This window comes from Populus trichocarpa, chromosome 1 (assembly GCF_000002775.5).
Source record: "Populus trichocarpa isolate Nisqually-1 chromosome 1, P.trichocarpa_v4.1, whole genome shotgun sequence".
Classification (NCBI taxonomy): domain Eukaryota; kingdom Viridiplantae; phylum Streptophyta; class Magnoliopsida; order Malpighiales; family Salicaceae; genus Populus; species Populus trichocarpa.
This window is the reverse complement of record NC_037285.2, coordinates 24082279-24154367: the sequence shown is the minus strand read 5'-3', so window position 1 is coordinate 24154367 and position 72089 is coordinate 24082279. Positions and strand designations below refer to the sequence as shown.

General features: G+C 37.0%; 3 protein-coding genes across 5 annotated transcripts in view; 2 read left to right on the top strand and 1 right to left on the bottom strand.

Moving 5' to 3' along the window:
• LOC7472984 (beta-glucosidase 12) overlaps positions 1 to 1305 on the top strand; it is a 3645-nt gene extending 2340 nt beyond the window's left edge. Inside the window, exons 10-15 of the mRNA XM_024602393.2 lie at positions 2 to 33; positions 137 to 239; positions 331 to 433; positions 551 to 748; positions 831 to 919; positions 1005 to 1305. Coding sequence (XP_024458161.2) covers positions 2 to 33; positions 137 to 239; positions 331 to 433; positions 551 to 748; positions 831 to 894 — 500 coding nt within the window. The 3' untranslated portion in view covers positions 895 to 919; positions 1005 to 1305. The remainder of the gene's footprint in view (position 1; positions 34 to 136; positions 240 to 330; positions 434 to 550; positions 749 to 830; positions 920 to 1004) is intronic.
• An 11022-nt stretch (positions 1306 to 12327) lies between these two features.
• LOC112328833 (uncharacterized) lies at positions 12328 to 13697 on the bottom strand. Its single transcript, XM_024609837.2, has 2 exons — positions 13050 to 13697; positions 12328 to 12918 (listed from the first exon to the last, which is right to left on the bottom strand). The coding sequence occupies exons 1-2, from the start codon at positions 13695 to 13697 to the stop codon at positions 12328 to 12330; spliced, it is 1239 nt and encodes a 412-aa protein (XP_024465605.2).
• A 23083-nt stretch (positions 13698 to 36780) lies between these two features.
• Positions 36781 to 42407, top strand: LOC18108692 (beta-glucosidase 12). Of its 3 annotated transcripts, none has more exons than XM_024602385.2 (15): positions 36781 to 37012; positions 37097 to 37166; positions 37446 to 37504; positions 37598 to 37673; positions 37806 to 37883; positions 38087 to 38174; positions 38777 to 39035; positions 39144 to 39259; positions 39370 to 39587; positions 39696 to 39727; positions 39830 to 39932; positions 40024 to 40126; positions 41643 to 41840; positions 41923 to 42011; positions 42097 to 42407. In XM_024602385.2, the coding sequence occupies exons 1-14, from the start codon at positions 36935 to 36937 to the stop codon at positions 41984 to 41986; spliced, it is 1542 nt and encodes a 513-aa protein (XP_024458153.1). In that variant the 5' UTR covers positions 36781 to 36934; the 3' UTR covers positions 41987 to 42011; positions 42097 to 42407. The 3 variants fall into 3 exon arrangements, with proteins under 3 accessions (XP_024458153.1, XP_052306165.1, XP_024458148.1); XM_052450205.1 differs by lacking the exon at positions 41643 to 41840 and adding an exon at positions 40229 to 40426; XM_024602380.2 differs by lacking the exons at positions 41643 to 41840; positions 41923 to 42011; positions 42097 to 42407 and adding exons at positions 40229 to 40426; positions 40509 to 40599; positions 40685 to 41009 and having other exon boundaries at positions 36782 to 37012.
• Positions 42408 to 72089: the final 29682 nt, after the last annotated feature.

The window sequence follows — 72089 nt, the reverse complement described above, 5'->3', positions numbered from 1 at the left end:
GGGGAGAGAAATGGAATCCCAATAGGCCCACAGGTGAATGTGATTCTTCATTCTTCGTTTCAACAAATTAGTAATTGATATGTAGCATATTTCTGTTTTTCCCCTTGGTATTGAGATATATAAATCAAATTCGCAGGCGGGTTCAAGTTGGCTTTATATTTATCCCGAAGGTATTCGTCATCTCTTGAATTACATAAAGGACGCGTATGAAAATCCAACAATATATATCACTGAAAATGGTAAGAACAGAGTTAACAACCCTCGTGTGTTTATGGTTATAGTTGTCAAGAAGCTCTGATTTACTGATTTGTTGGTTTTTTTTTTAATTAGGAGTTGATGACGTGAATTCCTCGTCATTAGAGGAAGCCCTCAATGATGCCATAAGAGAGCAATATTATAAAGACATTTTCCACAATGTTCTGAGATCTATCAAGTGAGTTTCTTCTTTCCAAATTCATGTTCTCGCTTCCTTTTTCAAACAGTCCTAGTTTTTATTTTAAAAGGAATTTCTTTCTCAGTCTGATCTGCTCTAAAAACTTGACTTTTGCAGTGACCATGGTGTCGATGTCAAGGGGTTTTTTGCTTGGTCATTCTTGGATGATTTTGAATGGGGTTCCGGTTATAGTTCAAGGTTTGGTCTCTTCTACATTGACTACGAAAACAACTTGAAACGATATGCCAAAAATTCTGTGAAGTGGTTTAAGCAATTTCTGAAGAAGGACGAAAGTACTCAACTCAACGACAACATGTAAGGCCTCTTTTCATCTCCTCTTATTATTATCAAAAAAACCTCTCAACATTTCTCATAACACAAATGATTGCAATAACAGAAAATCAAAATCTCGAATGGAGGAGGGATCAGCTCGTAGCCGTAAGAAGTCGAGAATTGAATAAACAATGGCATGAAATATATAATAAGGTATTATTGTATGTCATCTTCCATAACTACTAATTTTATTGTATTCATTTTTCATGCTCAACAAACTAATTTATTAACAATGCAGGAGTCCTTTTCGTATGATCAAGACCTACTTGAAACCACATCAGAATAGCACCAAACGCTGAAGCCAAACTTTGTTGCAGCAAGTTAGGTTTCCACGTCTGATAAATTCTATTCCATGTTTGCGTCCTTCTAGTTTATGGACATCAGTGGATCTTTGTCTTCGAATTAATTCTCACATTTTCGTCTAGGATCGATGCTGTTCTTGTTGTAATAATAATATTTATTTGTATTTTTTTATTTTTTATATGTATTGATTGGTTATCAATCAAATTCGATATTAAATAATAACTTGCTCTTCGCAATTTCTTATTCCACTAATATTTTGAAGGATACTTCAATTCATGCATAATCCTTTTCACTAGAATTCTTGGAATGTACGTAAGGTACTCGTATCTATTCCAATTATATCATAACTAGTTGATACACATCAATATATGTAAGGTACTCATATTCATTCCAATATTTATCAAAGCAATAAAACAATAAATTATTAAATTTATCAATAAGTTTACACAAATTGAAAAGACAAGGTACAATGCACCTATCTGTTTCCCCAATCGACAGAGTCCCTTTAACTACTGATGACCCTGCTCCAGACATCTCTTCTGTTTGAGAATCAAGAGATACAATCAGTACCCTCTTATAATTTTATCATAATGTGCATTCTCATACTATTGCAATCTCATTCACATGAATTCATCGCCATGTTTTAATTTCATTTTCCGATTATTTTCCTTCAACTATCACATTACACTTCCTAGATCAATTTTCTTTCGAGAACACTGTTTACCATTTTATTCGTAAGTAAAGTTATAGACTTCGGTTTTAACTATGGCTTGACTCCTTGGAAAGGTAAGACACGGTTATACAATGCTACTGAAGGATAGAAAGCCCAATTTTTCCCTTTAACACCCTTGAAATTATTCGTTATAGTACTCAACACAATCTGTCCAGTAGGAGACAGTTTGGCTCTTCTTCCATTTTCAGTTCATATCTGGAGTTATATAACTACAAATTACGCGAGGTCAATTTTGTTTGAAATATAACATCCATACCTACAATCTTTGTAAAGAACCCAATCTTAAATGTTATCATTTGGGTACCCTAATCTCAGCTGAAAGTCGGGTGACACGAATCAAACCACCACACTTTCTATTTTTTTCATTCTTGCTAACTTAATTTAAACAAAAGTTTCAAAAAGGTTAAAGTTTCTCCTAACTCAATCAGAACTAATCAAATCCAACCGGTGATGGTAACCACCATTATGTCATGCGACACATACTAAAAAAGAAAAGCATGTTAACGGATCGATCGTTCTAGATCGAAACAAAACCAAACTGACTTGAAAATTGATAATAAATTGTTCATCAATGAATAACTTCTCGTTGGAGTCTTTAATCCCGATCTCCTCAATATGACCAACATATCCAAAACTGAGCAGGATCCAACGGTTGATGAAAGAGTAAACCGCCAGTGACCATGACTGGCCTGTAGACAATGTTTTCTTGAACTGTACGAGGGCTATATCTCTCACACAAAACCATAGCCTTTCGATCCCAATGATCATATGTTAGAGGGTGGTGAGGATCATAATCTGTCCAAAATCCAGCCCGATCAAATGATGAAATACATAGATATGGCCATTTGAGTTCTACTCTCAAGGTACTCTCTCTCCCTCTCTTTTCTTTCATTCGGCCATCCTAGGTATTTTCTACATAATTTTGCTATTTATATAGGAAATCTATCCATATTTACTAAAACACACTTATGTTAAGTTTGGGTATCCTTTTCGTTTAACCAGATGCCTTTTCTTAGTCCGCATTTAAAATACCATGCGAAAAATCTTTCTCTCAATTTTCTTTTTTAATAATTCAATACTATTCAATTTTATTTTATTTTAACTAACCCATCTCTTTTCTAATAATTCAATATTATTCCTTTTCTCAGTCTGACCAGACAAGGCTTTCCCTAGTGGAGTCGCCATCCTGTCGCGGGGTGTTCGGCGTGACGTCATCAGCGACGACGAGGCTTTATTGTGCAATTTCTTTTTTCCCTAGATTTCGAGGAATGCATTGTCAAACTGAAATTTATCAAGACCAAGTGAAAAGTAAATAAATAATACCTATGGAACATAATTAATTCATGAGGATGCAAAATGTAGGGTCTCTTTGAAATAATCCTTAAATTCAAGGGGAGGGGGTGTAGGCAATTTTCGGCGGTTATAGTACTAAAGTGGCCGAATTTGCCGGTTCAGAACCTCATTTCTCCGTCTCATTGGATTCCCTGTGGCGGCTTTGTTGTCAAGGTATTGCACGTGTTGGTTGTTTCTTGATAGATTATCCCTGACAATTTTTTTTTTCTCTTTTCTCCACTAAAAGTCGCACTAGCCATTTAAGATTTCAGGGTAGTATCTTAGTTGTTGTTATTTCAGTGACAGTTAATGTTCTTTTTATATATAATTTTCTTTCTTAGTTTTTTTTTTTTGATTTTCGATTTTTTTTCAATTTTATCCTTCAATCTAAATTTTTTTTTTCTTCAATCTTGGTCATGGTTTTTTTTGTTTCTTAAGTTTTTTCTTGCCCTTCTGTATTCTTTTAATTGTTTTTATTTTCATCCTTAGATATATTTTTTTAAAAATTTATTACTCATTATTTCATTGGTTTCTTCTTTTAATTATTTTGTGAATTTTATTTTTCTTCTCAATTTAACCCTTCAATCCAAAATTATCCATCCTTTTTTTTTTCAAATTTGATCCTCATTATTTTAATTGTTATTTTTCTTTTGGATCATTTTGTATAATTGTTTTTCAATTTTATCCTTTTACATTTTATTTTTTGAAAATTGGGCTTCGTGGTTTTTCAGGTTTGGTGCTTCTAGTTAAGTTAATTGAGAGATTGATTTCATATGAATTGTAATGGTTGCTGAACCATGAGAGCAACCATCCTTTTGTATTTATACCTTTAGCGTTGTGCACAATGCAATAATATTTACATATATAAAGAATCTCTTTCCATAATACTTATGATCAAATGGACCGAGTCACGGGTTGACTCGACATTGATATTTTTTATGAAATAGGCTTCGTGGTTTTCTTTGTGTTTCTTCCTATCGGATTATCCTGATCTCATGACCTAGCTCACGGGTTTCGCCGGTTAACCTAGATGGGCCCACACCTTTTTTTGGCTTTTAATTACTCTTTATTGTTTTGGATCCTTTTGTGTGGCTAACTTTTTTTTTTAACTTCACCCTTCAATATTTGATTTGTTGAGAATTGAGTTTCGTGGTTTTTTCATATTTGGTGCTTTTGGTCAAGTGGCCCGTGTCACGAGTTTTATAAGCTAACGATGGTTTTTTTTTAAAAAAATTGGGTTTCATGATTTTCTTCATTATTCTTTTTATCAGGTTACACTATCTCATAAGTTGACTTGTGGATTTGGCGGGTTGACTCGGGTGAGCTCAAGTGTTACATCCCTGATTTTCTACATCCTTTTTCACGATACGTTGAAAATTCTTAGTGTAATTTTTTTTTATATAGGTTCCACTAAAATTTGTACCAAAATTTCAGCGGAGTCTCCCCTATACCGGTAGGTTCCAAGTTATCAAAAAAATCATATTACACTTCCAATTTCATTTCACAATTTGATCCAATCATCCTGGATCTCAATCCAACTCATCATCATCAACACAAAACATCTTATTCAATAACATCATACAATTCAAGTTCATAAAATAACAATGCATAATTAGATTGTTACATAATATCATATAAACTATATTTTGCATAATAACATCATATAATGTAATTCAAGTGAATGATTCGATGTCAACTAAAAACATGCATGGTTAAATAGATACTTAGAATTACAAACATTAGATTAAAGTCATACATCCAAATTTACGGGTTAATATTACATTTCAAGTTTTAGGAGATAAGTCTCTTAATTTTCAAATAATTACATGGCCAAAAACAAAAGGTAACTAAACTAAAATCACTCATGACATGACCCCATGGACTTGAAAACAAAAATTAACATGTACATATAAATATAAAAAGGTAGTAAGAAATAATAACAACGACAAGCAATAATTTCCATGGCATTTCTTTTGATACATAAAATTAAGCATAGACCTCTTTTACAACATACATTTTCCATCTATTATCAATATCCAAATTACTTTCCAACCCATTTGCCGAGAATAATTTTATCTTGGAAATCCCAATACAACTCAATAGTTTCGAATACCATCTCCTTATGAATCCATTCTCATTTGATACCAAAATATTCCTCTGTTGGTATCATTATCTTATCTCATTCTTTGGGAATAACTAATCAATACTTTCTCTTCCATTTTTCAAAAGGTAATTGCCGATACTAATAAATCTTATTGGTATCATTAGTCTCCTAATACTGGGTTAGAGTAATCAATTCCATTCAAGTGTTGATATCAATACTGATCGATATCATTACTATTCCTACCCCGAAATAGTTAATCAATTCTTATCCATATTTGGTTTACCATCTCGTTCTAGTGGCGGTGATGAGGAAAGTAGGTGGTGGTGCCTTTTTTTTTCTTCCTGTTTCTTCCTTCTTCCTCTGTAATCTTCTCCCTTATCCCACTGTTTTTTTATTCTTTTCTCCCCCTGGTTCTCTAAAAAATTTCCCGTCATCTTCCCCCTCTCCAAACTGTCCCCAACTTCTGTCCTTTTTTTTCTTCCCCTGTAATCTTCTCCCTTATCCCTCTATTTTTTTTGTTCTTTTCTCCCCCTGGTTTTCTAAAAACTTTTCCGCCCATCTTCCCCCTCTCCAAACTGTCCCCAACTTCTATTATTTATAAGGGCATGTGAGAGGGAGCCACCCTACCCCAGGGCATGGCTTCACTCTCTTTTCTTCATCATGTTGGCAGGGTATGGTGGGTATTGGTTGTGTCAGGTTTTGTCAGTATTTGGGAAAGTGGGGAGGGAGAGAGAGAGGGAAAATGAGAGGGAAAAATCTTCTTCTTCCTTGCCTCTGCACGTGCAGGGGAAGAAGAAGATGCACAGTGCCGTTCAAAACAGCACCGTTCCGTGCTTTTTCTTTTCTTTTTTTTTGGAAAAAAGATAAATGAATTTGGGAAGTAACCAAAAAATGGGTTATGACAGATATTATTAACTATTATTGACCTAGAATAGTTAATCTATTTATCTTTCTCACTTAACCGGGAGTAACTATGCTGATGTTAGTAATCTTTACTAACTTCATTAGTCACCAAATCACCCGAGATCAACTAATCAATTAAAAAAATGCTGGCACTAATGGAACCCCACGGATACCATTAACTACCCAAACCCAGATAGCTAATCAAGGTCATCTCAACCTTACATTCGTACTGATCCTCTTTCATTTTTCTTATTAACATCATATAAATTATATTATGATTACTTGAAAACCTATGGTTTGCGAGAGTCTGGGTAAGGGACTGGTTGTGCAAGGGAAAGATGCACCACCCCTAGTGTAGGCTGCATTGTTGTTTGATTGTTTTTCTAGGTTAACTTTCTATTTGTTGGTCTTCTCTAAGGTCTAGGGCAGATCCCCCTTCGTAAGAGAGTCTCTACCTTATTGGGCTAAAAATACAAGGATTTTAGATGGTAGGTTGCATTGCTGGTTTTGTCTTAAATTGCTAAGGGTTTGTTGTATTTTATTTTTGATGATATGCTTGTAATATTCATGACCCTAACACCAGTGAATATTCGATTATGGATATTTCAAACTCTGTCGTTGGTAAATATTACAGAACCAAAGAAAGTATGATATTCCTGACTCTGGTGCCAATGAATAAATTAGTAAAATTAATTGACAACAAAGCATACATATTTTTTTTTAGGAAAAAAATGTAAGTATGTATCGTATATCAAATTCGCATTTCACAATAAAAATCCACAAATCAAATATATAATGAAATTATATATACAAAAACAGTGTGAGGGACCACAAATAAATTCAAAATGATCCACAAATTGTTTTAGAATTTCCTGATATTCAAAAAAGTCTATTTGGCTAACTATCAAAACAAAAGAGGGCCTGAGGCCCAGGCCCAACCCAGTCTCAACTGTTTTATGTTTTCTCTTCTTTATGGAGGGTTGGGATCGGCCTGGACCGAGCCTAGTCATTGGCCCAAACCAATAACCCGACTGGCTACTGTTTAGCAGGCGGGCGTGAAATGTTCACGCACGCTTGCTATTGGAATGAGGCAATTATAATTCAAATGCACAGTGTTTATGCACAGTACTGGTGAATTAAAATTGTAAGCAGGTAACCATCTAGGTGGTGGCCTAGTGGTAAGAGCTTGTGACCAAGAGGTTTGCTCCCTCTATGGTCTCAGGTTCGAGCCCTGTAGTTGTTCATATGATGGCCACTAGAGGCTTACATGGTCGTTAACTTCAGGGCCCGTGGGATTAGTCGAGGTGCGTGCAAGCTGGCCCGGATAACCATGTTAAACTAAAAAAAATTGTAAGCAGGGAATATATGAAACTTACCTGGTAACTGTTGGAGACGAAGACGATGGCGATGAAGACGTGAGGTGCTGGTCGAACGGACACTCTCTCTTCTGCTTCTTCTTATTTTCCTCTTCGTCTTCCCTTGTCTTTCTTTTTGTCTTAGTTTTTCTTCGTTTCTGTGTCTGTCTCTCTTTCTCTGTAATGTATGTCTTTCTCTCTCTGTTTTCATTCTTTCTTTCTTCATCTTTTCGTTCTCGGTCTCATGGGTTCTGTCTTGTGCTTCTTCTTCTTTGTCTTTATGTCTTTGTTTTTCTTCGTTTTTGTGTCTGTCTCTCTTTCTCTATAATGTATGTCTTTCTCTCTCTGTTTTCGTTCTTCGTGTTTTTGTTCTCGGTCTCCTGTGCTTCTTCTTCTTTGTCTTTCGTCTTTGTTTCTACTGTGATCTTCTCCTGGAATGCTCTGTTTATGGTGCAGTTGCTGCTGAAGATGGAGCTCTGGAGCTGCTACTGAAGACGAAGTCGAGGGCGTGCTGCAGGAATACAACGGTCTCACCTTTTGTTTCTCTCTGCTGTTTGTTCACCCCCCCTGTGCTTGTGGCCTTTCTCTGGCTTTTATAAAACCAGCGAATGCCATGTGGTCGCGCCTCCAGATAACGAAGCGACCTTGCAGGACTGTTATTGCAGCAGTAATGGTAACGACATTCGAAGATGCATCGTAGTGGCAGGGGGGGCAGCTGGCCGAGAACCGTTTTTTTGCTGCTGAATCCGTGGAATGAAGATAATGAATAGTGTTTTCAAAACGGGGCCGTTTTCTCAATTGAAGTAGCTATTTTCAATTTGCCCCTTGCAGTTTTGAAATTTAGCAATTGGGCCCTTATTCATGGAAAATATCTTTTTTTTTCATTTTTCCCTGGATCAATTGTAATTGGACCCCTAGATTTCAACGTCATTTGCAAAACAGTCATTGGTTTCTTATTTAATCAATTCATTCCTTAATCAACTCTTCAACTTTTAATTCTTTCAAAATTTCCCAGGGAAAAAATCAATTAAACCCCCCTAGAGTATCACCACCTATTCACTTTGGTTCTTGGATTTTAATTCCTTGCAATTTCGATCCAAATCAGTCTCAAACTTTGATATTTCTTCAATTAAGCCCTTGAATGCATTAATTAAATAAATCAAAGTTTAATTAATTGCCCAAACATATCAATTCTTCCAATTTTTAACCAAATTGACTCCCAAATTTATAATTCCATCCTTATTAGTCCTCAAATTTTCAATTTGTATTGTCTTAACCTAATTCTCAATTCATTCATTTATTTATTTTTATTTTTTAAAAAATAAAAAATTAGATTAATTATGACAAACATCGTATACATTGTAACCACGATTGCCAAGTGTCGCGAGCAAGACGTCAGGCTGGTGTACTCTAAAAAATGTATGCCTCCTAAAGAGGTGCTGTTGCTGTGAAAGGAAATGGTATTGAGTTTAATCATAAAATTATGATTAAAGTTCAGGAGTCGCCAGCTAATATTATGGTTACTAGGAAATCAATGGTCTGCGAGAGTCTGGGTAAAGGATTGGTTGTGCAAGGAGAAGACGCATCACTCCTAGTGCACCCTACACAAGGTATGTTGCATTTTTGTTTGATTGTTTTTCCAGGTGAAGTTTCTATTTATTGGTATTTTCTAAGGTCTAAGGCAGATCTCCCTTATTGGGCTAAAATCCTAGACGTTTTAAAGTTCAAATTTTAACATCGTATTTATTTTACACTTTGTATCTTTAATACCTGAGGGTATACTCTACTATATAGTTTTACACCCCTGATCATCGTATTTATTTCACTTTAGTCCTTGGTCTCTGATTTATGCAATTTGACTCTTAATTGATCAATAAACTTTTAATTTCTTCAATTTGGCCCCTGATTCCGTCAATTACAGCCCCTCTATTTACGCGCCTTTTCCAGTTTGGTCCTTGGTTTCAGATTTCTTTAATCAGGTCCCTAATTGGCCATCAAACTTCAATATTTATGCAATTAAGCCCCTGATTTGACCAAATTAACTCTCAAAACTTATAATTTGACCCCAAAACTTTAATTTCTTCCAATTAAAGCCTAAATTGACTTAAAAATCAATTTTTTTTGCAATCAAACCCTTCATAAATCCAATTAAACTTTCAATAAAATTTAATTGACTCCATAAACATCTGATTTTGGACTTTTCTTCCTCAAATCAAATTTTCTTCATCAACAGGGCTCTCATCGGTCAACGATATATCGTCAAATTTCAATCTTTGTATTTTTAAACCTCCTTAACCAATTTTTAGCCATTTTCTGAGCGTTCTGGCATCCTCTTTTCACTGCAATTATTTTTTTTATTTTCTTTCAAATATATGTTTTTGATTTATTTGTATTTTCTTCCTTTTTGTGCGGGGACCCAAAAATAGGTTACAACAGATGCCCCCTCTTTACAATACTTACGAAGAAAAGACTCTGCGTAGTAAGTTTTGTAAAGATAAACAAAACTAATCTTTCGAAACTGGTCTTCTCGAGCTTAGTCGACCAGAAAACCCATTTGGCGATTCCTTTTATCAAAGGTAAAAGGTTATGTGTGGTTTGGTTAAATTGAGATTCCTTCTGCCAATCCCCTTTAATCGGAACCGAAATCCTTTGTGGTTGGGCTAAACTGAGATTCCTTTCGCCAATCCCCTTTAACCGGAACCAAAATCCAAAGTGGTTTGTAATACCACGGTTCAATAAAGACTATTCTTGCAAACAAGATTCCTCCTTTCTTTTTCCCTTCCTTGGTCAAAACTAATCTCTTTGTTACTCCGCCTTCAATGATTCCTTCTTTGTCCACAAACTCGCTGGACTTCAATTCAGATATTTCCTCAAGCAAGTCAAACACAAAACTATGTATGCAATACTCTAAAGTGGAATGATAATGCATGCACCCTTACCTGACTTGAAACATAGGTCCTCGAGCTCTCGTAAAACCCTTCCCCTAGTATGAGCTTATTTCGTGTGTTTGCAGTTAGATGTTGGCTTGTGTTTGTCGCACTGTCCTTCTTGCCCATCATATTTCAAGGAAGAAGTCTCCACATTTTCACTCGGTGCCCCCCTTTTGATTCTTCATTACCCTTGTTTATCATGCTCTTGCCAATACTTGTATTTGTCTTTCTCAAAATGAAGGGCTTTTGGGTTTTTTGTCTCAGTATAAAAAGAAAAGGACAGGTTTTCCAAAAGAAATCTTTAACAAAAACTTGAAATTGTTCATGACTACTAGAACTTTCAACATATGCACTAAAGACTCATTTAAACAACTCCCATCAAAGGTTTTCTCGGGTTTTAGAATGCAGTTATCTTCGGGTTAGACCCTTTGTACAAAGGTGACCTTCTGTTTAATCTTTTCAAAAGATTTCAAGTATATACTTGAAAAGGATATATATATAAAAAAAAAGGTTGTCTCATACTTGCATTTTTCTTGCACGGACAACAGCAGATTACCATTCCTTTATGAGGTCCTGTGGATCATGAGACCAACGTTTATCAAACCAAGTTACATGCGCTTGATTAGAAAGGACTTCTAAAAGGCTTGTAATGTAGGCTATATTTATGGGCTATGAAAGAAAGGAATTTTACAATCTCAAAAGGTGTTTGAGGGTTTCAAAGACCTAGGATCAACTATTCATTGATCATCTCTCTCTTATTGTCTTTGTAGGGAACATACATATAACCTTGTTAACCTTAACGATCAGAATTCTCTTAACATAGGTCATACTAAAATAACCAATTGATCATCTTTCTCTTATTGTCTTTCTCTGGATGATAATGAAAGCCTAAATATTACATGATCAATTCTAGCATCCATCTTCACTACTTTGTCTGGATGATAATGAAAGCCTAAATGTTACATGATCAATTCTAGCATCCATCTTCACTGCTTTGTCTGGATGATAAGGAAAAGACTGGCATCGATATTTTCTACCCCCTAGTCTATGTCTCTGTTTTTTTTAGCCATTTCACCACGTTGGACTTTTTCTTAACCTTCCCCTTTCCTATTGATTCTATCAGTGTCTTCCAAATATCTCTTGTTTACCCCCAGTGTGGGGTGTGATCCTAGTCCGAGTTGTCATAAAAAGAAACGCGATCTAACTCAAATGGGGAGCACAAAGGATGAAATTTTTAGAAAGTGAATGGATGACAAAAATATGTGTGATTACAGAGATGATTACCTAACCATTTATCCATGCAAATTCAAAAAAATTCTATCAGAGACAAGGTTTTATCTTAGAGTTATGCTTTGGGGTTTATTTTGGTTTGGTCACCTCTTTACCGGGAAATGCTTAAATTTCATCTTTGAGCGCTTTATGATGCATTTCTTGTAATCATGCACAAAATCAGTTCTTTCAAGATAAACAAAATAAGTGTCGCGAGATCAATGCAATGAAAGGGTTCTTTACACAAAGAAATCATGGCCAAACTTTACTTTATTGATTTCAGGAGAAAACCGAACACATTTAGACATAATATCTCTTTACAGAGTCGGAATTCACAGGTTTGGCTAGATCTTCTCCATCCATTCTACATATTTCTGAGCTCCTCCTGACAAAGCCTTCTTTACTATATAAGAACCTTCATAATTTAGAGCCCACTTGCTGTGATCTTATCCTGGTAGAGACAATAGTTTCTTCAGCACTAGATCTCCTTCTTGGAACACACGAGGTCTAACCTTCTTGTCATATGTCTTGGCCATTCTTTTTTGGTAAAGTTGATGATGGCAGATTGTGGCTATCCTCTTTTCACCGATCAGGTTTAACTGTTCATATCTCACTTTGGCCCATTCAGCCTCTTATAACTCTGAATCCATCAACACCCTTAACGAAGGGATTTCTACTTCCAACGACATCACCGCCTCCATTCCATATACCAAAGAATATGGCATAGTTCCTGTCGAGGTTCTTATTGTAGTGCGATATGCATGGAGAGCAAATGGCAACATCTCATGCCAATCTTTGTAAGTGACTATCATTTTCTGAATAATGTTTTTGATATTCTTGTTGGCTGCTTCCATGGCACCATTCATCTTTGGCATGTATGGTGAGAAATTTGAATGCTTGATCTTCCATTTGGTATAGAGCTCCACTATCATTTTACCATTGAAATTCTGTGCATTACCGATCACTATCTTTTTCGGCGAACCATAACAACAAATCAAGTCTTTCTTTATAAAACTCTTCACCACTTTCTGAGTCACATGGGCGTATGAACAGGCTTCTGCCCATTTCGTGAAATAATCAATAGCTACAAGGATGAATCTATGCCCATTGTTGGCTTTTAGGTTAACAGGCCCGATCACATCAATTCCCCACATTGCAAATGACCATGGAGATGCCAGATTAAACAAAGGGGTCGGAGGTGCATTGACCTTATCACTATGCACCTGACACTTGTGACATGTTCTGACATAGTCGATGCAGTCTTTCTCTAATGTCATCCAGAAATAACCGGCAATTTGTATTTTCTTGTCATCATATGTCCACTAGCATGGGTTGAGCAAATCCCTTCATGGACCTCTCGCAAAGCCTTTTTAGCATCTATTGCATTCAAACACCTCAATAAGGTTCCATCAAATGATCTTTTGTACATAATCTCTCTGTCTAGATAAAAACCCATGGCCAATCTCCTTAGGGTTTTCTTATCCATCTTCGAAGCTCCCTCTGGATATTCCTGATTTTTCACAAAGTTCTTGATATCGTAATACCAAGGCTTCCTATCTATCTCTCCTTCAATTGAGCAACAATAAACTGGGTTATTTCTGATGTCAATGTGTACTGGCTGTACCTTATGCCCGAGATCAATGGTAGCCATAGCAGCTAATATAGCCAAAGCATCCGCAAAATGGTTCCCTTCTCTTCCCAGGTGGGTGAACTTTATCTCTTCAAAGTCGTCTGATAGTGTGGACAAGTATTCCTGGTAAGGCTTCAACTTTTCTTCCTTGGTTTGCCATTCTCCTTTCACCTGACAGATAATCAACATTGAGTCACAATATACATCCACCTTTCTAATTTTCATCTCTAGTGCAGCTTCTAAGCCGAGTATACAAGCTTCATATTCAACTGTATTGTTGGTGCATTCAAAGTGCAATTTAACTAAAACTGGATATTGCTTCTGATCAGGAGAGACTATCACTACACCGGCCCCGTTACCATATACATTCATTGCTCCGTCAAAAAACATAGTCCACCAATCTGTCTTCTCTTCTTCATCCTCTATTGATAATAAATTTTCATCTGGAAAATCAAAATCCAATAGCTCGTAATCTTCCACAGCGTTATCAGCTAGATGGTCAGCAATCACGCTCCCCTTCACAGCTTTCCTTATCATGTATACTATGTCATACTCTGACAACAAAACCTACCACCTTGCAATTCGACTTGAGAGGTAGGGCTTGTTACATATGTACCTCAATGGATCCACTTTTGAAATCAACCAAGTGGTGTGACACAACATATAATGTCGTAATCTTTTTGCCGCCCATCCCAATGCACAACAGAGTTTCTCTATTACCGTGTATCTAGACTCACACTCAGTGAACTTCTTACTTAGGTAATAGATAGCCCTTTCTTTCCTCCCGGTTTCATCATGCTGTCCCAGTACACATCCCATAGCTTTTCAGTCACTGTTAGATACAATATTAACGGTCTTCCTGATACAGGAGGAACAAGCAAAGGCGGACTTTGCAAATAGCACTTGATTTTATTGAATGCTCCTCACACTCCTCATTCCATGTCCCAGGATCCTTCTTCCTCAGTAGTCGGAAGATAGGTTCAACCTTCCCAAGAATCCCCTCACCTCCTTCTCTGTCTTTGAGGTTGCCATGGATTGGATGGCTTTTTCTTTATCAGGATCCACCTCTATACCTTTGCTATTGACCACAAATCCTAACAGCTTGTCGGACTTAACTCCAAATGAACATTTTGCAGGGTTGAGCTTTAGTTCATACTTTCTCAATCTCTCAAATAACTTCCTCAACACCTTGACATGATCGTCTCCCTCTTTTGACTTGGCAATCATATCATCTACATACACTTCAATTTCTTCGTGCATCATATCATGAAATAGAGTCACCATGGCTCTCTGATAGGTGGCCCCTGCGTTCTTCAAACCAAGCGGCATAACCTTGCAGCAATATGTTCCCCAAGGGGTGACAAAAGTCGTTTTCGCCTTGTCCTTTGGAGCCATTTTTATCTGGTTGTATATTGAGAAACCATTCATAAAGGAATATGTGGAACTACGAGCAGCATTGTCAACTAAAATGTCTATATGGGGTAGCGGAAAATCATCTTTCGGGCTAGCTTTATTCAAATTCTGGAAGTCCACACAAACTCTAATCTTTCCTTCCTTATTTGGTACGACAAAAATATTGGATACCCATTGCGGATATTTAACAACTTCTACGAATCTAGCATTCCATTGTTTCTCGAGTTCTGCTTTCACTTTGATCCATGTATCCGGATGTGTTTTTCTCAATTTCTGCTTGACTAGTTTGCAACCTTCCTCTAATGGGATCTTGTGTACCACGATATTTGTGTTCAACCTAAGCATATCCATGTAAGACCAAACAAAAACATCTGCTTACTCATGTAGTAGAGCAGTGAACTCCGCCATTTGCTTAGGCGTGATCAAGGTCCTTATTTTCAGTTCTTTTTTAGACAGATCACTACCAACATTTATGGTTTTGAGTTCTTTGGCAGCAGGTTCCCAGGTTTTTTCATGTTGCTCTACTAGCTTTGTGAATTCTCTGATATTGCTTTCATCCCATTCTTCTTCTTCCATCATGATTACATGTTCGTTAAAGTTTGCCCATTCATTTTTTATGCTAAATGTGTGTGATATGGAAGATTCGTTTTCAGGATTCCTAAAAGGGGAAAATGTTTGATGTAAAAGCAAGAATAAAAAGGCAAATGAATGTAGAGAAAACATGATCTCATTGCTTAGGATAAAAGTGGGCTCAATGACAAAGACAAAATCTGGCTGACATCATGAGCCTTATCTGTCAACCAGAATGACAAAAGCAAATAAAACAATGACAGAGGCATGTGAAGGCTAAACAAAGTGGGTTTACATTTTAAACACTACTGGAGCTTCTTGGGTCACCCAGTTTTGAAACTTTTCACCCTTGGCCAGCTTTCGCTCAAAAGTCTTGGTGGGGACTTCTTCTAGAATATGAACAGTCAGCTGTTGTAGCACTTCATCTTCCCTTTCAACTACTATTTTCGTGTCACTTCCTTCCACCTTATCTTCCTCCAAGGTGTTGATGCTCACAGTTACCAACCTTTCAACAATGTCTTCTACTCCGTTATTGGGTTGCATCACATATATTGCCTTTGGGAAAGAAACCACAAGGGGAGGGATTTCCAGTTCTTCTCCAGGCTCTCTTCCCTCGATTCGAGCCATTCTTCTTTCTCTTCATCTATTGGCAGCCCAACGATGATCTTCCTTTTTAGGCTTATATCCTAGCCCAAATCTTTGGTCAGCACATCTCATCTTGATCGGATTAATCCTTTTCGGTATTCCAGTGATAGGGTCATACTGGAATGGGATTCTTAGCACTTCCAAGAAGCATTTAGCTGCTATCCTTGCTACTTCTGAAATCCTTGGCTTTCTTAGCACCGTGCTCTCAGGTACCCACTCAGTGTTTACAATCTCAAAAGCATGGAGATGCTCATCCTTGCAATCTTCCACCTCAATGAAAGGTATGGCCACGTTCTTTACCATGGATACTGTTTCCTCTGCTTTGATGGTTACCAACATCCCATTCATGATATATTTCAAACACTGGTGTAATGGTGAAGTTACCGCCCCAGCTGTATGAATCCAAGGTCTTCCTAACAACATACTATAGGAAAGGTGGATATCCATAACTTGGACTGCCACTAAGAACATTTGTGGTTCCACATACAGCTCTACCTCCAAAGTCCCAATGATCTGTCTAGGCGAGCCATCATATGCTCTTGCCATCATAGTACTAGGCTTTATATGAGATTCGTAGACTGACATTTCTTTCAGCATGTATTTCGGCAATACATTAAGAGCCGAGCCGTTATCGACGAGTACCTTTTCGATAAGGCAATCTTTGCATTTAACGGTGATATACAAGGGTTTGTTATATCCAGTCCCTTCAGCATCTAATTCATCAGCCATGAAGTATAGGTAATTAGATGCGTGGATCCTTCCTACCAGGTGCTCTATGGTTTTCTGTTCAATGTCCTGGGTTACATATGCCTCATTCAATACCTTTTACAGGGCATTTCGATGCGACATAGAGCTGAGTATCAAGGACATGAGGGATATCCTACCTGGAGTCTTTTTGAGTTGATCTACTATGCAGTACTCACTGTGCTTTATCAACTTCAGAAATTCATTTGACTCCTCTTTCGTTACTGGCTTGTTAACCTCTATTTCTTTGTCAAGATCCACCACTTCCTTGCCTTTGGCTCTCTTCAACTCCTCTGGCATAAAACAACAGCCACTCCGTGTTAGCCCACTGATCTTAGTATGAAATAAAGGGAGGGGGGCTTGAATGTTTGATGTATAACCATAATTATACAGCATTGCACTGTGATCTCTTTTTGTAAATGAAGGTTTAGTCAGGATCAGCTTTGGTAACCCATTAGCTGTAGTTTGAACTCTACATACTTTTAACAATTTATCTCGGCCTTCCATCATACTCACCTTCTGGTTGCCCCCTGACACGACCAAAGAGTTGATGTCTTCTCCCAAGTGTAGGGGTGTCAAAGTAATAAATAACCCGGCAAGATCGGGGTCGAACCACAAGGAGGTTAACTATATAAATAATAATAATAATAATAATAATAATAATAATAATAAGTTGAAGAGAGCTTTGAGATGTGATATTGATATAAGAATTAAACAATGATAAAAATAAATGTCAAGGTTAGAGGATCCACTAATGGTATTTCAAACAAGTATAGTATAAACTCTTATTACTCAACTGGAAACTACACACAAAGGAGGTTCCAATCGGATTATAAATTGTTAACATGATTACATTAGTTATTTTATTCGAATAATGTTAATACTTGTAAATGTTGTCAGGTATTCATGATTATAACTTATGTTAACAACAAATCAAGTTCCTTTCATAGCACAGGTGTCGGCTATACCATACGGTTTGGGCTATGAAAGTGTCAAGTATTTGTTGTACCAAGGTTATACAATATAAATCTAGATTAACCATTTAACAAGCAAAGTATTAAGAGTGAACAAGATAACAAATACAAAACATGTTTGTATCAAACATTAAAGTCCATGTTGAGTTTATACTATACTTATTCTTACACCATTAGTGTAACCTTTTCACCTTGACATAATAAACTTAGCTAAACATAATGAAGAAGAGAAACATAAATAAACAAGATAAGAACATAAATAAGATATAAGTTAACTAAGTAAAGGAAAGGAAATGAAAAGCATAAACAAGAGATTAATATAAACAAAACTTAAGCTTTACAAAAATATAGAGAGAGCAAGAACATGATCTTGATCTGAAAACTAAGATGCTTAAATGCATGGCAAATGCCTCCTTTATAGGCCAAAATTTGGAACTATTGATTTGATGACTAATTGTTGAGTGGGTGGCCATATCTTGACTTGGTGATAATCCATATCTTCTTGTCTAAACAAACATCATTGCTAATGTCAGAATTTGAATATATTTTTTTCATGAAAGTTCTAGGAAATTGTCTCAGCTTTCCAACAAAAAAAGAATCGGTGCATTTGGACTTCTAGAACTCGAGATATGGGCTAAACATTGAACAGTGTCTGGGCTGCATGATACCCAATGACTGAACAGTGTTCTAGTTTGGACTGAACCAGCATCTCTTTTCTAAGCTTCACCCTCTCTTTATCTTCTCAATTTTAGTAGTTGAACTCATCAATCAATCCTTTGATTTATGTGATAGGCCTACATTTAAGATGAACATTTACCATAAATTTAAGGTATCTTATAGTATCAGACTTGTTATTATAAAACATGCTTTAGTTAAAGAGTTATTGATACTTCAAGTGCAAAATGATGATATAAAACCTTGATAAAAATGCACTTTTAAGTACTAATCACCCCCCATAGTCTCAATCCTCAATTCTCCCATGATTAGCATCTCCGCAACCTTCTAGCAAAACTTGATACAATCCTCGATATGATGTCCCCCTCTCCCGTGCAACTCATAATAGTCATCCCTTCCCCGCTGATATTCAGTGTTAATTTTCAGGAACCTGATTGTAACAACATGTCGTACAACCTTTTCATAGATACCTTCAACACTTGGTTTTGATTGTCAACCCCTATCATGCCCACTCTAGTATTACCAACAACATGATTAGGCAATGGATTTGAATTGAAATTGGGCGCGTTTTCGAAAGACACCCACCCTATTTTGATGAGTTCTAACAACTTCCTTTTGAAAGCGTAGCAAGTTTCAATTCCATGCCCAGGATTGTCGGCATGGTATTTGCAAGCTAGTTCTGGCTTGTACCATTTGAGAAAAGGTGGTTGGATCGGCGGTAGAAGAATTGGAGTTATTTGCCTAATGCTCAGCAATTTAGCGTACAAATCTTTTAAAGGCATTGGTAGTGGAGGTAACTGCTCAGAAGTATACTTCATATATGGCCTTTGGTAGTTATTTTGGCTATTTGGTGGGTGATTTATTCGGCTGGGTGAATTTGGGTGCAAGGGTTTGGTAAAGTTTATGTTGGTGAATTGAGGAGTAAACATTTATGGATTTGGGTAATTTACTCTCTTGCCTTTATACCCTCCTTCTAAGTTGTTAACATCCCCTTCTCTTCTTCTTCTTCTAGTAAAACCCTTTTTTTCCCAAAGGCTCCGATATGCGCGCGGCTTTAATGCCTTGCTCTATCCTCTTTGCTACGCGTACTGTGTCATAAAAATGCTGAGATGAGTTGCCCATTAAATGCTCATAGTAAGGTGCTTTAAAAGTATTGGCAAATAAAGTCACCATCTTTGTTTCGATTAAAGGAGGTTGGACATGTGTTGCCTCGTCCCTCCATCTCTGTGCATACCCCCTGGCTTCTCTTTTCCATTGACATCAAACTTGTTCGGTCCGGAGCTATTTCCAGGTTGAACTTGTACTGCTTGAGGAAAGCCTCTACCAAATCTTTCCATTTCTTGATTTTAACATTTTCCAACCGCATATACCAGCTTAAAGCAGAGCCTGATAGACTATCTTGAAAAAAATAAATCAGCATTTTATCATCATGGATTACTTTGGCCATCTTGTTGTAGTAGGATCGAAGGTGCGTGTTTGGGCACTCCAATCCCGTATAGTTGATGAATTCTAGGACCCTGAAATCTTTTGGTACCACAATGTTTGGTACCAAACATACTTCTGCTGCTCGCAATTGGGTCGAACCAATCATTTCCTTCGATTGCTCTTAATCGTTCTTCTATTGAGGATATCTTATCTTGGCTCATAATACCACTGGACCTACCTTCAGAAGGCCCATCCGCTGTTAAATCCATGGTGGTTGGCGATTTAGCCGACCGGATAGGGATGGTGGCACAGAATGCTGTTCTGCTACTGAATTTGCCCCTAGATTCTGAGATGCTGTGGGAATGTGAGACACGGGTGAACCTGTAGATGGCTGGGCAGACGTTCCCTCCCCACTTTTTGCTTTTAATAGTTGTTCAAGCAGATTAGTCATCCGTGACACTTCATTTTTCACTGATTCTAATTCGCTCTGGTAGCGGGATTCTAGGAGAGCCCTTTCTTCGTGTTCCATTCTTGTTCTGAGCCTGGTGTAGTGGACCTTAGGCGGGGGACCTATGTTTCACGATCTGGCATGGAATGAAAAAAACATGAATGAATGTATGTCACATAAACCTGTATGATGCATATGTAATATGTAATGCGAGTTTTTTTTCCTCTTAAAAAAAAAATGATTGATGGCCAACATTCTTCTTGTGTAATGGGTATGGACCCGTTTGTCACATTTCTTATCAGTGATAGTTTAGTTCAGATTGTTTTGGTGGACTTACCCCTTCCATATAAGACATAGTTTTGTAAAAGATAGGTCAAAGCCCCTTTCATTAATAATATCGGCTAATACATCTTGACGAAAGAGAAAATACACAAGAAAATGACAATACATCAATCCTCCCCCTCATCCATATCGCTAGCTAATGGTAGGAAAGCAAGACCTCGATGCTCAATTTTTCTTAGGAAGGCATCCGTCTCAGCCAAACTATGCCGATAACGAAGGATATCCCTCCCCACATTTTGGGCATTGGCTCTGATAATGTGTGCATGAATGGCAGCTTCGTCCATTTGCTTATCTATTTTGGCCATCTTCTCCATAAGCAACAGGTTGTTCTGGTTCAAGGTATTGTTCCGATCCATTAACTCTTCTTGAACATGCTTGAATTTTTCTTGATGGTGTTCAGTGTTTTCTTGGCAGTCATTGAAGTTTGATTTTAGTGCTTCCAATTCAGAGTTACACTGGCCCCAATTTAAGTTTAATCTCCCTCTCTCCTTCTCAGACTCTTCCATCGCAGCCTTTCCTTTGCTCAGTTGTAATTCAAACATAAATATTTTTGCATCTATAGATTCTAGCTGCTCGTTAAGGAATACTCTGCTTTTGTCTCCTTTCATCATCATCACTTCTAATGCTGCTTTATCTCCTTTGCTTTTTCCCAATTCTATTTGGAGTTTTTCTAATTGCTCCATCAAGTCTTCCAAATTGCTGACCTTTTTTCTTTTCAGCAACTCTGTCGTAATTTGTGAAGGTCCGTCTTCAGAACGTGGCATCCTATGATCCATTGTCGGGGTCACATTCCTCCACCTTTCATAGCCTCTACTTGAGCTAGGATCTCTCAACCTTTTAGACTCCTTTTGAATTAGAGTCAAATGGTTCCAATCTCGTTTGATAGTTTCAAGCACTTCTTGTACGGATTGATCTTTGAAAAGCCTAGAAAATTCAGCCAATCCCATAGTTCTTGGGATGTGTTGTATACCGCCTAATTGTCTTATCACCAGGGCCGGAGCATAGCTGATATAACCCGTGATCCCAACCAAAGGTACCCAACATTTTTGTCCACAACTCACTAGGACATCCACCGTTCTGACCCACAAGGCTTTCCAACTAAAACAGCTACCAGGTAACTCTTGCAGTTTCTTCCTCCAACCTGGGTCACCCAGATTTCCCCATTCCTCTTGTTCTACCATCTTCAAGGGTTTTTGGTTAAACCACCAAAAATTATTAAAGATCGGCTTCTTAGTTTCGATGTGGCTTACCATCCAAATGCATAATAATTGGGTGCAACATCTCATTGCACCTTTCCTAGTCTTCCTGAAATGGTTGAGGGTCAAGAAGGTCTCAACTAAAATAGCGACCACAAGATTGACAAGAGTATTTTCATATTCCACAAACACAGCTGCAACTTCTAGACTTATCACCCCTGTTAGGCTTGGAAACAGCACGAGGCCATATATCCCCAGAGCGATCAACCTGTCTCTTTCTACCGCCGATCCATACTCTGTTTTGTTTTATTTCTAGCTCCGTCTCGAGTAATTTCCATTTCAACCCACTAGCATTCTTCTCTAAATATTTGCCCAAATGTGGAATTCTCAGTAATTTTGCCAACTCGGGAATCACTTTGTCGCTTTTCAACGGGAAGTAAACCTTGTGTAGCTTTTTGGGAAATTCCATCAACATTCCATACTCTTCTATAGTTGGACACAAGTCCACATTTCCAAACGAGAAACATCTGTAATCGGGATCCCAAAAGTTGATTAATGACTTTATTACTGGGTTTAATACTTCTATCTTTGTAATTTCCGACAGTTGTCCATACTTCCCAACAAATGCTGCCTCATCAATGTTTTGACTATGAACCAATATTCTTTTCACATCATTCACCTTGCAGCTCAAGTCTTTGAGGGTTGGGAGTTTCCTTGCATCACATCTAGAGCAATTTCCTTTTGACAGTTGTGATAATGGCCATCTTATCGTTTATACGACCTGAAAACCAGATGTTTTATGATTATGTTTAATGTTTTATGCAAAACAAAGTATTGTGGAGCATACATCCTAAAGGCAAGTTCTAATTCTTTCATGCTTGATAAAGGTAGGTTGGCTATTCAGTCTCTAAAAGGGTCTCTTGTTATCCCAGTGATCACCCTCGTAAAGGCAATATAAGGGCTTAGTAGGTAATGGGATGGTATATGGACCAATCATTCTAGTCTAAGCACTAAGCAAAGAGTTGGGGTTTACACAAACTTAAACCTTGACTTAAGAGTCGTAAGGCAAGCTGCTAGTTCCCCACTTAACTTGAAGTTTTTCAAAGTACCTTGTACCAAAATGCTCAAAACAAACAAAGCTCAGTCCACTAAATGTCCCTAGCGGAGATGCCATTCTGTCGCACGTGTGCGGCGTCCCAGCGATCGTCCACCACCCTCAAGGTTGAAAGTATGGTTCATCTGGAAAATGTGGAGAGACAAGGAATTCTTGTCTCTTATTAGTAAAATATGGAATGGGAGTCGCCACCTAGTATTTTGGTCACTAGGAACCCTAAGGTCTCAAAGATGGGGTACGGAGACTGGTTGTGTAAAGGGAAGGTATTAGCACCCCAAATACGTCCTACCTAAGGTAAGCTGCATTGTTTTATTTGTCTGATCAAAATCTAAGGTTTGGTAGCGTTTTCTAATTGTTGGTCCTGTCTATCTAAGATTTCAGAAAAGCCCTCCTCAATAAGGAGATTCTTATCTTAATGAGATAAAACCTAACCGTTCTAGCGTCCGAAAAAAAAGAATTTAATATCTGGAATATGTATTACGTCTAATGTCGTACCCCGCATACTAAAAGACAAACAAAATAAAATTTTTGTTGTTTTTGAAATTTTGGTCAATGTTCTCTTGACTTTAATAAACTGGTTATTAAATCCAAAATGCATGCTAAAACATTGTTTTTTGGTGTATGAAAAACATAATATGATTTTTTAGCTTTGAGACACTTGGTCGTATGCACAAAAACATTTCTTTTTTGGTTGGCGAAAACTAGGTATTTTAATACCAGATTTATATTTTTACGGTACATTTAATTGGAATGGGCCAGCACGGCCCAACATAAGGAAAATGGGCCAGCATCAGCCCAAAGACTATAATTGGCTAGTTACTGTGCACAGTAACCAAGTAATTATTTTCATTTGCTGCAGAACGTGAATTGCTTATGTTCTGCATACAAAATGAAGGAAAAGAGAAAAACAAAGTAGAGAAGGAGAGAAGATTACTTGGCATGAAGTGGCATGTTCGTTGTCGTCTGCACTAGCTTATAGTGGCGGAGATGGTGACTAGACCCGGTGGCGCTGCTTCTTCTCGCCTCTACTTCTCCCCTGTTTTTTTTCTCTCTGTTTTTGTTTCGTTCTCTTTTTTTTTTCTGCTCTGTTTTTCCTTCTCTCTTTCTCTCTTCTTCCTTCTTTTTTCTGTTCTTTCTCCTCTTTTTTCTTCGTTGTCCGTTGTCTCCTCTCTCCCCTGTATTTATAGGCAAAACAGGGGAGAAAAGGAGAGCTACAACCCTTGCCCAGTCAATGGCGTAGGGGTAGGGTGGCCGCAGCGACCACTGTTCAGCCGCCCCACTACCACCCTAGGGACACCTCTCCACCCTCTTCTCCAACACGTGGAAAGCTTTAGGCAAGTGAGGGTCCTATGGCCGGCGTCTTTTTGAAAGAACAAGCGGTGGAAAATAGAGGAAGAACAATCTTCTTCTTCCCCTGCTTTGCGCGTTCAGGGGAAGAAGAAGACCCAAAATGCCATTCAAAACGGCACCGTTTCGGGCTTCCTTTTTTTTAATGAATAGTGGATGAAACGACGCCGTTTTGGACAAAACGCGCTATTTAAGTTAAAAGGAAATGGCGGCAAAATCGTGTCAAAGTCCAAATCAAGTCTTTAATTTGTGATTTGTTCAATCAAGTCCTAAATTGCAATTTTGATTTTAAAAATCAATTCAATTGCATCCCTGCCAAATTCAATTGTCGGCGCTGAAGTTGGCCGCCTTTTTCACTTTAGTCCTTGGTCTCTAATTTATGCAATTTGACCCTTAATTAATCAATAAACTTCTAATTTCTTCAATTTGGCCCCTGATTCCGTCAATTACAGCCCCTCTATTTACGCGCCTTTTCCAGTTTGGTCCTTGGTTTCATATTTCTTTAATTAGGTCCCTAATTGGCCATCAAACTTCAATATTTATGCAATTAAGCCCCTGATTTGACCAAATTAACTCTCAAAAATTATAATTTGACCCCGGAACTTTAATTTCTTCCAATTAAAGCCTAAATTGATTTAAAAATCAATTTTTCTTGCAATCAAACCCTTCATAAATCCAATTAAACTTTTAATAAAATTTAATTGAGTCCATAAACATCTGATTTTGGACTTTTCTTCCTCAAATCAAATGTTCTTCATCAACAGGGCTCTCATCGGTCAATGATATACCGTCAAATTTCAATTTTTTTTTATTTTCGAACCTCCTCAACCAATTTTTAGCCATTGTCTGAGCGTTCTAGCATCCTCTTTTCACTGGTATTAATTTTTTTTATTTTTTTTCTTCCGAATATATTTTTTTTGCATTTTCTTCTTTTTTGTGCGGGGACCCAAAAATGGGTTACAACATTTTAAACATTCCTTTTATTAAAAAAACAAATATTTATTCCTCTTCCCTGTGATTTACAAGTCGCGAACACTTGAGATACTAAGGGAAAAATGAGCTCCGAGCAGCTTATCTTAGGTAGGGCGTGCTAGGGGTGCTAAAACCTTCCTTTTACGCAACCAGTCCCTTGCCTTAGAATCTCTAAAAGACCAGTTAGGGTTCCCAGTGACCATAATACTAGGTGGCGACTCCCTTATTCACAAAACAAAGACCTCGACATGAACCCCTCACTCCGGGAAGGATCGCCGCGACGCCGCGCTCTCGCGAGGGTGCGACAGTATGCAAGGTGCACATGTTCATTCAAGCATTATCCTAATTAATTGATCCATATCGTTGTACGTAAGGTACACATGTTCATTCAAACATTATCATAATTAATTGGATCCTTACCAATGCATGCAAGGTACTCTTATTCATTCAAGTAATATCATCACAAGTTTGATACATATCAATGTACGCCAGGCACTCGCATCCATTCCAATTATATCATAAGTAGTTGATACACATCAATGTACACAAGGTACTCATATTCATTGCAATATTTATCAAAGCAATAAAACAATAAATTCGGAACTTTATGAATAAGTTTACACATATTGAAAAGACAAGGTGCGATGCACCTACTTGTTTCCCTAACTGACCTAGTCCCTTCAACCACCAATGACCTTACTCTAGGCATCTCTTCTGTTTGAGAATCAAGACTGATTGAAACGTTTATTTAATTGGAAGCCGTTCAGATACAATCAATACCTTTTTATAATTTTATCATAATGTGCAATCTCATTCACATGAATTCATTGGCATCTTTTAATTTCATTTTTTGATTATTTTCCTTCACCTACCTCATTACACTCCTTACATCAATTTTCATTGGAGAGCATTGTTTACCATTTTATTCGTAAGTAAAGTTATAGATATCGGTTTAAAGTGTGGCTAGACTCCTTGGAAAGGTAAGACACAGTTCTAAAACTCTATTACGGGATAGAAAGACCAGTTCTGCCCTTAAGACCCCTGAAATTATCCGTTATAATATTGAATACAATCTGTCCAGTACTAGATAGTTCGACCCTTCTTCCATTTTTAGTCGTTATCTAAAGTTCTATAACTCCAAATTAAGTGAGGTTAGTTTTGTTTGAAAGATAACATCCATACCTGCAACCTTTGTTAAGAAAACAGGAGGGGAAATAGAGGAAGAACCTGGTGATGAGGAGCACAATACAGGACCAGGCCGAGAGGGGGAACCAAAAAGGGCGACGTCCACAATCTGTTCGCTCCTGGTGGGAACGGCAGGGGAGCCGGCAAGTGAAACAACAAGGGTGATGTCCACAATCTGTTCAATCCTGGTGGGAACAGTAGGGGAGATGGTAGGGGAAGCAGCAGGAGAGAATGGCGAGTCTGAAGCTGTACCTGAGGAATGATCATGAAAGTGATATGCAGGTAATGGTAAGGGAGCCTAAAGGGTTGTGTTATGTGTAGGAGGTGTCGGGTGAGTGATTGGATAAGGTGGTGTGATGGGCTGTAAAGTGGCAGCAGAAGGTTGTATGGGTACGTAGAGCTACAATCTGTTTAGACTTGTCAAGAGGAAAAACAATTTCCTGAAACCGAACATGACGAGCAAGATAAACACGATTTGACAACAAATCCAGGCATCAATATCCTAAATGAGAGTTGCTATATCCTAGAGAAACACAAGGAGAAGAGCGAAAATCTAACTTATAAGCATTGTATGGATGAAGAAGTGGAAAGTAGAGACACCCGAAAGTACAGAGAAAAGCATAATCAGAAGTCAATTTTAGAAGACATTCAAAAGGTGTTTTATGATTAAGAACATGAGTTGGCATGCGGTTAATCAAATACATTAAGCTTTCAAATGCATAACTCCAGTATTTTAGGGGAGCTTTACATTGACTAAGAAGAGTAACCCCAGTTTCAATAATATGTCGATGATGACGTTCAACCATGCCATTTTATTCAAGAGTATGCGGACAGATCACACGATGATGAACATACTTAATTTTTAAAGAAAATTGGCGCTCAATGAGCGCCTGAAATTGGTGAAATATAGCAAGAACATCAGATTTTGCAACCAAAGGATAAAACCAAATAAATTTTGTATAGGCATCCACAAAAATAACAAAATAGCAAAAACCCTCATATGACAACATAGGGGAAGGACCCTAAACATCACTAAAAATCAAGTCCAGAGGAGCTTGAGTTTGATGACCCGTAGTTTTTAAAGTCAGACGAGATGATTTTCCCAAAGGGCATGCTGGACAATTAAAATTAAATTGTTTTGGCGTACAAGACACTTGTTTAGTTGACACTAGAAAATGCAGACTGCACAAACTGGGATGCCCAAGTCGACGATAGTAGGGGCTTTTTAATGTCAGGAACATGTAAAATATTGGATAAGGTAAACGCGTGTTTGTGTGAACGGATTTTAGAGTGAGCAATATTAGAAATAATAAGGCCCTTACCATCGCTAACATGCAAATGATCATTACCAAGATAAAGTTATGAGTTCGTCATACTTACAAGGTCCGGTGTTACATGATGATTTACACCTTTATCAAAAAACCAAGTAACAAGAGCAGTTATAGAAGCATTATTAAACATTAAATTGGCATTAGCTTGTAGATTATGAGTAGCCAATTGAGAACACTACTAGGCGGTATGTCCATAGTAATAACACAACTGACACTTTACAGTTCAATTATAGCCTCCTAATTGGTTTCCTTGCTGCCCAAAATGCTGACCAGAACCAGAGGAGAAACAGTTGTGCTACTGTCCAAATTATTGACCTAAAGCATAACTATTAGTGCTGAAGTTGGGGGCTAAACTATAGCTATAATTCCCATGATTGTAGCTGCCACGATTACTTTGTCTCCAGCCCCTTCGTCCAGTACTAGAACCAAACTGACGGTGTCCAAAGAATGCAGATGGCTTCTATGATGGAGTTGGTAAAAAAGGAGCTGTTATAATAGGATAGAAAGAAGCCTTATGGAGAAATTCATGTGTGAGGAGGTGGCTATGAAGGTCAGTGTAAGAGATTGGATCAGCCTTAGTGGACAAGTTGGTTACAAGATCCTTAAAATCGTTGTGTAACTCCCGAAACACATACAAATTAAACTCTGCCATTGAGATTGGTCTGCCAGCAGCAGCAAGTTCATCAAACAAGGCCTTAGCCTTTTGTAGATAGGTGCTGACAAAGTCATCATTCTGTCGTAAATCTTGGAATGCATCGTGGAGTTGCATAATCCATGAGTTGGAAGGAGAAGCAAGGACAATTTCTAGCATTGTCCAAATGTCGTGAGAGGTGTTACAATCCACAACTAGATGCAGAACTTCCATAGAGAGAGAGAGAGGATAAAAAAGCGCTCATGATTAAATGGTCTTGTTGTTTCCATGATAAATATGAAGGATTGACCGATGGTAGGGATGTGGCAGCAGATATGAGATGAGAATGAGGGCATGGTGAGGTGCCATCAACAAATGAGCACACATCTTGGCCCAAAAGAAAAGGTTTATATGCATCCTCCAATACAAGAAATTGGTATTGGAGAACCGTAAAGAAATTACTTACTAAGTATTAGGAAGAGGAATGATGGCAGCCCTGTTCATGATATCTAAAGAAGAGTTCAAAGGAACTATGCTGGTAGTAGCAGCCGATGTAGCAGCTGACATTGGTGGTTGCGCAAGAGGGAAAGAAGAAGACTGAGAGATTGGTGTAGTAGCAGCAACTCCATGTTGAAGTTCTTAGTTATCCATTGTCAAGAGAGAAGAAGATGCAGACCAGTCTGGAGGAGACAACCAAAAAATAAAAACATAGGAATGAAGGACAAAAGTAGAAGAGTGAAGGACGGTCTGGACAAAAGTAGATGACTGAAAAATAAAATAAAAACAGAAGCGTGAAGGAAGATTTTGCTGTAGCTCTAATACCAAGTTGAATTATGTTGAGAGATTGAATTTGTGTAAATTGTGATGGATGCGAATGACAACAACCATTCCTTTATATTTATACCTTTAGGGTTGTGTACAATACTAGAGTGAAATAATTCAACTCAATAGGTCTCTTTCCATAATAGCTGATAATAATTTTATCTTGGAAATCTCAACACAACTCAATAGTTTCGAACACCATCTTCTTATGAATCAATTCTCACTTGATATCAAGATATTCCTCTCTTGGTATCATTATCTTATCTCATTCTTTCAGAATAACTAATCAATACTTTCTCTCCCATTTTTTGGAAGGTAATTGTTGATACTAATGAATCTCATTGGTATCATTAGTCTCCAAATACTGGGTTAGACTAATGAATTCAATTCAAGTGCCGATGTCAATTCAACCAATTGATATCATTGCTATTCCTACCCCGGAATAGTTAATCAATTCTTATCCATATCTGGTTTATTATCAAAGTTGTTGATGTCAAGAACCCTTGACATCATTAACCTCCTTACTTGGAGTAGCTAATCACACCATAAATAGTTGTCGATACCAATGCGACCCATTGATATTGCCGCACATGTGCGGCATCGTGGTGAAATTGCCTCCACTTTAGGTTTTAGTAATCGAAAAATGGGATAGATAAGAAATTCTTGTCTTTTATCAGTGGAATGAGGGAATGAGAGTAACCACCTAGTATTTTTGTCACTAGGAACCCTAAGTGGTCTCAGAAATCGGGTACGGGGACTGATTGTGTAAAGGGAAGGTATTAGCACCCCAAATATGTCCTACATAAGGTGAGTTGTGCGTGACATTGGTGGTTGCGCAAGAGGGAAAGAAGAAGACTGAGAGATTGGTTGTAGTAGCAGCAACTCCATGTTGAAGTTCTTAGTTATCCATTGTCAAGAGAGAAGAAGATGCAGACCAGTCTGGAGGAGACAACCAAAAATAAAAACATAGGAATGAAGGACAAAAGTAGAAGAGTGAAGGACGGTCTGGACAAAAGTAGATGACTGAAAAATAAAATAAAAACAGAAGCGTGAAGGAAGATTTTGCTGTAGCTCTAATACCAAGTTGAATTATGTTGAGAGATTGAATTTGTGTAAATTGTGATGGATGCGAATGACAACAACCATTCCTTATATTTATACCTTTAGGGTTGTGTACAATACTAGAGTGAAATAATTCAACTCAATAGGTCTCTTTCCATAATAGCTGATAATAATTTTATCTTGGAATCTCAACACAACTCAATAGTTTCGAACACCATCTTCTTATGAATCAATTCTCACTTGATATCAAGATATTCCTCTCTTGGTATCATTATCTTATCTCATTCTTTCAGAATAACTAATCAATACTTTCTCTCCCATTTTTTGGAAGGTAATTGTTGATACTAATGAATCTCATTGGTATCATTAGTCTCCAAATACTGGGTTAGACTAATGAATTCAATTCAAGTGCCGATGTCAATTCAACCAATTGATATCATTGCTATTCCTACCCCGGAATAGTTAATCAATTCTTATCCATATCTGGTTTATTATCAAAGTTGTTGATGTCAAGAACCCTTGACATCATTAACCTCCTTACTTGGAGTAGCTAATCACACCATAAATAGTTGTCGATACCAATGCGACCCATTGATATTGCCGCACATGTGCGGCATCGTGGTGAAATTGCCTCCACTTTAGGTTTTAGTAATCGAAAAATGGGATAGATAAGAAATTCTTGTCTTTTATCAGTGGAATGAGGGAATGAGAGTAACCACCTAGTATTTTTGTCACTAGGAACCCTAAGTGGTCTCAGAAATCGGGTACGGGGACTGATTGTGTAAAGGGAAGGTATTAGCACCCCAAATATGTCCTACATAAGGTGAGTTGTATTGTTTGATTGTCTGATAAAAGCTAAGGTATTGTTGTGTTTTCTAGTTGTTGGTCTGCCTAAGGTTTAAGAAAAGTCCTCCTCGGTAAGGAGATTCTTATCTTATTGGGTAAATCCTGACCATTCTAATTTCTATACATAAAAGAACTACCCTTTTAATATCGGGAATACGTCTCACGTATAAGTTCGTAATCCCAGATACTAAAAGAAAACAAAATAATTTTTTTTGTTTTTTTTGAAATATTGACCTAGTTCTCATGACTTTAATAGACTAGTTATTAAAGCTCAAGATACATGCTAAAATATATTTTGAATTTTTGTTGTATGAAAATACGATATAATTTTTTATCTTCGAGAGACTTGGTTGTATACATGAAAATATGATATTTTTTTTGTTTTATAGTTTTTGCAATGTTTTGATAAAAGCTAGGTATTTTAATACATATGTTACGGTGTAGCATAGTACACATGACAAGTCAATACACTAGTAATACAATATTTCCTATCCCAGCACACGTTACATAATATTTCGGAAATCTCAATAATGAAGTACAATGACAATAATTACGTGAACTTGAGCCACTATCAATAATTTTGCTTAAATCTCAATAATGTATTCTGTGTTTAATCGTGCCTAGGTAATGGGGGATAGTATGATAAAAATGGTAATCTAATACCGCTAATTGTTAAGGAATTCGCTGGAGGCTTGAAGAGGATGCTTGAATTCCGATAGAAGCAAAACGCAGTTTCTTTCTCCTAATCAAGTTGAAGTTTTCGCGCGGATAAACTTTCTTGGAAAATAAATTCCAGGCGGATGACTAGTTGATGGCTTCAAAGCCAAATGAATTCCAGGCTGATGACTAGTTGATCGCGTCAAAGCATTTCTTGCACGATTTAGAGATTGGTTGTCAGTTTGGGATTGAAGAAAGGTCATCTTAGAGATTGATCGTAATTGGTTACTCTCCTAGGCTTTTGGTTAAAGATCATGTATTGTGCTTGACTTGGCTGATTCAGCGTAAGGAAATGAAAATTGTTTCATGCAAAATTTCTAGCATGTGATTGGTAATGTTTTTTTGTAGCTCAGAATATCCTTCATGTCTGAATGCGAAAGGTCAACATATCATTTAAAAACTCTTCTTGGGCTGGAAACCCGTCAACTTTCGCTTGGCTTCATTGCGCCATCAGACAAGAAAATTAAAGTCGTTGAAAATTCTTATGTTGACGATCCGGTTGCTTGTTTCAACACCATGAATTCCTCAAATGACAAATATCCTTATCCAATTAGAAGTTCGAAATTGAATTTTCATTGATCGGTCAATCAAAACAAATAATAATAATCTCCAAGTCATTCTGTATGCCCAATCTATACTGAGTTATGTAAGATAATCACGTCTATTCCAAAGTTATCATGGCTAATTCAATACTTATCAATGTATAAAAGGTACTCACATCCATTTATAATAATAACATAATTAATTTGATGCATAGAAATGCACACAGTGTAGTGTACTCATGTTCGTTTAAACATTATCCTAACTAACTTGATCCATATCATTGTACGCAAGGTACACATGTTCATTCAAACATTATCATAATTAATTGGATCCATACGAATGCATGCAAGGTACTCTTATTCATTCAATTAATATCATCACAAGTTTATACATATCAATGTATGCAACATACTCGTATCCATTCCAATTATATCAGAACTAGTTGATACATATCAATATACGCAAGGTACTCATATTCATTCCAATTTTATCAAAGCAATAAAACTATAAATTCTAAAATTTATCAATAAGTTTACACATATTGAAAAGATAAGGTGGGATGCACCTATTTGTTTCCCCAACCAGCCTAGTCCCTTCAATTACTGATGACCCTACTCCAGGTATCTCTTCTGTTCAAGAATCAAGAGATACAATGAATACCCTCATATAATTTTATCATAATATGCATTCTTATACTATTGCAATCTCATTCACATGAATTCATTGCCATCTTTTAATTTTATTTTTCGATTATTTTCCTTCAACTACATCATTACACTCCTTACATCAATTTTCATTGGAGAGCATTGTTTACCATCTTATTCATAAGTAAAGTTATAGACTTCGGTTTTAAGTGTGGCTTGACTACTTGGAAAGGTAAGACACGGTTCTACAACTCTATTGAAGAATAGAAAGCCCATTTTTGCCCTTAAGACCCTTGAAATTATCCATTATAGCACTCAACACAATTTGTCATGTACGAGACAGTTTGACCCTTCTTCCATTTTCAGTCGTTATCTAGAGTTCTATAACTCCAAATTAAGCGCGGTCAGTTTTTTTGAAAGATAACATCCATACCTATAACCTTTATTAAGAAACCAATATTAAATTTATCATTTGGGTGCCCTAACCTTAGCTAAAAGTTGGGTGACCAAACTATTCAGTCCCAATACATGGATTGGACAACCAATATCTCACTTTTCCTACTATTAACTTGTTTTTACATTAATATCCTATGGTTTATATAGCCATTTGCATGCACAATACATTTTGCATGCAAATGAAAAAATGACATTAATAACAATGGGTTGAACCTATTTCAGCCAAGCCCAGATGACTAGGTCGAGTCCAACCCAAAAAAAGAGAGAAAGGTTGTTGAGCCGCCAGTCGACCCAACCCGACTGAGTCGGGCTGGACCTTTTTTATCCAAGCCCAGATGACTGAGCTGGGTCTAATCCAATATATATTTCATAATAAAATAAAATAATATTAAAATATTTTTTTTAAAAAAATAGAGAAAATTTCAAGAATTCCAAAGGGCATTTGAAAAATATATATGGGCCTCTCGTATGTTTTTCCAACTATTTTGCATAATATCAAGCTTTAGACTTACATTATAAAATACCCGGTTTTCTCTTAAATGTTTCTTTATAAACAAATTTGAAAATTCAAAAAAAAATTCAAATTAATTTACTCTTTCCAAAAAAACACAAAAAAAAACTATTTTGTGTTTGTGCATACGGCCAAATCCTAAAAGTTTTTCATGCATATTTTCTAAAGAGAGATAGAAATCATTTTTATCATGATTTAAAAAATACAAAATGGATATCATAATCGGTTTATGATTATTTATTAGGGTTTGATTAAAATACAAAATATCTCATTATAATTAGTTTGTCATTCAGATTGCTATGACTTAGCTATATCCAAGAAATAAATAAGTTTGGCCTTTAGAATGGTCAAGATTTAACTCGATAAGGTAGAGACTTCCTCATGAAGGGAGATCTACATTGAACCTTAAACAAGACCAATGAACAAAAATGCGACTTAGAATAACAATCAAATAACAATGCAGCTTACCTTAGTGAGGGTGCGCTGGGCGTGATACGTCTTTCCCTTGCACAACCAGTCCCTTACCCGGACTCTCGCAGACCATTAGGTTTTCTAGCGACCATAATACTAGGTGGCAACTCCTGAATCTTATAATAATAATTTTATGATTAAATTCAAAACCTCTTTCCAACACACTTTGGAGACATATTTGCCAATCGACGTCGTGCACGCCACGACAATAGGCTTCTTGTGTTTGCTGTTTCTCTTTCTCCAACCTGGTGTGGCATTGTTTTGACTTTCTCCACAAGAGAAAGCATAGCCATTCGAGTTAAGTCAAGCATTGGGTTCAAGGTAGGTGATGATAGTAACATTTGGTCTTGGATTGATTCTTGGCTAGGTACTCCAGCTCCTCTTCATAATTTATTTCCTAGACTATTTAATCTTTCTCAGCAGCAATTAGTTGGCCATGCAAATGTGTATAGCTCGATTGATAATTCGGTGAGCTTGACTTGGAGGAGGAATCTGAGGTCTCGTGAGCTTTGTATGCGGGAAATTTTAATTGTAGAGGTGGAGTGTGGTTTAGTTTTTTCTGGAGGTGAAGATAGTAAGGCATGGAAATTTGATAGTTCCAACACTTATTCAGTGTTGCAAATTTCTAGATAGCGTGTCTGCTTCAGGGGCTCCTTCTTTATTTGTTTTGCTTTGGAAAGGTTTTGCACCTCCTAAAATTGATGTGTACATATGGCTCCTGCTTAATGGTAGTCTCAACGCTAGGGGTGTTTTTAGCTGTGAGGGGGATTGTTAATTATGAGGATGCTCGTTTTCTTTTTTATTGTGAGGAGATTGGGACTAGTAATCAATTATTTCATCACTGTACTATTACGTGGAATGTTTAGGGTAGATTCATGCATTGGTTCGGTGTTTAAGTTGTCTATCCAGGGACCCAAAACAAAATCTTCAAGAATGGTACAGGTCAGTAAGAGGCAATTTTCAGTGTCAGGATATTATTCTTCTATGCAAAGGCTTTTATTGATCTATCTAGTTAGTTCGCAATCGACTTATCTTCGAGTCCAAGGTCTATAATTGGGATGTGATTTTTGATCTTACCTTTCAACGTTTGGCCTTTTGGTTGAAATTCTTAGTTAGAAACTTTAGTTACACAGGTTCTGATCAGATTAGAAGTCTTGAATGTATCTTGAACTAGACTAATTAGTTTGATTTTCATTTTTTTGCTCCTTCTTTTAGATACTTATATTGTAAGTTTTTATTCCTTCGGTCACTATCTTCTTAATGGTGCTCTTTTAATTTAATTCTACTCGATTACTATAAAGAAATAAATTAAAGATACACCTATATATTTTATACAGCTCCTATTTATAATCCTCGTATATGGAGCAATGCATGGTAGCAGAATTACAGGTTTCCTACTGACAACCTTTCAACTAAAAAAAAGAAAAAAGGTCTATAAGCATCTTGCAAATGTTCGGAAATCTCAATAAAGAAGTACCAAGGACAATAATTACGTGAACTTGAGCCACTATTCTGTGGTGTGATTTGTATTCTGTGTTTAATCGTGCCTAGATAATGGGGGATAGTATGATAAAAATGGTAATCTAATACCGGTAATTGTTAAGGAATTCGTTGGAGGCTTGAAGAGGATGCTTGAATTCCGATAGAAGCAAAACGCAGTTTGTTTCTCCTAATCAAGTTGAAGTTTTCCAGGCGGATGACTAGTTGATGGCTTCAAAGCCAAATGAATTCCAGGCTGATGACTAGTTGATCGCTTCAAAGCATTTCTTGCACGATTTAGAGATTGGTTGTCAGTTTGGGATTGAAGAAAGGTCATCTTAGAGATTGATCGTAATTGGTTACTCTCCTAGGCTTTTGGTTAAAGATCATGTATTGTGCTTGACTTGGCTGATTCAGCGTAAGGAAATGAAAATTGTTTCATGCAAAATTTCTAGCATGTGATTGGTAATGTTTTTTTGTAGCTCAAAATATCCTTCATGTCTGAATGCGAAAGGTCAACATATCATTTAAAAACTCTTCTTGGGCTGGAAACCCGTCAACTTTCGCTTGGCTTCATTGCCATCAGACAAGAAAATTAATGTCGTTGACAATTCTTATGTTGACGATCCGGTAGCTGAATTTTCTCAGCAAGCTTCAAGTACAATTGCTAGGCTTCACAGTGCAATTAGAGCACGGAATCTTAAGTTTGGAGCTTGTTTCAACACCATGAATTCCTCAAATGACAAATATCCTTATCCAATTAGAAGTTCCAAATTGAATTTTCATTGATCGGTCAATTGACACAAATAATAATAATTGACCACAATTATCCTTGGTTGTTGAGAATAACCTTTCAAAATGATGCCTATAAATAGGCTCTGGCATGTCGATGTTCTTACAAAATCCATACTTCATACGTTCATTTATTTATTTTTCACTGCTATCTCACTATACATTCTTTATTCTGATCACCCAACAATCTTTAGTGCTGCTCAAGCTTTTATTGCTCTTCTGCAAGGCTGTTCAACAAAGACTTAGTGTATATCATGGGAAGTATTGCCCAGTTGAGTCGTAATTCTTTCCCAGATGGTTTCGTTTTTGGATCTTCTTCGTCAGCTTACCAGGTACAACCATTGCTTCAAGTACTCTGGTCGAAGAGAGAAACGCCTCAATTGTTTGTTCTCTGATAACGTTTAAATTATATGCAGTTTGAAGGTGAAACAAACAGGAGAGGTAAAGGGCCGAATATATGGGACACCTTCATCGAGGAGCATCCAGGTATCTCTTTATTCAATGCAGGAGTTCGTTACAATGCTTTCCTAACTAAAACAACGAATATAAATCTCTCAAGGAGTCACCTGCCAGCATGTTGATGGCCTGCCTAAAACCATAGTGTATTTTGTCTATTAAATCCAAAAGAAGAGAGAAAAAGGAAAGAAAGAAGGTGACTTTTGGGGTTAGGGGGAGAAAGTGCGTGCAAATTAAAGATGTAAATATGATTTTTATCAAATAATATAAATTCAAAGGAATTTAAGCCCAAATTATGAAAATTTGCAGAGAGGATAAGTGACCACAGCAATGCAAAGGTGGCAGTTGATTTCTATAATCGCTATAAGGTACGATGTTCATCTTATTTTTCTCTTAGTTGCCTTTTGTGGATCTGATCACCATTACACTTGTTGATATATTTTACACACAAAATGTTATAGGAAGATGTGCAAAGAATGAGGGGAATGGGAATGGATGCTTTCAGATTCTCTATTTCTTGGTCTAGGGTATTACCACGTAAGTGTTTTCTTTTGTTTTTACCCTACATCTCATTCCTTTTTAATTCACGAGGATGGGACGCGTCTTGACTTTTGAAGTCCCACATTTTTCCTTACTTTGACTTTTCAATCATCGAATTGAATTCATCAGATGGCAGACTAAGTGCTGGAATAAACGAAGAAGGGATCCAGTTTTACAACAATCTCATCGATGAGCTCATAAAAAATGGTTATAACCCTTTCCTTTTCCTCGATGACTGTGTTTCATAATAATGTTACCGACTAAATAAGAATCTTGAAGTGGCCATGGTAAATGCAGGGGCAATCTTACTTTGCTTGAATTTCGAAAATTTGAAAAGCATTTTCCAAACTCTCATACAAAACGTTTCACACTTTAGTTTTCTCATATTATTTTTGCTTTGAAATGTACAGGTATACAGCCTTATGTAACTCTCTTTCATTGGGACACTCCACAAGCAATCGAGGACAAATATGGTGGTTTCCTGAGCCCTAATATTTTGTAAGTGTTAGAGAATAATATAAATTATATCTTGGAGCCTTACCTAACAGCTTAAGCTTTTGGGTTGAAATGGTTCTTTGACATTGTATCAGAGCCTTGATGACCAAGTGGTCTCGAGTTCGAATCTCACCATCCTCATTTATGTGATAAAAATTAAGCATAAGGTAATGTGGGTCTGTGCAAATTTCAAGCCCAAAGAGCTTTCACTTGAGGGGGTGTGTTAGAGAATAATATAAATTATATCCTGGAACCTCACCTAACAACTTTAGCTATTGGGTTGAGATGGTTCTTTGACATGGTATCAGAGCCTTGATGACCAAGCGGTCACGAGTTTGAATCTCACCATCCCTATTTATTTGATAAAAATTAAGCACAAGGTAATGTGGGCCTGTGCAAGTTTCAAGCCCAAAGAGCCCTCACTTGAGGGGGTGTGTTAGAGAATAATATAAATCATATCTTGGAGCCTCACCTAACAGCTTAAGCTATTAGGTTAAGATGGTTCTTTGACAGTAAGTAATCGTTTTTGTATTCATATTATATAAACATCTCACTTTAATTTAAATCCTCCATGCTTGAATCTAATAATTTCAAAACTCATATAGAATCGATTTCCGAGACTTCGTGGAGCTTTGCTTTCAAAGATTTGGAGACCGAGTGAAGCACTGGATCACTTTAAATGAGCCTTTTATGTTTAGCGTCAATGGTTATGACACGGGCACATTGGCACCCGGCAGAATTTCAACTTTGGAGAATTATCCAGGCCAACCCAAAATCTCTGGCGCCACCGAGGTTTACATTGTAACCCATCATCTATTGCTTGCTCATGCAACGGCTGTGAAAGTATACAAGGAAAAGTATCAGGTTTGCAGAAGCTAAAGCTAAAGCTATAATTTGTGGTTCGTTTCATAACATTTTTCACCAAAGTTTTCTGTGTGACTGCTAATTTTATCATTGACAAAATCTCGTCAGACGTGTCAAGGAGGTAAAATTGGGATAACCCTCGTTTCTCATTGGTTTGAACCTTACTCAACTAGTGAAAGTGATCGGGTGGCAACTGAACGAAGCCTTGATTTTATGCTTGGATGGTAAGCATTTTGCTAGCTGATTTGGATAATCTAATAATTTGAAACATTAATTTGGATTCTTAAATTCTATGGAGAAGAAACCAGGATCTTAAATTCTATGTTTTTGGCAGGTACATGGATCCTCTAACTAAAGGTGACTATCCACAGAATATGCACGACTACGTTGGAGGAAGATTGCCTAGATTCAGTGAGGAGGAATCCAAGATGCTGAGAGGATCTTATGACTTTATTGGGGTCAATTACTACACTACATACTATGCTCAGAATGTTGAGGATGTTAACTATAAAAATATTGGGTTTATGGAAGATGCTCGTGTTAACTGGCCAGGTGAAATATTTATTTACTTGTTAATTAAATGATAAAAAACTCTCAGAGTAAGAAGAATACTCTACAGTACTTTCTCACTTATGTTGATATATATTATTTTACGTACAGGGGAGAGAAATGGAATCCCAATAGGCCCACAGGTGAATGTGATTCTTCATTCTTCGTTTCAACAAATTAGTAATTGATATGTAGAATCTTTCTTTTTCCCCCTTGGTATTGAGATATATAAATCAAATTCGCAGGCGGGTTCAAGTTGGCTTTATATTTATCCCGAAGGTATTCGTCATCTCTTGAATTACATAAAGGACGCGTATGAAAATCCAACAATATATATCACTGAAAATGGTAAGAACAGAGTTAACAACCCTCGTGTGTTTATGGTTATAGTTGTCAAGAAGCTCTGATTTACTGATTTGTTGGTTTTTTTTTTAATTAGGAGTTGATGACGTGAATTCCTCGTCATTAGAGGAAGCCCTCAATGATGCCATAAGAGAGCAATATTATAAAGACATTTTCCACAATGTTCTGAAATCTATCAAGTGAGTTTGCTCTTTCCAAATTCATGTTCTCGCTTCCTTTTTCAAACAGTCCTAGTTTTTTCTTTCTCAGTCCGATCTGCTCTAAAAACTTGACTTTTGCAGTGACCATGGTGTCGATGTCAAGGGGTTTTTTGCTTGGTCATTCTTGGATGATTTTGAATGGGGATCCGGTTATGGTTCAAGGTTTGGTCTCTTCTACATTGACTACGAAAACAACTTGAAACGATATGCCAAAAATTCTGTGAAGTGGTTTAAGCAATTTCTGAAGAAGGACGAAAGTACTCAACTCAACGATAACATGTAAGGCCTCTTTTCATCTCCTCTTATTATTATCAAAAAAACCTCTCAACATTTCTCATAACACAAATGATTGCAATATCAGAAAATCAAAATCTCGAATGGAGGAGGCATCAGCTCGTAGCCGTAAGAAGTCGAGAATTGATTAAACATATATTGGCATGAAATATAATAAGGTATTATTGTATATCATCTTCCATAACTACTAATTTTATTGTATTCATTTTTCATGCTCAACAAACTAATTTACTAACAATGCAGGAGCCCTTTTCGTATGATCAAGACCTACTTGAAACCACATCAGAATAGCACCAAACGCTGAAGTCAAACTTTGTTGCAGCAAGTTAGGTTTCCACGTCTGATAAATTCTATTCCATGCATGTTTGCGTCCTTCTAGTTTGTGGACATCAGTGGATCTTTGTCTTCGAATTAATTCTCACATTTTCGTCTAGGATCGATGCTGTTCTTGTTGTAATAATAAGATTTATTTGTATTTATTTTTTATTTTTTATATGTATTGATTGGTTATCGATCAAATTCGATATTAAATAATAACTTGCTCTGCGCAATTTCTTTTTTCCTGTAATATTTTGAAGGATACTTCTATTCATGCATAATCCTTTTCACTAGAATTCGAGGAATGCATAGTCAAACTGAAATTTATCAAGACCAAGTGAAAAGTAAATAAATAATACCTATGTTAGAGAATAATATAAATCATATCATGGGACCTCACCTAACAGCTTAAGGTATTGGGTTGAGATGGTTCTTTAACATGGTATCAGAGCCTTGATGATCAAGCGGTCACGAGTTCGAATCTCACCATCCCTATTTATTTGATAAAAATTAAGCACAAGGTAAAGTGGACCTGTGCAAGTTTCAAGCCCAAAGGGCTTTCACTTGAGGGGATGTGTTAGAGAATAATATAAATCATATCCTGGTACCTCACCTAACAGCTTAAGCTATTAGGTTGAGATGGTTCTTTGACATGGAACATAATTAATTCCTGAGGATGCAAAATGTAGGGTCTCTTTGAAATAATCCTTAAATTCAAGGGGAGGGGGTATAAGCAATTTTGGAGGGGGTATAAGCAATCTATCAAGTGAGTTTCTTCTTTCCAAATTCATGTTCTCGCTTCCTTTTTCAAACAGTACTAGTTTTTATTTTAAAAGGAATTTCTTTCTCAGTCTGATCTGCTCTAAAAACTTGACTTTTGCAGTGACCATGGTGTCGATGTCAAGGGGTTTTTTGCTTGGTCATTCTTGGATGATTTTGAATGGGCATCCGGTTATAGTTCAAGGTTTGGTCTCTTCTACATTGACTACGAAAACAACTTGAAACGATATGCCAAAAATTCTGTGAAGTGGTTTAAGCAATTTCTGAAGAAGGACGAAAGTACTCAACTCAACGATAACATGTAAGGCCTCTTTTCATCTCCTCTTATTATTATCAAAAAAACCTCTCAACATTTCTCATAACACAAATGATTGCAATAACAGAAAATCAAAATCTCGAATGGAGGAGGCATCAGCTCGTAGCCGTAAGAAGTCGAGAATTGAATAAACAATGGCATGAAATATATAATAAGGTATTATTGTATATCATCTTCCATAACTACTAATTTTATTGTATTCATTTTTCATGCTCAACAAACTAATTTATTAACAATGCAGGAGTCCTTTTCGTATGATCAAGACCTACTTGAAACCACATCAGAATAGCACCAAACGCTGAAGCCAAACTTTGTTGCAGCAAGTTAGGTTTCCACGTCTGATAAATTCTATTCCATGTTTGCGTCCTTCTAGTTTATGGACATCAGTGGATCTTTGTCTTCGAATTTATTCTCACATTTTCGTCTAGGATCGATGCTGTTCTTGTTGTAATAATAATATTTATTTGTATTTTTTTATTTTTTATATGTATTGATTGGTTATCAATCAAATTCGATATTAAATAATAACTTGCTCTGCGCAATTTCTTTTTCCGCTACTATTTTCAAGGATACTTCTATTCATGCATAATCCTTTTCACTAGAATTCTTGGAATGTACGTAAGCTACTCGTATCCATTCCAATTATATCATAACTAGTTGATACACATCAATATATGTAAGGTACTCATATTCATTCCAATATTTATCAAAGCAATAAAATAATAAATTATTAAATTTATCAATAAGTTTACACAAATTGAAAAGACAAGGTGCAATGCACCTATCTGTTTCCCCAATCGACCGAGTCCCTTTAACTACTGATGACCCTGCTCCAGACATCTCTTCTGTTCGAGAATCAAGAGATACAATCAGTACACTCTTATAATTTTATCATAATGTGCATTCTCATACTATTGCAATCTCATTCACATGAATTCATCACCATGTTTTAATTTCATTTTCCGATTATTTTCCTTCAACTACCACATTACACTTCCTAGATCAATTTTCTTTCGAGAACACTGTTTACCATTTTATTCGTAAGTAAAGTTATAGACTTCGGTTTTAACTATGGCTTGACTGCTTGGAAAGGTAAGACACGGTTATACAATGCTACTGAAGGATAGAAAGCTCAATTTTGCCCTTAACACCCTTGAAATTATTCGTTATAGTACTCAACACAATCTGTCCAGTAGGAGACAGTTTGGCTCTTCTTCCATTTTCAGTCCATATCTAGAGTTATATAACTACAAATTACGCGAGGTCAATTTTGTTTGAAAGATAACATCCATACCTACAATATTTGTAAGAACTCAATCTTAAATTTTATCATTTGGGTGCCCTCATCTCAGCTGAAAGTCGGGTGACACAAATCAAACCACCACACTTTCTATTTTTTTCATTCTTGCTAACTTAATTTAAACAAAAGTTTCAGAAAGGTTAAAGTTTCTCCTAACTCAATCAGAACTAATCAAATCCAACCGGTGATGGTAACCACCATTATGTCATGCGACACATACTAAAAAAGAAAAGCATGTTAACGGATCGATCGTTCTAGATCGAAACAAAACCAAACTGACTTGAAAATTGATAATAAATTGTTCATCAATGAATAACTTCTCGTTGGAGTCTTTAATCCCAATCTCCACCATTGAAAATAAAGATCTCCTCAATATGACCAACATATCCAAAACTGAGCAGGATCCAACGGTTGATGAAAGAGTAAACCGCCAGTGACCATGACTGGCCTGTAGACAATGTTTTCTTGAACTGTATGAGGGCTATATCTCTCACACAAAACCATAGCCTTTCGATCCCAACGATCATATGTTAGAGGGTGGTGAGGATCATAATGTGTCCAAAATCCAGCCCGATCAAATGATGAAATACATAGATATGGCCATTTGAGTTCTACTCTCAAGGTACTCTCTCTCCCTCTCTTTTCTTTCATTTGGCCATCCTAGGTATTTTCTACATAATTTTGCTATTTATATAGGAAATCTATCCATATTTACTAAAACACACTTATGTTAAGTTTGGGTATCCTTTTCGTTTAACCAGATGCCTTTTCTTAGTCCGCATTTAAAATACCATGCAAAAAATCTTTCTCTCAATTTTCTTTTTTAATAATTCAATACTATTCAATTTTATTTTATTTTAACTAACCCATCTCTTTTCTAATAATTCAATATTATTCCTTTTCTCAGTCTGACCAGACAAGGCTTTCCCTAGTGGAGTCGCCATCCTGTCGCGGGGTGTTCGGCGTGATGTCATCAGTGACGATGAGGCTTTATTGTGCAATTTCTTTTTTCCTGTAATATTTTGAAGGACACTTCTATTCATGCATAATCCTTTTCACTAGATTTCGAGGAATGCATTGTCAAACTGAAATTTATCAAGACCAAGTGAAAAGTAAATAAATAATACCTATGGAACATAATTAATTCATGAGGATGCAAAATGTAGGGTCTCTTTGAAATAATCCTTAAATTCAAGGGGAGGGGGTGTAGGCAATTTTCGGCGGTTATAGTACTAAAGTGGCCGAATTTGCCGGTTCAGAACCTCATTTCTCCGTCTCATTGGATTCCCTGTGGCAGCTTTGTTGTCAAGGTATTGCACGTGTTGGTTGTTTCTTGATAGATTATCCCTGACAATTTTTTTTTTCTCTTTTCTCCACTAAAAGTCGCACTAGCCATTTAAGATTTCAGGGTAGTATCTTAGTTGTTGTTATTTCAGTGACAGTTAATGTTCTTTTTATATATAATTTTCTTTTCTAGTTTTTTTTTTTTCAATTTTTTTTCAATTTTATCCTTCAATTAAAATTTTTTTTTTCTTCAATCTTGGTCATGGGTTTTTTTGTTTCTTAAGTTTTTTCTTGCCGTTCTGTATTCTTTTAATTGTTTTCATTTTCATCCTTAGATATATATTTTTAAAAAATTTATTACTCATTATTTCATTGGTTTCTTCTTTTAATTATTTTGTGAATTTTATTTTTCTTCTCAATTTAACGCTTCAATCCAAAATTATCCATCCTTTTTTTTTTCAAATTTGATCCTCATTATTTTAATTGTTATTTTTCTTTTGGATCATTTTGTATAATTGTTTTTCAATTTTATCATTTTACATTTTATTTATTGAAAATTGGGTTTCGTGGTTTTTCAGGTTTGGTGCTTCTAGTTAAGTTAATTGAGAGATTGATTTCATATGAATTGTAATGGTTGCTGAACCATGAGAGCAACCATCCTTTTGTATTTATACCTTTAGCGTTGTGCACAATGCAATAATATTTACATATATAAAGAATCTCTTCCCATAATACTTCTGATCAAATGGACCGGGTCACGGGTTGACTCGACATTGATATTTTATATGAAATAGGCTTCGTGGTTTTCTTTGTGTTTCTTCCTATCAGATTATCCTGATCTCATGACCTAGCTTGCGGGTTTCCCCGGTTAACCTAGGTGGGCCCACACCTTTTTTTGGCTTTTAATTACTCTTTATTGTTTTGGATCCTTTTGTGTGGCTAACTTTTTTTTTAACTTCACCCTTCAATATTTGATTTGTTGAGAATTGAGCTTCGTGGTTTTTTCATATTTGGTGCTTTTGGTCAAGTGGCCCGTGTCACGAGTTTTATAAGCTAACGATGGTTTTTTTTTAAAAAAATTGGGTTTCGTGATTTTCTTCATTATTCTTTTTATCAGGTTACACTATCTCATAAGCTGACTTGTGGATTTGGCGGGTTGACCCGGGTGAGCTCAAGTGTTACATCCCTGATTTTCTACATCCTTTTTCACGATACGTTGAAAATTCTTAGTGTAATTTTTTTTATATAGGTTCCACTGAAATTTGTACCAAAATTTCAACGGAGTCTCCCCTATACCGGTAGGTTCCAAGTTATCAAAAAAATCATATTACACTTTCAATTTCATTTCACAATTTGATCTAATCATCCTGGATCTCAATCCAACTCATCATCATCAACACAACACATCTTATTCAATAACATCATACAATTCAAGTTCATAAAATAACAATGCATAATTAGATTGTTACATAATATCATATAAACTATATTTTGCATAATAACATCATATAATGTAATTCAAGTGAATGATTCGATGTCAACTAAAAACATGCATGGTTAAATAGGTACTTAGAATTACAAACATTAGATTAAAGTCATACATCCAAATTTACGGGTTAATATTACATTTCAAGTTTTAGGAGATAAGTCTCTTAATTTTCAAATAATTACATGGCCAAAAACAAAAGGTAACTAACCTAAAATCACTCATGACATGACCCCATGGACCTGAAAACAAAAATTAACATGTACATATAAATATAAAAAGGTAGTAAGAAATAATAACAACGACAAGCAATAATTTACATGGCATTTCTTTTGATACATAAAATTAAGGATAGACCTCTTTTACAACATACATTTTCCATCTATTATCAATATCCAAATTACTTTCCAACCCATTGGCGAGAATAATTTTATCTTGGAAATCCCAATACAACTCAATAGTTTCGAACACCATCTCCTTATGAATCCATTCTCATTTGATACCAAGATATTCCTCTGTTGGTATCATTATCTTATCTCATTCTTTGGGAATAACTAATCAATACTTTCTCTTCCATTTTTCAAAAGGTAATTGCCGATACTAATAAATCTTATTGGTATCATTAGTCTCCTAATACTGGGTTAGAGTAATCAATTCCATTCAAGTGCTGATATCAATACTGATCGATATCATTACTATTCCTACCCCGAAATAGTTAATCAATTCTTATCCATATTTGGTTTACCATCTCGTTCTAGTGGCGGCGATGAGGAAAGTAGGTGGTGGTGCCCTTTTTTTTCTTCCTGTTTCTTCCTTCTTCCTCTGTAATCTTCTCCCTTATCCCACTGTTTTTTTGTTCTTTTCTCCCCCTGGTTCTCTAAAAAATTTCCCGTCATCTTCCCCCTCTCCAAACTGTCCCCAGCTTCTGTCCTTTTTTTTCTTCCTCTGTAATCTTCTCCCTTATCCCTCTATTTTTTTTGTTCTTTTCTCCCCCTGGTTTTCTAAAAACTTTTCCGACCATCTTCCCCCTCTCCAAACTGTCCCCAACTTCTATTATTTATAAGGGCATGTGAGAGGGAGCCACCCTACCCCAGGGCATGGCTTCACTCTCTTTTCTTCATCATGTTGGCAGTGTATGGTGGGTATGGGTTGTGTCAGGTTTTGTCAGTATTTGGAAAAGTGGGGAGGGAGAGAGAGAGGGAAAATGCGAGGGAAAAATCTTCTTCTTCCTTGCCTCTGCACGTGTAGGGGAAGAAGAAGATGCACAGTGCCGTTCAAAACAGCACCGTTTCGTGCTTTTTCTTCTTTTTTTTTTGGAAAAAAGATAAATGAATTTGGGAAGTAACCAAAAAATGGGTTATGACAGATATTATTAACTATTATTGACCTATAATAGTTAATCTATTTATCTTTCTCACTTAACCGGGGGAAACTATGCTGATGTTAGTAATCTTTACTAACTTCATTAGTCACCGAATCACCTGAGATCAACTAATCAATTAAAAAAAATGCCGGCACTAATGGACCCCACAGATACCATTAACTACCCAAACCCAGATAGCTAATCAAGGTCATCTCAACCTTACATTCGTACTGATCCTCTTTCATTTTTCTTATTAACATCATATAAATTATATTATGATTACTTGAAAACCTATGGTTTGCGAGAGTCTGGGTAAGGGACTGGTTGTGCAAGGGAAAGATGCACCACCCCTAGTGTAGGCTGCATTGTTGTTTGATTGTTTTTCTAGGTTAACTTTCTATTCGTTGGTCTTCTCTAAGGTCTAGGGCAGATCCCCCTTTGTAAGAGAGTCTCTACCTTATTGGGCTAAAAATACAAGGATTTTAGATGGTAGGTTGCATTGCTGGTTTTTTCTTAAATTGCTAAGGGTTTGTTGTATTTTATTTTTGATGATATGCTTATAATATTCATGACCCTGACACCAGTGAATATTCGATTACGGATATTTCAAACTCTGTCGTTGGTAAATATTACAGAACCAAAGAAAGTATGATATTCCTGACTCTGGTACCAATGAATAAATCAGTAAAATTAATTGACAACAAAGCATACATATTTTTTTTTAGGAAAAAAAATGTAAGTATGTATCGTATATCAAATTCGCATTTCACAATAAAAATCCACAAATCAAATATATAGTGAAATTATATATACAAAAACAGTGTGAGGGACCACAAATAAATTCAAAAGGATCCACAAATTGTTTTAGAATTTCCTGATATTCAAAAAGTCTATTTGGCTACTGAAGACGAAGTCGAGGGCGTGCTGCAGGAATACAACGGTCTCACCTTTTGTTTCTCTCTGCTGTTTGTTCACCCCCCCTGTGCTTGTGGCCTTTCTCTGGCTTTTATAAAACCAGCGAATGCCATGTGGTCGCGCCTCCAGATAACGAAGCGACCTTGCAGGACTGTTATTGCAGCAGTAATGGTAACGGCATTCGAAGATGCATCGTAGTGGCAGGGGGGGCAGTTGGCCGAGAACCGTTTTTTTGCTGCTGAATCCGTGGAATGAAGATAATGAATAGTGTTTTCAAAACGGGGCCGTTTCCTCAATTGAAGTAGCTATTTTCAATTTGCCCCTTGCAGTTTTGAAATTTAGCAATTGGGCCCTTATTCATGGAAAATATCTTTTTTTTTCATTTTTCCCTGATCAATTGTAATTGGACCCCTAGATTTCAACGCCATTTGCAAAATAGTCATTAGTTTCTTATTTAATCAATTCATTCCTTAATCAACTCTTCAACTTTTAATTCTTTCAAAATTTCCCTGGGAAAAAATCAATTAAACCCCCCTAGAGTATCACCACCTATTCACTTTGGTTCTTGGATTTTAATTCCTTGCAATTTCGATCCAAATCAGTCCCAAACTTTGATATTTCTTCTATTAAGCCCTTGAATGCATTAATTAAATAAATCAAATTTTAATTAATTGCCCAAACATATCAATTCTTCCAATTTTTAACCAAATTGACTCCCAAATTTATAATTTCATCCTTATTAGTCCTCAAATTTTCAATTTGTATTGTCTTAACCTAATTCTCAATTCATTCATTTATTTATTTTTATTTTTTAAAAAATCAAAAATTAAATTATGACAAACATCGTATACATTGTAACCACGATTGCCAAGTGTCGCGGGCAAGACGTCAGGCTGGTGTACTCTAAAAAATGTATGCCTCCTAAAGAGGTGCTGTTGCTGTGAAAGGAAATGGTATTGAGTTTAATCATAAAATTATGATTAAAGTTCAGGAGTCGCCAGCTAATATTATGGTTACTAGGAAATCAATGGTCTGCGACAGTCTGGGTAAGGGATTGGTTGTGCAAGGAGAAGACGCATCACCCTTAGTGCACCCTATACAAGGTATGTTGCATTTTTGTTTGATTGTTTTTCCAGGTGAAGTTTCTATTTATTGGTATTTTCTAAGGTCTAAGGCAGATCTCCCTTATTGGGCTAAAATCCTAGACGTTTTAAAGTCCAAATTTTAACGTCGTATTTATTTTACACTTTGTATTTTTAATACCTGAGGGTATACTCTACTATATAGTTTTACACCCCTGATCATCGTATTTATTTCACTTTAGTCCTTGGTCTCTGATTTATGCAATTTGACCCTTAATTGATCAATAAACTTTTAATTTCTTCAATTTGGCCCCTGATTCCGTCAATTACAGCCCCTCTATTTACGCGCCTTTTCCAGTTTGGTCCTTGGTTTCAGATTTCTTTAATCAGGTCCCTAATTGGCCATCAAACTTTAATATTTATGCAATTAAGCCCCTGATTTGACCAAATTAACTCTCAAAACTTATAATTTGACCCCAAAACTTTAATTTCTTCCAATTAAAGCCTAAATTGACTTAAAAATCAATTTTTTTTGCAATCAAACCCTTCATAAATCCAATTAAACTTTCAATAAAATTTAATTGAGTCCATAAACATCTGATTTTGGACTTTTCTTCCTCAAATCAAATTTTCTTCATCAACAGGGTTCTCATCGGTCAACAATATATCGTCAAATTTCAATCTTTGTATTTTTAAACCTCCTCAACCAATTTTTAGCCATTTTCTGAGCGTTCTGGCATCCTCTTTTCACTGCTATTATTTTTTTTTATTTTCTTTCAAATATATTTTTTTGATTTATTTGCATTTTCTTTTTTTTTGTGCGGGGACCCAAAAATAGGTTACAACAGATGCCCCCTCTTTACAATACTTATGAAGAAAAGACTCTGCGTAGTAAGTTTTGTAAAGATAAACAAAACTAATCTTTCGAAACTAGTCTTCTCGAGCTTAGTCGACCAGAAAACCCATTTGGCGATTCCTTTTATCAAAGCTAAAAGGTTATGTGTGGTTGGGTTAAATTGAGATTCCTTCTGCCAATCCCCTTTAATCGGAACCGAAATCCTGTGTGGTTGGGCTAAACTGAGATTCCTTTCGCCAATCCCCTTTAACCGGAACCAAAATCCAAAGTGGTTTGTAATACCACGGTTCAATAAAGACTATTCTTGCAAACAAGATTGCTCCCTTCTTTTTCCCTTCCTTGGTCAAAACTAATCTCTTTGTTACTCCGCCTTCAATGATTCCTTCTTTGTCCACAAACTCGCTGGACTTCAATTCAGATATTTCCTCAAGCAAGTCAAACACAAAACTATGTATGCAATACTCTAAAGTGGAATGATAATGCATGCACCCTTACCTGACTTGAAACATAGGTCCTCGAGCTCTCGTAAAACACTTCCCCTGATATGAGCTTATTTCGTGTGTTTGCAGTCAGATGATGGCTTGTGTTTGTCGCACTGTCCTTCTTGCCCATCATATTTCAAGGAAGAAGTCTCCACATTTTCACTCGGTGCCCCCCTTTTGATTCTTCATTACCCTTGTTTATCATGCTCTTGCCAATACTTGTATTTGTCTTTCTCAAAATGAAGGGCTTTTGGGTTTTTTGTCTCAGTATAAAAAGAAAAGGACAGGTTTTCCAAAAGAAATCTTTAACAAAAACTTGAAATTGTTCATGACTACTAGAACTTTCAACATATGCACTAAAGACTCATTTAAACAACTCCCATCAAAGGTTTTCTCGGGTTTTAGAATGCAGTTATCTTCGGGTTAGACCCTTTGTACAAAGGTGACCTTCTGTTTAATCTTTTCAAAAGATTTCAAGTATATACTTGAAAAGGATATATATATATATATAAAAAAGGTTGTCTCATACTTGCATTTTTCTTGCACGGACAACAACAGATTACCATTCCTTTATGAGGTCCTGTGGATCATGAGACCAACGTTTATCAAACCAAGTTACATGCGCTTGATTAGAAAGGACTTCTAAAAGGCTTGTAATGTAGGCTATATTTATGGGCTATGAAAGAAAGGAATTTTACAATCTCAAAAGGTGTTTGAGGGTTTCAAAGACCTAGGATCAACTATTCATTGATCATCTTTCTCTTATTGTCTTTGTAGGGAACATACATATAACCTTCTTAACCTTAACGATCAGAATTCTCTTAACATAGGTCATACTAAAATAACCAATTGATCATCTTTCTCTTATTGTCTTTCTCTGGATGATAATGAAAGCCTAAATGTTACATGATCAATTATAGCATCCATCTTCACTGCTTTGTCTGGATGATAAGGAAAAGACTGGCATCGATATTTTCTACCCCCTAGTCTATGTCTCTGTTTTTTTTAGCCATTTCACCACGTTGGACTTTTTCTTAACCTTCCCCTTTCCTATTGATTCTATCAGTGTCTTCCAAATATCTCTTGTTTACCCCCAGTGTGGGGTGTGATCCTAGTCCGAGTTGTCATAAAAAGAAACGCGATCTAACTCAAATGGGGAGCACAAAGGATGAAATTTTTAGAAAGTGAATGGATGACAAAAATATGTGTGATTACAGAGATGATTACCTAACCATTTATCCATGCAAATTCAAAAAAATTCTATCAGAGACAAGGTTTTATCTTAGAGTTATGCTTTGGGGTTTATTTTGGTTTGGTCACCTCTTTACCGGGAAATGCTTAAATTTCATCTTTGAGCGCTTTATGATGCATTTCTTGTAATCATGCACAAAATTAGTTCTTTCAAGATAAACAAAATAAGTGTCGCGAGATCAATGCAATGAAAGGGTTCTTTACACAAAGAAATCATGGCCAAACTTTACTTTATTGATTTCGGGAGAAAACCGAACACATTTAGACATAATATCTCTTTACAGAGTCGGAATTCACAGGTTTGGCTAGATCTTCTCCATCCATTCTACATATTTCTGAGCTCCTCCTGACAAAGCCTTCTTTACTATATAAGAACCTTCATAATTTAGAGCCCACTTGCTGTGATCTTATCCTGGTAGAGACAATAGTTTCTTCAGCAGTAGATCTCCTTCTTGGAACACACGAGGTCTAACCTTCTTGTCATATGTCTTGGCCATTCTTTTTTGGTAAAGTTGATGATGACAGATTGCGGCTATCCTCTTTTCACCGATCAGGTTTAACTGTTCATATCTCACTTTGGCCCATTCAGCCTCTTATAACTCTGAATCCATCAACACCCTTAACGAGGGGATTTCTACTTCCAACGACATCACCGCCTCCATTCCATATACCAAAGAATATGGCATAGTTCCTGTCGAGGTTCTTATTGTAGTGTGATATGCATGGAGAGCAAATGACAACATCTCATGCCAATCTTTGTAAGTGACTACCATTTTCTGAATAATGTTTTTGATATTCTTGTTGGCTGCTTCCATGGCACCATTCATCTTTGGCATGTATGGTGAGAAATTTGAATGCTTGATCTTCCATTTGGTATAGAGCTCCACTATCATTTTACCATTGAAATTCTGTGCATTACCGATCACTATCTTTTTTGGCGAACTATAACAACAAATCAAGTCTTTCTTTATAAAACTCTTCACCACTTTCTGAGTCACATGGGCGTATGAACAGGCTTCTGCCCATTTCGTGAAATAATCAATAGCTACAAGGATGAATCTATGCCCATTGTTGGCTTTTGGGTTAACAAGCCCGATCACATCAATTCCCCACATTGCAAATGACCATGCAGATGCCAGATTAAACAAAGGGGTCGGAGGTGCATTGACCTTATCACTATGCACCTGACACTTGTGACATGTTCTGACATAGTCGATGCAGTCTTTCTCTAATGTCATCCAGAAATAACCGGCCATTTGTATTTTCTTGTCATCATATGTCCACTAGCATGGGTTGAGCAAATCCCTTCATGGACCTCTCGCAAAGCCTTTTTAGCATCTATTGCATTCAAACACCTCAATAAGGTTCCATCAAATGATCTTTTGTACATAATCTCTCTGTCTAGATAAAAACCCATGGCCAATCTCCTTAGGGTTTTCTTATCCATCTTCGAAGCTCCCTCTGGATATTCTTGATTTTTCACAAAGTTCTTGATATCGTAATACCAAGGCTTCCTATCTATCTCTCCTTCAATTGAGCAACAATAAACTGGGTTATTTCTGATGTCAATGTGTACTGGCTGTACCTTATGCCCGAGATCAATGGTAGCCATAGCAGCTAATGTAGCCAAAGCATCCGCAAAATGGTTCCCTTCTCTTCCCAGGTGGGTGAACTTTATCTCTTCAAAGTCGTCTGATAGTGTGGACAAGTATTCCTGGTAAGGCTTCAACTTTTCTTCCTTGGTTTGCCATTCTCCTTTCACCTGACAGATAATCAACATTGAGTCACAATATACATCCACCTTTCTAATTTTCATCTCTAGTGTAGCTTCTAAGCCGAGTATACAAGCTTCATATTCAACTGTATTGTTGGTGCATTCAAAGTGCAATTTAACTAAAACTGGATATTGCTTCTGATCAGGAGAGACTATCACTACACCGGCCCCGTTACCATATACATTCATTGCTCCGTCAAAAAACATAGTCCACCAATCTGTCTTCTCTTCTTCATCCTCTATTGATAATAAATTTTCATCTGGAAAATCAAAATCCAATAGCTCGTAATCTTCCACAGCGTTATCAGCTAGATGGTCAGCAATCACGCTCCCCTTCACAGCTTTCCTTATCATGTATACTATGTCATACTCTGACAACAAAACCTGCCACCTTGCAATTCGACTTGAGAGGTAGGGCTTGTTATATATGTACCTCAATGGATCCACTTTTGAAATCAACCAAGTGGTGTGACACAACATATAATGTCATAATCTTTTTGCCGCCCATCCCAATGCACAACAGAGTTTCTCTATTATCGTGTATCTAGACTCACACTCAGTGAACTTCTTACTTAGGTAATAGATAGCCCTTTCTTTCCTCCCGGTTTCATCATGCTGTCCCAGTACACATCCCATAGCTGTTTCAGTCACTGTTAGATACAATATTAACGGTCTTCCTGATACAGGAGGAACAAGCAAAGGCGGACTTTGCAAATAGCACTTGATTTTATTGAATGCTCCTCACACTCCTCATTCCATGTCCCAGGATTCTTCTTCCTCAGTAGTCGGAAGATAGGTTCAACCTTCCCAAGAATCCCCTCACCTCCTTCTTTGTCTTTGAGGTTGCCATGGATTGGATGGCTTTTTCTTTATCAGGATCCACCTCTATACCTTTGCTATTGACCACAAATCCTAGCAGCTTGTCAGACTTAACTCCAAATGAACATTTTGCAGGGTTGAGCTTTAGTTCATACTTTCTCAATCTCTCAAATAACTTCCTCAACACCTTGACATGATCGTCTCCCTCTTTTGACTTGGCAATCATATCATCTACATACACTTCAATTTCTTCGTGCATCATATCATGAAATAGAGTCACCATGGCTCTCTGATAGGTGGCCCCTGTGTTCTTCAAACCAAGCGGCATAACCTTGTAGCAATATGTTCCCCAAGAGGTGACAAAAGTCGTTTTCGCCTTGTCCTTTGGAGCCATTTTTATCTGGTTGTATCTTGAGAAACCATTCATAAAGGAATATGTGGAACTACGAGCAGCATTGTCAACTAAAATGTCTATATGGGGTAGCGGAAAATCATCTTTCGGGCTAGCTTTATTCAAATTCTGGAAGTCCACACAAACTCTAATCTTTCCTTCCTTATTTGGTACGACAACAATATTGGATACCCATTGCGGATATTTAACAACTTCTACGAATCTAGCATTCCATTGTTTCTCGAGTTCTCATGTAGTAGAGCAGTGAACTCCGCCATTTGCTTAGGCGTGATCAAGGTCCTTATTTTCAGTTCTTTTTTAGACAGATCACTACCAACATTTATGGTTTTGAGTTCTTTGGCAGCAGGTTCCAAGGTTTTTTCATGTTGCTCTACTAGCTTTGTGAATTCTCTGATATTGCTTTCATCCCATTCTTCTTCTTCCATCATGATTACATGTTCGTTAAAGTTTGCCCATTCATTTTTTATGCTAAATGTGTGTGATGTTGTGGAAGATCCGTTTTCATGATTCCTAAAAGGGGAAAATGTTTGATGTAAAAGCAAGAATAAAAAGGCAAATGAATGTAGAGAAAACATGATCTCATTGCTTAGGATAAAAGTGGGCTCAATGATAAAGACAAAATCTGGCTGACATCATGAGCCTTATCTGTCAACCAGAATGACAAAAGCAAATAAAACAATGACAGAGGCATGTGAAGGCAAAACAAAGTGGGTTTACATTTTAAACACTACTGGAGCTTCTTGGGTCACCCAGTTTTGAAACTTTTCACCCTTGGCCAGCTTTCGCTCAAAAGTCTTGGTGGGGACTTCTTCTAGAATATGAACAGTCAGCTGTTGTAGCACTTCATCTTCCCTTTCAACTACTATTTTCGTGTCACTTCCTTCCACCTTATCTTCCTCCAAGGTGTTGATGCTCACAGTTACCAACCTTTCAACAACGTCTTCTGCTCCATTATTGGGTTGCATCACATATATTGCCTTTGGGAAAGAAACCACAAGGGGAGGGATTTCCAGTTCTTCTCCAGGCTCTCTTCCCTCGATTCGAGCCATTCTTCTTTCTCTTCATCTATTGGCAGCCCAATAATGATCTTCCTTTTTAGGCTTATATCCTAGCCCAAATCTTTGGTCAGCACATCTCATCTTGATCGAATTAATCTTTTTCGGTATTCCAGTGATAGGGTCATACTGGAATGGGATTCTTAGCACTTCCAAGAAGCATTTAGCTGCCATCCTTGCTACTTCTGAAATCCTTGGCTTTCTTAGCACCGTGCTCTCAGGTACCCACTCAGTGTTTACAATCTCAAAAGCATGGAGATTCTCATCCTTGCAATCTTCCACCTCAATGAAAGGTATGGCCACGTTCTTGACCATGGATACTGTTTCCTCTGCTTTGATGGTTACCAACATCCCATTCATGATATATTTCAAACACTGGTGTAATGGTGAAGTTACCGCCCCAGCTGTATGAATCCAAGGTCTTCCTAACAACATACTATAGGAAGGGTGGATATCCATAACTTGGACTGCCACTAAGAACATTTGTGGTTCCACATACAGCTCTACCTCCAAAGTCCCAATGATCTGTCTAGGCGAGCCATCATATGCTCTTGCCATCATAGTACTAGGCTTTATATGAGATTCGTAGACTGACATTTCTTTCAGCATGTATTTCGGCAATACATTAAGAGCCGAGCCGTTATCGACGTGTACCTTTTCGATAAGGCAATCTTTGCATTTAACGGTGATATACAAGGGTTTGTTATGTCCAGTCCCTTCAGCATCTAATTCATCAGCCGTGAAGTATAGGTAATTAGATGCGTGGATCCTTCCTACCAGGTGCTCTATGGTTTTCTATTCAATGTCCTGGGTTACATATGCCTCATTCAATACCTTTTACAGGGCATTTCGATGCGACATAGAGCTGAGTATCAAGGACATGAGGGATATCCTACCTGGAGTCTTTTTGAGTTGATCTACTATGCAGTACTCACTGTGCTTTATCAACTTCAGAAATTCATTTGACTCCTCTTTCGTTACTGGCTTGTTAACCTCTATTTCTTTGTCAAGATCCACCACTTCCTTGCCTTTGGCTCTCTTTAACTCCTCTGGCATAAAACAACAGCCACTCCGTGTTAGCCCACTGATCTTAGTATGAAATAAAGGGAGGGGGGCTTGAATGTTTGATGTATAACCATAATTATACAGCATTGCACTGTGATCTCTTTTTGTAAATGAAGGTTTAGTCAGGATCAGCTTTGGTAACCCATTAGCTGTAGTTTGAACTCTACATACTTTTAACAATTTATCTCGGCCTTCCATCATACTCACCTTCTGGTTGCCCCCTGACACGACCAAAGAGTTGATGTCTTCTCCCAAGTGTAGGGGTGTCAAAGTAATAAATAACCCGGCAAGATCGGGGTCGAACCACAAGGAGGTTAACTATATAAATAATAATAATAATAATAATAAGTTGAAGAGAGCTTTGAGATGTGATATTGATATAAGAATTAAACAATGATAAAAATAAATGTCAAGGTTAGAGGATCCACTAATGGTATTTCAAACAAGTATAGTATAAACTCTTATTACTCAACTGGAAACTACACACAAAGGAGGTTCCAATCGAATTATAAATTGTTAACATGATTACATTAGTTATCTTATTCGAATAATGTTAATACTTGTAAATGTTGTCAGGTATTCATGATTATAACTTATGTTAACAACAAATCAAGTTCCTTTCATAGCACAGGTGTCGGTTATACCATATGGTTTGGGCTATGAAAGTGTCAAGTATTTGTTGTACCAAGGTTATACAACATAAATCTAGATTAACCATTTAACAAGCAAAGTATTAAGAGTGAACAAGATAACAAATATAAAACATGTTTGTATCAAACATTAAAGTCCATGTTGAGTTTATACTATACTTATTCTTACACCATTAGTGTAACCTTTTCACCTTGACATAATAAACTTAGCTAAACATAATGAAGAAGAGAAACATAAATAAACAAGATAAGAACATAAATAAGATATAAGTTAACTAAGTAAAGGAAAGGAAATGAAAAGCATAAACAAGAGATTAATATAAACAAAACTTAAGCATTACAAAAATATAGAGAGAGCAAGAACATGATCTTGATCTGAAAACTAAGATGCTTAAATGCATGGCAAATGCCTCCTTTATAGGCCAAAATTTGGAACTATTGATTTGATGACTAATTGTTGAGTGGGTGGCCATATCTTGACTTGGTGATAATCCATATCTTCTTGTCTAAACAAACATCATTGCTAACGTCAGAATTTGAATATATTTTTTTCATGAAAGTTCTAGGAAATTGTCTCAGCTTTCCAACAAATAAAGAATCGGTGCATTTGGACTTCTAGAACTCGAGATATGGGCTAAACATTGAACAGTGTCTGGGCTGCATGATACCCAATGACTGAACAGTGTTCTAGTTTGGACTGAACCAGCATCTCTTTTCTAAGCTTCACCCTCTCTTTGTCTTCTCAATTTTAGTAGTTGAACTCATCAATCAATCCTTTGATTTATGTGATAGGCCTACATTTAAGATGAACATTTACCATAAATTTAAGGTATCTTATAGTATCAGCTTGTTATTATAAAACATGCTTTAGTTAAAGAGTTATTGATATTTCAAGTGCAAAATGATGATATAAAACCTTGATAAAAATGCACTTTTAAGTACTAATCACCCCCCATAGTCTCAATCCTCAATTCTCCCATGATTAGCATCTTCGCAACCTTCTAGCAAAACTTGATACAATCCTCGATATGATGTCCCCCTCTCCCGTGCAACTCATAATAGTCATCCCTTCCCCGCTGATATTCAGTGTTAATTTTCAGGAACCTGATTGTAACAACATGTCGTACAACCTTTTCATAGATACCTTCAACACTTGGTTTTGATTGTCAACCCCTATCATGCCCACTCTAGTATTACCAACAACATGATTAGGCAATGGATTTGAATTGAAATTGGGCGCGTTTTCGAAAGACACCCACCCTATTTTGATGAGTTCTAACAACTTCCTTTTGAAAGCGTAGCAAGTTTCAATTCCGTGCCCAGGATTGTTGGCATGGTATTCGCAAGCTAGTTCTGGCTTGTACCATTTGAGAAAAGGTGGTTGGATCGGCGGTAGAAGAATTGGAGTTATTTGCCTAATGCTCAGCAATTTAGCGTACAAATCTTTTAAAGGCATTGGTAGTGGAGGTAACTGCTCAGAAGTATACTTCGTATATGGCCTTTGGTAGTTATTTTGGCTGTTTGGTGGGTGATTTATTCGGCTGGGTGAATTTGGGTGCAAGGGTTTGGTAAAGTTTATGTTGGTGAATTGAGGAGTAAACATTTATGGATTTGGGTAATTTACTCTCTTGCCTTTATACCCTCCTTCTAAGTTGTTAACATCCCCTTCTCTTCTTCTTCTTCTAGTAAAACCCTTTTTTTTCCAAAGGCTCCGATATGCGCGCGGCTTTAATGCCTTGCTCTATCCTCTTTGCTACGCGTACTGTGTCATAAAAATGCTAAGATGAGTTGCCCATTAAATGCTCATAGTAAGGTGCTTTAAAAGTATTGGCAAATAAAGTCACCATCTTTGTTTCGATTAAAGGAGGTTGGACATGTGTTGCCTCGTCCCTCCATCTCTGTGCATACCCCCTGGCTTCTCTTTTCCATTGACATCAAACTTGTTCGGTCCGGAGCTATTTCCAGGTTGAACTTGTACTGCTTGAGGAAAGCCTCTACCAAATCTTTCCATTTCTTGATTTTAACATTTTCCAACCGCATATACCAGCTTAAAGAAGAGCCTGATAGACTATCTTGAAAAAAATAAATCAGCATTTTATCGTCATGGATTACTTCGGCCATCTTGTTGTAGTAGGATTGAAGGTGCGTGTTTGGGCACTCCAATCCCGTATAGTTGATGAATTCTAGGACCCTGAAATCTTTTGGTACCACAATGTTTGGTACCAAACATACTTCTGCTGCTCGCAATTGGGTCGAACCAATCATTTCCTTCGATTGCTCTTAACCGTTCTTCTATTGAGGATATCTTATCTTGGCTCATAATACCACTGGACCTACCTTCAGAAGGCCCATCCGCTTTTAAATCCATGGTGGTTGGCGATTTAGCCGACCGAATAGGGATGGTGGCACAGAATGTTGTTCTGCTACTGAATTTGCCCCCAGATTCTGAGATGTTGTGGGAATGTGAGACGCGGGTGAACCTGTAGATGGCTGGGCAGACGTTCCCTCCCCACTTTTTGCTTTTAATAGTTGTTCAAGCAGATTAGTCATCCGTGACACTTCATTTTTCACTGATTCTAGGAGAGCCCTTTCTTCGTGTTCCATTCTTGTTCTGAGCCTGGTGTAGTGGACCTTAGGCGGGGGACCTATGTTTCACGATCTGGCGTGGAATGAAAAAAACATGAATGAATGTATGTCATATAAACCTGTATGATGCATATGTAATATGTAATGCGAGTTTTTTTTTCCTCTTTAAAAAAAAATGATTGATGGCCAACATTCTTCTTGTGTAATGGGTATGGACCCGTTTGTCACATTTCTTATCAGGGATAGTTTAGCTCAGATTATTTTGGTGGACTTACCCCTTCCATATAAGAGATAGTTTTGTAAAAGATAGGTCAAAGCCCCTTTCATTAATAATATCGGCTAATACATCTTGACAAAAGAGAAAATACACAAGAAAATGACAATACATCAATCCTCCCCCTCATCCATATCGCTAGCTAATGGTAGGAAAGCAAGACCTTGATGCTCAATTTTTCTTAGGAAGGCATCCGTCTCAACCAAACTATGCCGATAACGAAGGATATCCCTCCCCACATTTTGGGCATTGGCTCTGATAATGTGTGCATGAATGGCAGCTTCGTCCATTTGCTTATCTATTTTGGCCATCTTCTCCATAAGCAACAGGTTGTTCTGGTTCAAGGTATTGTTCCGATCCATTAACTCTTCTTGAACATGCTTGAATTTTTCTTGATGGTGTTCAGTGTTTTCTTGGCAGTCATTGAAGTTTGATTTTAGTGCTTCCAATTCAGAGTTACACTGGCCCCAATTTAAGTTTAATCTCCCTCTCTCCTTCTCAGACTCTTCCATCGTAGCCTTTCCTTTGCTCAGTTGTAATTCAAACATAAATATTTTTGCATCTATAGATTCTAGCTGCTCGTTGAGGAATACTCTGCTTTTGTCTCCTTCCATCATCATCACTTCTAATGCTGCTTTATCTCCTTTGCTTTTTCCCAATTCTATTTGGAGTTTTTCTAATTGCTCCATCAAGTCTTCCAAATTGCTGACCTTTTTTTTTTTCAGCAACTCTGTCGTAATTTGTGAAGGTCCGTCTTCAGAACGTGGCATCCTAAGATCCACTGTCGGGGTCACATTCCTCCACCTTTCATAGCCTCTACTTGAGCTAGGATCTCTCAACCTTTTAGACTCCTTTTGAATTAGAGTCAAATGGTTCCAATCTCGTTTGATAGTTTCAAGCACTTCTTGTACGGATTGATCTTTGAAAAGCCTAGAAAATTCAGCCAATCCCACAGTTCTTGGGATGTGTTGTATACCGCCTAATTGTCTTATCACCAGGGCCGGAGCATAGCTGATATAACCCGTGATCCCAACCAAAGGTACCCAACATTTTTGTCCACAACTCACTAAGACATCCACTGTTCTGACCCACAAGGTTTTCCAACTAAAACAGCTACCAGGTAACTCTTGCAGTTTCTTCCTCCAACCTGGGTCACCCAGATTTCCCCATTCCTCTTGTTCTACCATCTTCAAGGGTTTTTGGTTAAACCACCAAAAATTATTAAAGATCGGCTTCTTAGTTTCGATGTGGCTTACCATCCAAATGTATAATAATTGGGTGCAACATCTCATTGCACCTTTCCTAGTCTTCCTGAAATGGTTGAGGGTCAAGAAGGTCTCAACTAAAATAGCGACCACAAGATTGACAAGAGTATTTTCATATTCCACAAACACAGCTGCAACTTCTAGACTTATCACCCCTGTTAGGCTTGGAAACAGCACGAGGCCATATATCCCCAGAGCGATCAACCTGTCTCTTTCTACCGGCGATCCATACTCTGTTTTGTTTTATTTCTAGCTCCGCCTCGAGTAATTTCCATTTCAACCCACTGGCATTGTTCTCTAAATATTTGCCCAAATGTGGAATTCTCAGTAATTTTGCCAACTCGGGAATCACTTTGTCGCTTTTCAACGGGAAGTAAACCTTGTGCAGCTTTTTGGGAAATTCCATCAACATTCCATACTCTTCTATAGTTGGACACAAGTCCACATTTCCAAACGAGAAACATCTGTAATCGGGATCCCAAAAGTTGATTAATGACTTAATTACTGGGTTTAATACTTCTATCTTTGTAATTTCCGGCAGTTGTCCATACTTCCCAACAAATGCTGCCTCATCAATGTTTTGACTATGAACCAATATTCTTTTCACATCATTCACCTTGCAGCTCAAGTCTTTGAGGGTTGGGAGTTTCCTTGCATCACATCTAGAGCAATTTCCTTTTGACAGTTGTGATAATTCAGAGTTCTGCCCATATTCCACAATAGTAAATTTTGTAATGATGGCCATCTTATCGTTTATACGACCTGAAAACCAGATGTTTTATGATTACGTTTAATGTTTTATGCAAAACAAAGTATTGTGGAGCATACATCCTAAAGGCAAGTTCTAATTCTTTCATGCTTGATAAAGGTAGGTTGGCTATTCAGTCTCTAAAAGGGTCTCTTGTTATCCTAGTGATCACCCTCGTAAAGGCAATATAAGGGCTTAGTAGGTAATGGGATGGTATATGGACCAATCATTCTAGTCTAAGCACTAAGCAAAGAGTTGGGGTTTACACAAACTTAAACCTTGACTTAAAAGTCGTAAGGTAAGCTGCTAGTTCCCCACTTAACCTGAAGTTTTTCAAAGTACCTTGTACCAAAATGCTCAAAACAAACAAAGCTCAGTCCACTAAATGTCCCTAGTGGAGACGTCATTCTGTCGCACGTGTGTGGCGTCCCAGCGATCGTCCACCACCCTCAAGGTTGAAAGTATGGTTCATCTGGAAAATGTGGAGAGACAAGGAATTCTTGTCTCTTATTAGTAAAATATGGAATGGGAGTCGCCACCTAACTAAGAACCCTAATTGGTCTCAAAGATGGGGTATGAAGACTGGTTGTGTAAAGGGAAGGTATTAGCACCCCAAATACGTCCTACCTAAGGTAAGCTGCATTGTTTTATTTGTCTGATCAAAATCTAAGGTTTGGTAGCGTTTTCTAATTGTTAGTCCTGTCTATCTAAGATTTCAGAAAAGCCCTCCTCAATAAGGAGATTCTTATCTTAATGAGATAAAACCTAACCGTTCTAGCGTCCAAAAAAAAAGAATTTAATATCTGGAATATGTATTACGTCTAATGTCGTACTCCGGATACTAAAAGACAAACAAAATAAAATTTTTGTTGTTTTTGAAATTTTGGTCAATGTTCTCTTGACTTTAATAAACTGGTTATTAAAGCCAAAATGCATGCTAAAACATTGTTTTTTGGTGTATGAAAAACATAATATGATTTTTTAGCTTTGAGACACTTGGTCGTATGCACAAAAACATTTCTTTTTTGGTTGGCGAAAACTAGGTATTTTAATACCAGATTTATATTTTTACGGTACATTTAATTGGAATGGGCCAGCACGGCCCAATATAAGGAAAATGGGCCAGCATCAGCCCAAAGACTATAATTGGCTGGTTACTGTGCACAGTAACCAACTAATTATTTTCATTTGCTGCAGAACGTGAATTGCTCATGTTCTGCATACAAAATGAAGGAAAAGAGAAAAACAAAGTAGAGAAGGAGAGAAGATTACCTGGCGTGAAGTGGCATGTTCGTTGTCGTCTGCACTAGCTTATAGCGGCGGAGACGGTGACTAGACCCGATGGCGCTGCTTCTTCTCGCCTCTACTTCTCCCCTGTTTTTTTTTCTCTCTGTTTTTGTTTCGTTCTCTTTTTTTTTTTCTGCTCTGTTTTTCCTTCTCTCTTTCTCTCTTCTTCCTTCTTTTTTCTGTTCTTTCTCCTCTTTTTTCTTCGTTGTCCGCTGTCTCCTCTCTCCCCTGTATTTATAGGCAAAACAGGGGAGAAAAGGAGAGCTACAACCCTTGCCCAGTCAATGGCGTAGGGGTAGGGTGGCCGCAGCGACCACTATTCAGCCGCCCCACTACCACCCTAGGGACACCTCTCCACCCTCTTCTCCAACACGTGGAAAGCTTTAGGCAAGTGAGGGTCCTATGGCCGGCGTCTTTTTGAAAGAACAAGCGGTGGAAAATAGAGGAAGAACAATCTTCTTCTTCCCCTGCTTTGCGCGTTCAGGGGAAGAAGAAGACCCAAAATGCCATTCAAAACGGAACCGTTTCGGGCTTCCTTTTTTTTAATGAACAGTGGATGAAACGACGCCGTTTTGGACAAAACGCGCCATTTCAGTTAAAAGGAAATGGCGGCAAAATCGTGTCAAAGTCCAAATCAAGTCTTCAATTTGTGATTTGTTCAATCAAGTCCTCAATTGCAATTTTGATTTTAAAAATCAATTCAATTGCATCCCTGCCAAATTCAATTGTCAGCCCTGAAGTTGGCTGCCTTTTTCATTTTAGTCCTTGGTCTCTAATTTATGCAATTTGACCCTTAATTGATCAATAAACTTCTAATTTCTTCAATTTGGCCCCTGATTCCGTCAATTACAGCCCCTCTATTTACGCGCCTTTTCCAGTTTGGTCCTTGGTTTCAGATTTCTTTAATTAGGTCCCTAATTGGCAATCAAACTTCAATATTTATGCAATTAAGCCCCTGATTTGACCAAATTAACTCTCAAAAATTATAATTTGACCCCGAAACTTTAATTTCTTCCAATTAAAGCCTAAATTGACTTAAAAACCAATTTTTCTTGCAATCAAACCCTTCATAAATCCAATCAAACTTTCATAAAATTTAATTGAGTCCATAAACATCTGATTTTGGACTTTTCTTCCTCAAATCAAATGTTCTTCATCAACAGGGCTCTCATCGGTCAATGATATACCGTCAAATTCCAATTTTTTTATTTTCGAACCTCCTCAACCAATTTTTAGCCATTGTCTGAGCGTTCTAGCATCCTCTTTTCACTGGTATTAATTTTTTTTATTTTTTTTCTTCCGAATATTTTTTTTGATTTTTTTGCATTTTCTTTTTTTTTTGTGCGGGGACCCAAAAATGGGTTACAACATTTTAAACATTCCTTTTATTAAAAAAACAAATATTTATTCCTCTTCCTTGTGATTTACAAGTCGCGAACACTTGAGATACTAAGGGAAAAATGAGCTCCGAGCAGCTTATCTTAGGTAGGGCGTGCTAGGGGTGCTAAAACCTTCCTTTTACGCAACCAGTCCCTTGCCTTAGAATCTCTAAAAGACCAGTTAGGGTTCCCAGTGACCATAATACTAGGTGGCGACTCCCTTATTCACAAAACAAAGACCTCGACATGAACCCCTCACTCCGGGAAGGATCGCCGCGACGCCGCGCTCTCGCGAGGGTGCGAAAGTATGCAAGGTGCACATGTTCATTCAAACATTATCCTAATTAATTGATCCATATCGTTGTACGAAAGGTACACATGTTCATTCAAACATTATCATAATTAATTGGATCCTTACCAATGCATGCAAGGTACTCTTATTCATTCAAGTAATATCATCACAAGTTTGATACATATCAATGTACGCAAGGTACTCGCATCCATTCCAATTATATCACAAGTAGTTGATACACATCAATGTACATAAGGTACTTATATTCATTCCAATATTTATCAAAGCAATAAAACAATAAATTCAGAACTTTATGAATAAGTTTACACATATTGAAAAGACAAGGTGCGATGCACCTACTTGTTTCCCTAACTGACCTAGTCCCTTCAACCACCAATGACCTTACTCTAGGCATCTCTTTTGTTTGAGAATCAAGAGATACAATCAATACCTTTTTATAATTTTATCATAATGTGCATTCTTATACTATTGCAATCTCATTCACATGAATTCATTGCCATCTTTTAATTTCATTTTTTGATTATTTTCCTTCACCTACCTCATTACACTCCTTACATCAATTTTCATTGGAGAGCATTGTTTACCATTTTATTCATAAGTAAAGTTATAGATATCGGTTTAAAGTGTGGCTGGACTCCTTGGAAAGGTAAGACACAGTTCTAAAACTCTATTACAGGATAGAAAGACCAGTTCTGCCCTTAAGACCCCTGAAATTATCCGTTATAATACTGAATACAATCTGTCCAGTACTAGATAGTTCGACCCTTCTTCCATTTTCAGTCGTTATCTAAAGTTCTATAACTCCAAATTAAGTGAGGTTAGTTTTGTTTGAAAGATAACATCCATACCTGCAACCTTTGTTAAGAAAACAGGAGGGGAAATAGAGGAAGAACCTGGTGATGAGGAGCACAATATAGGACCAGGCCGAGAGGGGGAACCAAAAAGGGCGACGTCCACAATCTGTTCGCTCCTGGTGGGAACGGCAGGGGAGCCGACAAGTGAAACAACAAGGGTGATGTCCACAATCTGTTCAATCCTGGTGGGAACAGTAGGGGAGACGGTAGGGGAAGCAGCAGGAGAGAATGGCGAGTCTGAAGCTGTACCTAAGGAATGATCATGATAGTGATATGCAGGTAATGGTAAGGGAGCCTAAAGGGTTGTGTTATGTGTAGGAGGTGTCGGGTGAGTGATTGGATAAGGTGGTGTGATGGGCTGTAAAGTGGCAGCAGAAGGTTGTATGGGTACGTAGAGCTACAATCTGTTTAGACTTGTCAAGAGGAAAAACAATTTCCTGAAACCGAACATGACGAGCAAGATACGATTTGACAACAAATCCAGGCATCAATATCCTAAATGAGAGTTGCTATATCCTAGAGAAACACAAGGAGAAGAGCGAAAATCTAACTTATAAGCATTGTATGGATGAAGAAGTGGAAAGTAGAGACACCCGAAAGTACAGAGAAAAGCATAATCAGAAGTCAATTTTAGAAGACATTCAAAAAGTGTTTTATGATTAAGAACATGAGTTGGCATGCGGTTAATCAAATACATTAAGCTTTCAAATGCATAACTCCAGTATTTTAGGGGAGCTTTACATTGACTAAAAAGAGTAACCCCAGTTTCAATAATATGTCGATGATGACGTTCAACCATGCCATTTTATTCAAGAGTATACGGACAGATCACACGATGATGAACATACTTAATTTTTAAAGAAAATTGGCACTCAATGAGCGCCTGAAATTGGTGAAATATAGCAAGAACATCAGATTTTGCAACCAAAGGATAAAACCAAATAAATTTTGTATAGGCATCCACAAAAATAACAAAATAGCAAAAACCCTCAAATGACAACATAGGGGAAGGACCCCAAACATCACTAAAAATCAAGTCCAAAGGAGCTTGAGTTTGATGACCCGTAGTTTTTAAAGTCAGACGAGATGATTTTCCCAAAGGGCATGCTGGACAATTAAAATTAAATTGTTTTGGCGTACAAGACACTTGTTTAGTTGACACTAGAAAATGCATACTGCACAAACTGGGATGCCCAAGTCGACGATGCCAAACATCAGTGGAAGTAGAGAGACATGTAGACGAGAAAACTTTAAGCAACGATGTTGCAGACGACTCAGATAAAACATATAGACCATCTCTACTCCAACTGGAAAGAAGCACTTCCTTTGTCATGAGATCCTTAACATAAAATAGAAAGGGGTGAAATTCAAACCAATATTAAGAAAAAAAACACGTTATTCTTAAGACAAAACTTTTGAACAGATAGTAGGGGCTTTTTAATGTCAAGAACATGTAAAATATTGGATAAGGTAAACGCGTGTTTGGGTGAACGGATTTTAGAGTGAGCAATATTAGAAATAACAAGGCCCTTACCATCGCTAACATGCAAATGATCATTATCAAGATAAAGTTATGAGTTCGTCATACTTACAAGGTCAGGTGTTACATGATGATTTACACCTTTATCAAGAAACCAAGTAACAAGAGCAGTTATAGAAGCATTATTAAACGCTAAATTGGCATTAGCTTGTAGATTATGAGTAGCCAATTAAGAACACTACTAGGCGGTATGTCCATAGTAATAACACAACTGACACTTTACAGTTCAATTATAGCCTCCTAATTGGTTTCCTTGCTGCCCAAAATGCTGACCAGAACCAGAGGAGAAACAGTTGTGCTACCGTCCAAATTATTGAACTAAAGCATAACTATTAGTGCTGAAGTTGGGGGCTAAACTATAGCTATAATTCCCATGATTGTAGCTGCCACGATTACTTTGTCTCCAGCCCCTTCGTCCAGTACTAGAACCAAACTGACGGTGTCCAAAGAATGCAGATGGCTTTTATGATGGAGTTGGTAAAAAAGGAGCTGTTATAATAGGATAGAAAGAAGCCTTGTGGAGAAATTAATGTGTGAGGAGGTGGCTATGAAGGTCAGTGTAAGAGATTGGATCAGCCTTAGTGGACAAGCTGGTTACAAGATCCTTAAAATCGCTGTGTAACTCCCGAAACACATACAAATTAAACTCTGCCATTGAGATTGGTCTGCCAGCAGCAACAAGTTCATCAAACAAGGCCTTAGCCTTTTGTAGATAGGTGCTGACAAAGTCATCATTCTGTCGTAAATCTTGGAATGCACCGTGGAGTTGCATAATCCATGAGTTGGAAGGAGAAGCAAGGACAATTTCTAGCATTGTCCAAATGTCGTGAGAGGTGTTACAATCCACAACTAGATGCAGAACTTCCATAGAGAGAGAGAGAGGATAAAAAAGCACTCATGATTAAATGGTCTTGTTGTTTCCATGATAAATATGAAGGATTGACCGATGGTAGGGATGTGGTAGCAGATATGAGATGAGAATGAGGGCATGGTGAGGTGCCATCAACAAATGAGCACACATCTTAGCCCAAAAGAAAAGGTTTATATGCATCCTCCAATACAAGAAATTGGTATTGGAGAACCGTAAAGAAATTACTTACTAAGTATTAGGAAGAGGAATGATGGCAGCCCTGTTCATGATATCTAAAGAAGAGTTCAAAGGAACTATGCTGGTAGTAGCAGCCGATGTAGCAGCTGACATTGGTGGTTGCGCAAGAGGGAAAGAAGAAGACTGAGAGATTGGTGTAGTAGCAACAACTCCATGTTGAAGTTCTTAGTTATCCATTGTCAAGAGAGAAGAACCAGTCTGGAGGAGACAACCAAAAAATAAAAACATAGGAATGAAGGACAAAAGTAGAAGAGTGAAGGACGGTCTGGACAAAAGTAGATGACTGAAAAATAAAATAAAAACAGAAGCGTGAAGGAAGATTTTGCTGTAGCTCTAATACCAAGTTGAATTATGTTGAGAGATTGAATTTGTGTAAATTGTGATGGATGCTAATGACAACAACCATTCCTTTATATATATACCTTTAGGGTTGTGTACAATACTAGAGTGAAATAATTCAACTCAATAGGTCTCTTTCCATAATAGCTGATAATAATTTTATCTTGGAAATCTCAACACAACTCAATAGTTTCGAACACCATCTTCTTATGAATCAATTCTCACTTGATATCAAGATATTCCTCTCTTGGTATCATTATCTTATCTCATTCTTTCAGAATAACTAATCAATACTTTCCCTCCCATTTTTTGGAAGGTAATTGCTGATACTAATGAATCTCATTGGTATCATTAGTCTCCAAATACTGGGTTAGACTAATGAATTCAATTCAAGTGCCGATGTCAATACAACCAATTGATATCATTGCTATTCCTACCCCGGAATAGTTAATCAATTCTTATCCATATCTGGTTTATTATCAAAGTTGCTGATGTCAAGAACCCTTGACATCATTAACCTCCTTACTTGGAGTAGCTAATCACACCATAAATAGTTGTCGATACCAATGCGACCCATTGATATTGCCGCACATGTGCGACATCGTGGTGAAATTGCCTCCACTTTAGGTTTTAGTAATCGAAAAATGGGATAGACAAGGAATTCTTGTCTTTTATCAGTGGAATGAGGGAATGAGAGTAACCACCTAGTATTTTTGTCACTAGGAACCCTAAGTGGTCTCAGAAATCGGGTACGGGGACTGATTGTGTAAAGGGAAGGTATTAGCACCCCAAATATGTCCTACATAAGGTGAGTTGTATTGTTTGATTGTCTGATAAAAGCTAAGGTATTGTTGTGTTTTCTAGTTGTTGGTCTGCCTAAGGTTTAAGAAAAGTGTTCCTCGGTAAGGAGATTCTTATCTTATTGGGTAAATCCTGACCATTCTAATTTCTATACATAAAAGAACTACCCTTTTAATATCGGGAATACGTCTCACGTATAAGTTCGTAATCCCAGATACTAAAAGAAAACAAAATAATTTTTTTTGTTTTTTTTGAAATATTGACCTAGTTCTCATGACTTTAATAGACAAGTTATTAAAGCTCAAGATACATGCTAAAATATATTTTGAATTTTTGTTGTATGAAAATACGATATAATTTTTTATCTTTGAGAGACTTGGCCGTATACATGAAAATATGATATTTTTTTTGTTTTATAGTTTTTGCAATGTTTTGATAAAAACTAGGTATTTTAATACATATGTTACGGTGTAGCATAGTACACATGACAAGTCAATACATTAGTAATACAATATTTCCTATCCCAGCACACGTTACATAATATTTCGGAAATCTCAATAATGAAGTACAATGACAATAATTACGTGAACTTGAGCCACTATCAATAATTTTGCTTAAATCTCAATAATGTATTCTGTGTTTAATCGTGCCTAGGTAATGGGGGATAGTATGATAAAAATGGTAATCTAATGCCGCTAATTGTTAAGGAATTCGCTGGAGGCTTGAAGAGGATGCTTGAATTCCGATAGAAGCAAAACGCAGTTTCTTTCTCCTAATCAAGTTGAAGTTTTCGCGCGGATAAACTTTCTTGGAAAATAAATTCCAGGCGGATGACTAGTTGATGGCTTCAAAGCCAAATGAATTCCAGGCTGATGACTAGTTGATCGCTTCAAAGCATTTCTTGCACGATTTAGAGATGGTTGTCAGTTTGGGATTGAAGAAAGGTCATCTTAGAGATTGATCGTAATTGGTTACTCTCCTAGGCTTTTGGTTAAAGATCATGTATTGTGCTTGACTTGGCTGATTCAGCGTAAGGAAATGAAAATTGTTTCATGCAAAATTTCTAGCACGTGATTGGTAATGTTTTTTTGTAGCTCGGAATATCCTTCATGTCTGAATGCGAAAGGTCAACATATCATTTAAAAACTCTTCTTGGGCTGGAAACCCGTCAACTTTCGCTTGGCTTCATTGCGCCATCAGACGAGAAAATTAAAGTCGTTGAAAATTCTTATGTTGACGATCCGGTTGCTTGTTTCAACACCATGAATTCCTCAAATGACAAATATCCTTATCCAATTAGAAGTTCGAAATTGAATTTTCATTGATCGGTCAATCGAAACAAATAATAATAATCTCCAAGTCATTCTGTATGCCCAATCCATACTGAGTTATGTAAGATAATCACGTCTATTCCAAAGTTATCATGGCTAATTCAATACCTATCAATGTATACAAGGTACTCACATCCATTTATAATAATAACATAATTAATTTGATGCATAGAAATGCACACAGTGTAGTGTACTCATGTTCGTTTAAACATTATCCTAACTAACTTGATCCATATCATTGTACGCAAGGTACACATGTTCATTCAAACATTATCATAATTAATTGGATCCATACGAATGCATGTAAGGTACTCTTATTCATTCAATTAATATCATCACAAGTTTATACATATCAATGTATGCAACATACTCGTATCCATTCCAATTATATCAGAACTAGTTGATACACATCAATATACGCAAGGTACTCCTATTCATTCCAATTTTATCAAAGCAATAAAACAATAAATTCTAAAATTTATCAATAAGTTTACACATATTGAAAAGATAAGGTGGGATGCACCTATTTGTTTCCCCAACCAGCCTAGTCCCTTAAATTACTGATGACCCTACTCCAGGTATCTCTTCTGTTCAAGAATCAAGAGATACAATGAA

What these genes read in the sequence shown, in the direction of transcription:
- LOC112328833 (XM_024609837.2), bottom strand. Translation starts at nt 13,697, where the DNA reads ATGAATGTATATGGTAACGGGGCCGGTGTAGTGATAGTCTCTCCTGAT. An exon ending in CTAAAAAGGCTTTGCGAGAG is followed by an intron (nt 12,919 to 13,049) that starts GTCCATGAAGGG and finishes CACAAGTGTCAG; the next exon opens with GTGCATAGTGATAAGGTCAA.
- LOC18108692 (XM_024602385.2), top strand. Translation starts at nt 36,935, where the DNA reads ATGGGAAGTATTGCCCAGTTGAGTCGTAATTCTTTCCCAGATGGTTTC. An exon ending in CTTCTTCGTCAGCTTACCAG is followed by an intron (nt 37,013 to 37,096) that starts GTACAACCATTG and finishes AATTATATGCAG; the next exon opens with TTTGAAGGTGAAACAAACAG. An exon ending in TATACAAGGAAAAGTATCAG is followed by an intron (nt 39,036 to 39,143) that starts GTTTGCAGAAGC and finishes AAATCTCGTCAG; the next exon opens with ACGTGTCAAGGAGGTAAAAT.